Here is a 62,502-nt window from a genome sequence, read left to right as displayed (position 1 = left end):
AGCAGTACTTTGAATCGCTTCATCCTGAAACTTTAAAAATATTGTTTTTGTATATAAATTGCACACCTGCTTTTCAATTGAAAATAATGTCTTCAACTTTGGTACTTCATTAACATCCACATGATCAGAAACCAACACTTTATGTCTTTGGTGTCCAAGTGCTCTCTCAAATCGTGTAACAAAATCCCACAAAGAGTTGCGTTTTGAAACATATTTCTTGAAGAAAGAGTGTCCACTTTCAACTCTTTAACTACTTGACATTCCTGTAGAAAATATATGCATGCAAAATGCAGGGACTCATCGCTTATGAAGTTTGTACATTGGTAGCAGCCATTCATGATTCTCCAATGCGTTATGTTGCATTAATGCATGCTTCCAACTTTCTTCATATTCTTCTATAGTTTCGGAACCGTATGCACTAGCGCTAAATTGTGGCATATAAACTGAAAGTATTGGGTCAAACTTTTGTGGAAACTTATCCATTTTATGCCAAATACAATACCGGTGGAATGCAAGAGGAAAAACTTGAGCAATGACTCTTTGATATTGCTTGATCTTGATCTGTAATTGTCAATTGAGGTGGACCGCTAGGCATAGCTTTCAGCCATTGCTCAAATAACCAAATAAATGACTCAGTTTTCTCATCACTTAAAAACTCACATCCAAATACAATTGTCTGATTGTGATGGTTAATCCCTACGAATGGAACAAAGATCATACTATACTTAATTGTGTTGCAAGTCGTGTCAAAAGCAACTACATCACCAAAAAAGAAGTACAATTTTCTTGCTGTGGAATCGACCCAAAAACAACGGCTCAACCTATTTTCCTCATCTCTATCAACTTCATAATAAAAAGATGGGTTCTTTTCCTTTTCTAAATGAAAATATTCAAGAAGCATGTTAGCATCATGTCCCTTGATTTCTTTCTGCAAATCTCTTTCAACGTTTCTCAAATCTTTGTCAATACATCTAACATTTGCAATTCCACTTGCCTCATTTTCCATTATTCTGAATTGTTGACTTGTAGGTACATTTGCACTACTTAGTGTTTCCATGTAAAGCTTCTTTGCTTTCGAAACTTTTCGGTGTGAATGTAGTAGGTGTGCCTTTGTAGGTGTTGAAAGTACATGATTATAACACTTTTCAAAGCTACAAATAGAACACTTCTTCTTTGACTTGTCACGAGAAATGCTTAACTTTGCCTATAACCCACACGGATCCAACATTCCTTTCTTCCTTGGTTGATGTATTCTTCTTTGTTTTCTAATAAGTCTCATCTAGTTCACCTTCCTTTGAGCAAACAAATTGTTTCCAGGTGATTTCATTCGTTCCTTTTTTTCTTCTTACTTGAACCCATTCTGACACTAAATCCAACTTCTCGAGCATATATTGATTGTAAAAATCATATGCTTCCGTTATTGATCCAAATTCTTGGCCAACCATGGGATTACGTTCACCTGCAACTTGTTTGAGGTGAGGTCCCTGGGAAGATTGTTCTTCCATCATAAAGCAATATGCAATTAAAATTAAAAGTGAAGAAAAAAAATGGGGCTAAAGGTTGAACCACCACCACAAGGGCAAATGCAATATAATCAATTTTTTCACACACTAAACGGTGAGAGGGCTGGAGCAGGGAGGATGAGCGTGAACCGTATTTCTCGTTTCAAAATTTTCTCACGAACCAAACGAAAACCAACAAAATTTTCTCACGAACCAAACGAAAACCAAAATTAAAAGATACCACAGAAGTTGATTTCTTCAAATTACAACAGGATTCGATTTTTTATAAGTCAATTAAACTTTTGATCTCGCAATTTTCGAGTGCGACCAATTCGAAAAGCTGGGTAGGTCATTTACATTCTTCCCAAAAGAGTCGAACACAACATATAGTTATTAATTAATCATAAGAATCGGTTGGTTTGGAGACAAAAATTGAGCATTGAAACGGAAAGGAAAATTACCTCAAGGCGATCCAGGGTGAAGATCTCGAACTCTTCAAACTGCAGCAATCGTTGGTTATTGAGCGTGAATCCTATTTTTAATTTTGGTGTGTTTTGATTTTGTTTAGATGTAAAAGTATTGTATAAACTCATTAGTTTTTGTACCGTTAGATTAATCCTATGGCTCTAATAAAAGCGATCCTCACAGATCCTTAAAAAGAAGACCTTAGGAGAGCATTAAGGATTGTGATACTCTCCATAGTGTCAACTAGTTGAATGTAAGAGAAAACTTAGCTTCATGGAAATAACTCAAATTTGCTGTTACTAATAAGAATTTGGATCCATAAACAAAAGGTCAACAAAAAGCCACAGAGGTCGATACAAATACAGGATGGAGTACATAAACATATTCTAAACAATAAGGTATTTTTCACACAAAATTCACAACGGCCGGAAACACCTTTGTCGTAAGATCCAACAGGCTTGGATACACCAACAACGTAAAGCAAGAACGAAACCAAAAAGTCACGAGGTGTGACAACTAACGCATAAGCTGCAACTACTTATTCTGACTCATAATGAGTGAAATACAAAAATTAAAACCTTATAAACAACTCACGTTACGACTCTGGTGGATTACACTTTATTCATAATTTGGGATTCAAATTTGATAAAAAAAATTTGATATCCTCGACATCATCATTCACATGTATTTGAATATTTTTCGTATTTTTTTGGCTCTTCTTCAAAAAAGTTTTGAACCAATTCACCGAGCGCTTTGGGTACCTTGTCAATCCACCTTCATAGTCCACATAATAGAGACCAAATCGACTCCGATATCCTTCAGCCCATTCGAAGTTATCCATTATCGACCATGCAAAATATCCTTTTACTTTGGCACCGGATCTGCACGCACACATAGAAAACAAAGAAACCAATGTATTGATATAGGATAATTAAAAATATAAGAGTTGTAAGAAGGCATATATATGTATATTTTATGTATAATACTATATAGCCTTATTTAATTCCTTATCAAGTACTAACATAATTGCTGCTTGAAGGTGACATAGGTGGTCACGATGGAAGTTGACTCTTATGGTATCATTAAGGGCTTGTTCAAGTGATAAGCTGCGATTAGTGAACTCATCGACGCCTGCAACATAATGAATTATCATATGAATTATCATATGTGTTGATAATTTTATCCAAAAAAGAAATTTGCATTTTGTCTTGAGTTTAGACTTTAAAACACCTAATTTTACTTGTATATACACATGTGAAACGTTGATGACACAATTAATTAAGGCTTGTAAGTATTGCTTACCATTTTCAGTAATATAAATTGCTGGATCATTATACTTTTCCTTGGTGTAAAGTATAAGATCATAAATTCCTTTTGGATAAATGTATAACCAATCTGAAGCGGCCTACAAGAACATTTAAAGATAATTGAAATTCTCATGAGTTACGTTGTTATGCAGAAAAAATACATATTAATCCTCCAAATGCTAAAAACTTTAAGTTCAAGTTGAATGTGTACCCGTGGACCAATGAGTTTTCCATTAAGCTCAGCTGTCATAATAATATACACGAATATTAGAATCTAATTATTCTAAGAAATTCCTTAATTGCTTGAAATAAGTTTTAAATTTGTACTCACTTGTCACATTAACATGAGGATCATTTACGTAGCTTTCAGGGTCAGTTGAATTCCTTAGTGGATTGCTTGCATATCTAGCAGAGTAGTAATTGATTCCCATAAAATCATATGACCCAATTAGAGAATCCGACTGTTCTTTCGTGAATTGAGGTAATCGTGATCCAACATATGTTCGCATGCTTTGGGGATAATCACCAGTTGTGACTGGCTCCATAAACCTATATAGATATTTCAAGCATGAATTCATGGTAGCATATATAATGTGTTGCTAACTGTATATTTTTAATTTTGTATATAAAAAAAAAGCAATTTAGTTGGTATTTATAAATAAAATATTTAGACAGTTCATATGTCCAGTAAAACTTACCATCCATACATAAAATCCAAAGCTCGATTTGCTGCATCTATATCTTGTTTTGCCTTCGAAGTGGGCTTAAACCAGTGTGTCACCACTCCTATTCCTATCGCACCCTTTTGAAATGCCTACGTAAGAAAGTTCGATGAAGAATTTTTTATTTATTTATATTTATTAAGAGGTAGACAAAACTATCACCATTGTTTATCTCAATATGCGAAGAAGTCCTAAATTATTGTAACTCAATACTAGTGACTCAAATAGAATTTTTAATTAAGAACCAAATATTCAGTCCATAAATAATTAATTAATTAGATCACCTGGTATTTAATCTTGTACAACTTTGCAGTGGCTGCATGACAAAGGAGTTGGTGGTGTGTCACCAAATATGGTTCAACAGCTGAATTTCCACCAGTACAGTTTAATTTTTGCCAAGCAGAGCATCGTCCCGGTGCGTGAGTCCCGATTGCATAACCATAATAACTTATACTATATGGCTCATTCAAAGTTAGCCAGAGCTTTACTCGATCACCAAAATGCATAAAACAGAGATCTGCATAGTCTTTAAAGTGATCTCTGTATATACACATTTAAAAATGCATTTGTTAGTAGTATTTTCTTTAGTGAATAATCAATATTATTTAGAGGATAAAATTTGTTCACTTACACGATACGAGGACTTAATAAACCACCATACTCGTCAACTAAAGCTTGGGGAATATCCCAGTGAAAAAGTGTCACAAATGGCGTTATACCTATATATATTTGACAGGACGAGTAAATTAAAGTTCTATATGTATACTGATTAAATGATGTTTTATGAGTGTGGATATAGATGTTATGATATGTTGATGCAATGACTTTATAAATGTGATAAAGATAAAAACATCACCATTGTGTAGGAGTTCATCGATTAGATTGTTGTAGTATTTGATTCCTTCCATGTTAACTCCCCCGCAGAGCTTTCCGTCTAATAATTAGAGCAAAACTATTAAATAAGTGAATACCTATCTACACCTAGAAATTAAATTAAGTAGAACATGTTAAACCATAAAGTGATTGGTCCCAATCAAATATATGGATGTGAATCATCAACATTACTTGGTAACAATCTCGACCATGAGATAGAGAACCTATAAGAATCCATCCCTATATTCTTAATAAGATCCACATCTTCCTGTAATGACACAGAAGGCATACATTACTATAAGAAAGAAGCTGAAAGCAATATGTCTCATGTTTTCTAATTATCCAAAATTTAGCATATACATTGTGCTCATCAACTTCAAGAACAACGGATATGTATGAAACAAAATTATGTTCTTTTGGAACCTGATAACGGTGATATTGATCAATAGCGATGTCTCCATTGTTTCGATCAATGATCCTTTCTGCAATTAACCATATTAAATTTTTTTTATCTACAACATAAGTAAAAAAAATCTTGTGAAGCTATTTGTGTGTGTGTGTGTGTGTGTGTATTGTTAAGACGCAGAAGATGATATTTTGCAGATGAGTTCTTGACATAAGAAGAAGATGAAGTTGAAAGCATCACAGCTCAAAGAAGGGAATTATAACTGGTATATTGAATGAATGCCTAATCTATATATTTACACTTGGCATCATCTGATATATGTGTGCATATATGTTTCCGCTTTACTTTGAGTGAGGACCTTATATTCAACTCGCATAATGGTGATTCGATTAAACATTGTAGTAACAAAATATGTTAAAAGTTCCCATTGAAAAACACAGGAATGGCTTAGCCAAGCGTCGATAACAAATTTAGCTAAGTGATATGATTAGACAGACCTGGATATTGGTGGGTGTAGTTATCCCATATGCTTGGTCCTCTGCCACTTTGATTCCAAGCACCTTCTACCTGAAATGTACACAATATATTTGAGTACATACAAAATGAAGATGTGTCAACATCTATGCGGGGATGCTAATTGATTTGACGTTGAAATTAAATTAAACCTAAATAATTATATGAAATTACAGATTAAAAAAAATTAAAGTGTATTTAGTTAGTTAACCCCTAACCTGGTAAGACGAGGTACCTGCGCCAAGTAGGAACCCTGGTTCAAGAGAATCAAAGCTTTCCCTGTGGAGCAAATCGTCACATTCGACGGGTGGTTCAACATCGACAGCTTTGCTTTTTGTCAATGGAAAACCAATGAGTAGCACCACACACAAAAGCAAAGAACGTTGATACTGCATTGCCATGGCTAACTGTGGGTGTTTTTGCGTACCCTTCCTGCCATGTTGCATGGTTTTTATATAGAGGGAGTACGTCCGCACTACAAATGAGAATAATAAACAACAATTTTTGTTCTTTTTTAAATAAAAAGACACACAAAGGGGATTTTTTTCTCTACTTTTTCTTCTATTATTTTCTTGAGACAACCGGGGTTTGGAGAAATTTTTAGTTGTGACGGGAACACGGATGGTACACCATCTGTTTTTATGCAAGTGGTGGAAATTTTTAATTTTTAAGTTATTAACTTTTTAACACACATAATCCACAATTTATATAGAGACACGTGGTGTATCACCTCGTGTGATGGTCACACTAAAAAATCTCTCATTTAAATGTACAGCCTCATTGACCGTACTACTACGCGTGACCTACAATAAAAGATGGAGTAATTAAATTAATTTTCTGTAACCAAAACATACAGAAAGTAATGGGTAACATTCAATCTGGAAAAATTGGTAAATTAAGAATTATTATTAAATATAATCATAGTGTTCAGATAATGTTAGTATGTTGTTTCGGAAAAAGAAAATGCAAAGAAAACCATCTATGTAGGCCAAATTTACAAATTAATTTACTGAAAATATGACTTTAGCCCCTAAAGTTTAATTTTCTCCGCATAAAATCCGACATAAGTTTTTTACTGTAATAAAACTCATTGACTAGATTTCACATCAGCAAATTCATTAATTATATTAGACTTTACACATTTTAAAAAATTTGATGCCTAAAATACCCCTATTTGAATGTTTGATGTACATAATTGATTATATACGGATTGTAAGGGAGATTTAATGATTTTACAAAAATAAAAAAATAATAAATTTGTTGCCTAATATATAATAACAATAAAACATGCCTAATATATGTAATAATACATGCTTAGTTTAGTCAATCAAATTATATTTTACCTACAAAATATATGTTAGTTGCTCATCATAAATTACCTATTATTTGTACATATATCTTATAATAATAAAATGTGCCAAATATAATAAAGGAAAACTAATGAAAAGGGCTTGAAAACTTTGAGTTTTAATGATAAGGACAAAATAAAGGGTAAAGTGAATAGTATCAAGATTGACTTTTTAGTGTAAAAATGTGGTTTTTCGTTAAAGTGAACAGTACCAGGTGCTTTTCGTTAAAGTTCCCATATAATAATACATGGAAAATATATTACCTACTAAATAAAAGAATGTTATTTGATTCAACATTAATTTACCTACAAAATATATGTTAGTTGCTCATCATATATATATATATATATATATATATATTGAGCTTATGGTAGTACTATATACATTTGAACGTGTGTGTATATATATATGTTAGGGGTAATAATATGTGTAATAACTATTTGTTCATTGTAATTAAGGTGAGTAATTACATTTATTGAGTTATTTGGAATATTGTGGTACAAGTTGTAAAGATCTTGTAATAATAGGTCAATTATTTTTCTACTTGGTAGTCATTTTCAAATTTGAGTTTTATTTGGAAGTTTATAACTAGGTGAGTTTTTGTCTGGAAAATAAAAGTTGCAAGAGTCTATATCTAAAGAACCCATTAATTTATGTAGCATAGTGATATGGGTATGCCCAATTATTGAATGAATTTTTTATTTTTTATTCTCCTAATTTTAATTACTAAAAATAATTTAAAAATAAACAACCCACAGCCACCAATCCACCCATCGAGTTCGTCAGAAAAAAAATCCTAAGGGGGCGTTTGTTTGCCCTCATTAAGTGGGATTGGACTGGACTAGCTGTTAGTCCAATACTGTGTTTGTTCAATGCTGGGACTAACATTAATGAGACTAAAGGGGACTAGCATGGACAAAACCCTTCACTAAGAGGTCTTAGCGAGACCCCCCCAATAACCATGGGACTAGCTAAGACTATCCTCTCTCGTCCTCGTCATGCTCAACAACCACTCCCGATAGACTCTTCGTCATCTCCGGTCACCTAGATCATAATAAAATATTAATAATTTATATATTAAATAATATAATATTAGAATTTGTTATTATCCAGCTTCTTAGTTCAACACTGCATTAAACGCTTCACTAAATTAGTCTAACTTAGTCTAGTCTAAGCCAATCCAGCTTAGTCTAGTCTAAGCCAGTCCAGCTTAGTCCTTGAAGCTAGTCTAGTCCGAGATAGTCCGGCGCAACAAACGCCCCCTAAGCCTCCAAGCTTTCCCCACCCACTCTAACCTATCCCATCAGCAGCCTCACTCTGCCGCCGGCATATGCCCTCCTCCTACCACCGGCGATTCCCTCTCTCTCTCTCTCTCAATCCATCTCCGTCATAAGGCTTCCTCTCTCGTTGCGCCTTTTCAACCCAACTCTTTAAACAACCGAAGCCACCCAATTTCACTACGTCCAATCCTACCCAATGACATGGCCATGTAATATTTAAACACCTGTCATTTAAGGCTCTTCCCATACAGGCCCTTGTTATCTTGTAAACTAAACACCCAACTTTCATCTTGAACCCATAACCAAACACCCATCTTCTTCCTTTCTTCTTTTCCAGGCCCGGCGCCCCAACCGCTTTCCGTCAATCTCATTCCCGCACCTCCTCCCCCAACCTCCCCTCCGTCCATCCCAACCACATCGCCTTCCCCGTCGATCCACTCCCACCCCCTTCTCCATCGTCCCTACCCCAATCTCTTCTCCAACTCTCCTCCGTCAATCCCATTCCTAAACCACAAACATGGAGAAAAGAAGACCCATCCCCACCGACCTTGTCGCTTTCACCTGTGTCTGGAATTATACGTTATTGCTTGTGAAGGAAAAATCTATCAGTACGTAGTACAGAGATCTAAGGCTATAAAGGGTGGTAAGAGGAGGATGATGCATATGGGCAGCAAAGCGGAAGGTCCGAAACTTGGCCTCTGGGGGCAAGGACATGAAAGTGGTCTGTAGGAATGGGTCTACATCGTTGAAGGTCAGATGACAATTGTTTTTTTTAAAGCAAGATGATAATTGTTTGGTTGCAAGAATAGTTGGTATTTTACAAAAATACACGTGTATTTTTATTAGTGGGCCACGTCGGAGTCAGTATACTTGTGGAAGAACAGACATGCTCTTGAGAAAGGGAGTGAGTCTAAGGAGTAACGACGAGATACTCGTGTTAGGGTCCCCAAAGCCTAGTGCATGCTAAATTATTGGTATGTCCAGCCCAACCTTTTTTTTAATAAGGGAAATGATAGAGACAATTTATAAACTAAATTTGTAAACTAAATGATATGAAAATTAATAAACGTGTTTATCTTTTATTAGTACTTCCAGACAAGTTTTCAACTATTCTGAGTCAAATTAAGTCTAACTTATGTAAACTTCATCGGTTAACCCATTTTGCCGAACTTTTTTTTTACTTTTATTATTTAAAATTAAATATAAATAGTATCTGACGAAAACTGACATCAAGATGTACGATTAATGGTTAGGATGTAGAGATCCCTAGAATACTCACAAAATGAATCTGGAGAGGATCCTCTTCTGTCTATGCCAACCTACCTTACACAAAATCAATCAAGATTGAATACCAGTATATATCAATTCATGAAAAGAAACAACCAAATGAAAAGATATGACGGGTAGAGAAAAGAAAACTAGCTTGCACGTGTGGATCCTACCCAAACAGGGTTTTAGTTTTATTAAAAAAAAAATTAAAATGTTATATGAACTTATTGTATATTTTTTAATTTGTCATATGAACTCAAATTTTAAGTGATTGATTATATCAATTTTTTCGAAACCACTAATTTACCATCTCATGCTAAACTTGTTAATTTTTTTTCCATGCAAAGTAAGTTATGTGTCTTGCACATGACTTATGTTCATGATTATTTCAGACTTTCAACCTTATTATTTTAATAATTATTTTCATTTTTAATTTTATATTTGCATACGTACTTATATATTTTTGTATTTTGAATATGCGAATTACTGATTTATCCCTATTATGTAAATGTTGTTTATTGCAACTAAGGGTTAAAAAAGGGACATAAATAGTATTTGTAAAGAGGGTTGACAAGCCTCTACTCTTAATAATAGTATGAATAAATAAATAGATAATTCTTGAAATGCCCCTGTTTGCGATCTTTATGTCATTCAGTACCACGGTTTAGTAGTATATATCCACTTGTAAGAGAGATGTTTTAGGTTTGATTCTCGTTAAAGTCAAATTTGAACCACATTATTGTTAGTTCATTGTGAGGCTAAGCTCACCTCCTTCTCTTAAATGATGTGTCACCAATAAAAACACAAGCATGTTAATCGACACTTAATTAATACTTCAATCATCTACAACCACATCATTTGATTTAAAAATTTGACCTCTCTAGCATTACCTATGTCATATATATAGGATCGGTAGACATTCATTATTGGTATATATTTTGTGAGGCCCACTTCGTAATGTTTTTTTAATGATAAAATCATTTATCTTTTAGGTCTTTCCTCATAAATCATATGTTTCAAAAATTACTCAAATACGAAACCACATTACCATGGAATTAAATGATAGTCATTTCGGTGCTTCCTTGCTAAATTGTATTCGTTCATTTTTACATTATAAAGGAATGTTTTAATTATTTTGGATTTATTTATTTTTTGTAATGAGGATCTATAAATGATAAATTGAAAGATAAACAATTCAGATATTCGAATAAAATTACACTACGAACTATACAAATTGAATGTTCAAAATGCGTGTAAAAGAAATGTTCCCCAATCATAACCTTATAACTAATATGAAAAGTATTTAAATGTGATATTAATTCCAGCATAAAATTGCGTGATGTTTAAGATTTGAAAAATAAAAATTAATCATAGATCCCTAATAAGCCAAATTCATACGTCCCCTCACATACATCACATCCCCTCATTGGCAGTTGCACTCAGTTACGCAAAGACTATAACTACCTCAGTCACACCAACACTTCCTTTCGTAAGTATTCCCCACCCCATGCTATTCAATTTCTTATAAAGGACGAAAGAGGTAGAGACTTCTCGGCGAATGGATAATAGGAATAAGGAAATTTTAACGAAATTTTTTTTATACTATTTACTTTATTATTATTTTTATTATTATTGTTAAAACTTAAAATTTATAAAAAAAATTTATTAGTTTTCTTTAGAAATAATAATTCAAGTTTTTATAAACATGTGTTCTCTTTGACTTTCTGAAATATAACAACACTGCACATCCTAACACGGTATCTATTTGAGTATCATGATTAGTCATTATATTTAAATACTGAAGACATCTCCAAAGACCATCGGAAAATTTCGTTATGACTATTTACAAGTATAATTTTTTAATATAAAAATTTTGATGAGTACAATGAAAATTTTAGAATACTAATAATAATTATTTTATTTATTTACCTTGGTAATAGGAATCGATTTATTATTTTCTTTCTTTATTGCAGATTTGTGTTTTTAATTGTTTTTTATTGGATCTTTTAGCCTACCTCCCAAGGAGGCAATGAATATTTTTGCAATTGCAGGGGTGTTTTTAATTATCAACATGCTTAGGTGTATGAATTTGTTATTTCAATATAAATTATCGATCTAATACGTTTGAGTTTTGTGCTAATCTACCTGACAAGCAGAATATGAGTTTAATATTTATTAGTTTTATTGATATTGAGGTAATTAACACAATCTTATAATTTTAGACTCGTACATATTTTCTTTATTTTTATGTTGTACCTATCAAGAAGGTAATATAATCTTGCATTTTTGCGTTTTCATCATCTCTTTCTATGTGTTCTTTATTTTTACCTTTTAGTTAGATAGACTACACGCGTAATATTTTTATTACATGCAAATATATTTGTTGAGTGTTTTGTTTTGATTTATATAAGTCATGCTTTTATTTAGCAAATAAGGGCAAAATAGTCAAACAAAGTTTTGAACTAACAAACATATTAAATCAAGGCCTGCTATTAAGAGTAATGTTATTCATACCATGTTTTTGTACCACATTTTCATACCATCTTATGTGGTATTTGATGTGGACATCCATATCATTTGAATTAATCAGATATTTAAATTTAGTTCATTATTTAATAAACTAATAATTAAGAAAAACTAGTTAATTAAATGATGATTATGATATACGAGGAGTCTTTCTCCTTCATTTCCTTGATTTTTGCAAAATTTTCAAATGATGAGGTTATCCACATCAGATGCCACTTAAGGTGATATAGAAATGTGATATAAAAATAAGGTATGAATAACATTACTCTTTTAATATTAAACTTCAAGGGCAAAAAAGTTAACCAAAATAATTAATATAGTTAACAGATTGCTTACGTGGGTTATTGTTTATCGTAGGTTTTTTTGGAACTGAATCCCCTCTGGACCCAAAAAAATTGCGTCTAAATATCAAATGATCCGGATCATTGAAATTTGATTCAACGGCTACAAATAGAGGCTCCTCTAAAAATTATAATAATTGTAGCCGTTGGATTAAATTTCAATGACCCATATCATTTGATTCATGGGCTCAGTTCCTTTGAGTCCGGAGGGGATCCGGTTCCCGTTTTTTCTGACAATTTCTACTGCTGACTGGGCCATAAAACCCGATCGAAACAAAGTTAGCATCCAATCAAAGAGAGATTTTTCAGTGTGATCGTTACATGGGATAGTACACCATGTGTCGCTATATAAATAGTGGGACATGTGTGTTAAAAAGTTAATAACTTAAAAAATAAAATTTCTCACCGCTTACATAAAAACACATGGTGTACCATCCGTATTTTCGTCACACATAAAAATTTATCCCAATCAAAAAACAGCGTAACACTTACCAAGAAATGGAATCTTTTGGTCGTTGGCGGTAAAAACCCGATTCACGATTCTGGTCACAGGAGCAGTAAGGATGCTCTCCGAAGTCGAAGGCCTCGACGACGTCGCTGAAGTGGGTGGCTGTATGTACGGGAAGGCCTTGAAGAGTACGGGCGTCCCAGATTGTCGGTGCTGGGCCTGTAGGTACTGTTTGTCGGCTTGGATGGTGTTTGTGAGACTAAGAGCAGCTGGAGCCGGAGCCGGAGTGGGAGATATAACGACTGGGACTTGAACTCTGTCGTAAAGCCCCTTAAGAGTACGGCCCCAGATTGTCGGAGCTGGGCCTGTAGGTAGTGTTTGTCGGCTTGGATAGTTTTTGTGAGACTAAGAGCAGCCAGAGAGTCGGAGATATAACGACCGGGAATTTGACTCCGTCGTAAAGCCCCTGAAGAGTACAGCACCAGATTTTCGGAGCTGGGCCTGTAAGTAGTGTTTGTCGGTTTGGATAGTTTTTGTGAGACTAAGAGCAGCTAGGTCGGAGATATAACAACCGGGAATTTGACTCCGTCGTAAAGCCAGCACCAGATTGTCGGAGCCGGGCCTGTTGGTAGTGTTCGTTGGCTTGGATGGTTTTTGAGAGACTGGGAGTAGCAGCTGCTGCTAGAGTCGCGCGGAGTCGAAGTGGGCGATATAACGACCGGGAATTGAACTCCGTCCTAAAGCTTTTGCCGTGGGACAGTCTCTGGTGTTAGCTGCTGCTTCGAGATTCCTTTTAGTTGCTTTGCCTTCGGAGTACAGATTCAATAATATACTATAAGATTCCTTTTTATTATTTGGTTGCTGAATTAATTGCTCGTGGCTTTCAACTCTTTTTTGAAACCTCCATTCATGTCCCCATTTTCCCTTTTCTCCAACTACTCCAGCTACCTTGCAAAGGGAACCATTTTTGCGCACCACCGTATCTATGACTTATACTCATTATATATTTAATTATTTAACAAGTATCATTTTATCTAACTCTAGTTAACTTTCACATTAAATATTACTTTTTTAATTTAAAAAAAAATGATAAAAGTAAGTGAAAGAATACTTGACAAATAATTAAGTGTACGATAAGCCTGCATCATTTAAGGTGGTGAGCTAAAAAGCTCTCTTTCAAAAATCATCGTTTTTTGACATGTCTCCATTTTCCCTTTTCTCCAACTTCCCACTCTTTCTTATTTCTTTCCCACACGCAAGCATGTGTGGAGTTTGCAAATTATAATTGAGCCACTATTTTCTCAATCATGCTGTGGTCTTCCAAACCTACTAGTCTCCCCTCCAAAATATCCATTATTTTTCAGGAAAAAGTCTTACAAGGAAATAAAAATTTAGATTTAACTAATTTGATTGGCTGACTATATTAAGAGAATATGAAGCGGACGAAATAGGAATAACATTCTCAAAACCATAGTGAATTGTGAGTTTGCATCCTTAATTATTTCTGTATGTGATCCAATATCCTAATGAATATGAGTTATCTTAGAATGAAAGTAAACATGTTGTTGTTAAAAGAAAATATATACTCTTTTTTTTTTGCATCCATTTCTCTCTTCACACAAATCAAATATTGATAGAAAACGATGGAAAACTAATGATTGAAAGGGTTGTGGATGGTGAGTGGTGGGGGTGGAAGAATGAAGAGAGGAGGGGAGGAAGAAGAGTGGTTTTCTTTTTTGGGGGGGGGGGGGGGGGTGGTGTTGGGGTGGGAGAGCGACAAAAGCAAACCCTGAAATTGATGGGGCTATCCACCTCAGCTTTTCATTTTGGTTTTTTAAATTGTTGAATTTTTTTCACTTGAATAAAAAAGTTCATATTATGTTGAATAATGTGGCTATTTAGCTTAGCTGCCACTTAAAATGATATAAAATTATAGTAAAAATAGATGATAAAAATAACATTACCGTAAAAAAAAATTGATTTAAACCCACTAAAACCCAATTATTTATAAAAAAAAATGGGTGAAATAGTACGATATAAACTAGAAGGTTTGGGTAATTATTTATAACTTTTAGATTAAACCCATTGATATTTTTCCATCTCAACAAACTTGCATGCTTGAGGTGTATTGTTTGACTTTTCTTCCCACCCATTTTACCCATGTAAGAAAAACGGTAACAACAATTAAATTTCCAAATTTACCAAAAAGGGGAAATAAATAATCAAGCAATTTAACTCATTAAAAAGGAGCAAACCAATTAATGTATAGTTGACTATATATTATTGGCTTCCGTTCTGTTCCACTTCTATATTTCCGTTGAGTATCATGATTAGCCACTATTAAATTATTAATACTAAAGATGCCCAAAGACCATTGAATTTTCCAGCCTTTTCTTATGCAAAATTTTCATCTTCTTCTCCAATTTATAAAGTTTTTGCCTTTATTTAAGGTAATTGTTATTGACATTTTAAAATTTCATTGTGCACTTCTCACAAAATTATTTTTCATTTTAAATATATAAAGTTTAGAGTACACAACGAAAAATTTCAAATGATAGTAACAATTTCATTGTTTAAGTACGAATCCCTTGTTTAATAACAATTCCCTTGTTTATTTAACTTCTTTCTAGTCAATCATTTGCAATTTGATTCCTCTATCAAAAATTTTTATGCAATTTTAATTAATTTAGCATAAAGATCTTGATACCTTGGATATCTTGAAACTAATTTAGCATCCAATCCAAACATAGCGCAACACTTGCCAGAACCATTTCGTGGTGAAATGGAATCTTTTGGTCGGGCGGCACCTCGTTGGCGGTAAAAACCCGACCTACGATTCAGGTTCGAGGAGCAGTTCCAAGTTGTAAGGCTGCTCTTCGAAGCCGAAGGCCTGGACTACGTCGTTGAAGTCCGAGGCTGCATACGGGAAAGCCCCTGAAGAGTACGGCCCCAGATTGTCGGAGCTAGGCCTGTAGATAGTGTTTACCGGCTTGGATGGTTTTTGTGAGACTAGGAATAGCCGCGGCTGCTGGAGTCGGAGTCGGAGATATAACGACCGGGAATTGAACTCCGTCGTAAAGCTTTTGCTGTGGGATCGCCACCGATGCCATGCTGTCTCTTTCTCTGTTGTTAGCTGCTGCTTCAAGAGTCGTTCGGACAGATTTCAATAATTTACAACCGCTGGTGGTTTATTTAATAGAGGTCATGGTAGGTAATACAGTGTATCATCATGTAACATGAGAGAGAAGTTAGTTAGTGTTTCCATACCAGGCAAAAGATTATGTGAAAAGCAACCCTAGCTACCTTGCAGAATATTGGAATCCCACATCGGTGGGTGAAAAGAAACAATGGGTTTAAATATGATTACCTACTCTAACTAATACTGAGGCTTTTTGTGGTAAAATCTCACACTTGATGGATTTGTTATGTAGTAAAGTTGGGGACAGTATCGGTGTTAGTGGAGCCCCCTTGGCCAGTAGATCTAAAAAAATCTCAACATGTTATCAGAGTAAAGTTTGGGTCAGTGCAAGCCAATGGGCTTGTCATCAAGAAGGAAACAAGCCAGGACTCTTAACAGAGAGCCGACCTCTGAGTTCCATTTAAAACAAGTATGGACTCTTAACATAAAGGCGACCTCTTAGTTTCAATTGCCGATGTGTGGATCTCCAAGTGTGAACTACTAAATGGGGTTACACGTGGGGGGGGAGGGTGGGGCGGAGTGTTGGAATCCCACATCGGTGGGTGAAAAGAAAACAATAGGTTTACATATGATTACCCCACCCTAACTAATATCGAGGTCCTTTGTGATAAAACTCCACACCTGACGGATTGGGCAAATGGTAAAGTTGGGGATAATATCAGTGTTGTTAGAGTGGGACCCAACGGGCCCGCCGATCCAAAAATCCAACAAGTGGATGATCACTTGAATTGTGGGACCCAATTATGTGCCAAATCAGCACATAACAGAATTTTTAATGGAATTGTGACAATGATCACATTGATTTGGGACATCCATTTTCAGGGACTACATTGATTGATTTTCAATTCCAATGATCATCGTGATGGAATGAGTCAATTTCAATGACCATTTGTGATAAAACCCCCTACAAAAAGTCATCATATAGGCAGTCCTCCTTGATGTTAAAATTAAAGAAAAGAGAAAAGACATATTATCTTTTAGAGTGCTAATATCAATTACAATTTTGTATATTGTACCTTATTACCTAAAAATTAAAACTGAGCAAACGAACGAACGAGGACATAGAATCATTGGTTTGTCCAAGAATCAGGAGGCCATCTAAATCCCTAGCCACGAGAAAAATCCTGTGACCAACCTTAACGGCGACATTAATCCTTCTTGGCCTCTTTACTCTCTTCCCTCTTGGCATTTTCTCTTGTTTAACCATATTCATCTACTGGTTGTGGTTCTTTCGCTATGTCGAAGAGATCCTATGTGGTGGTGGTTGCTCTCAAGCTCCATCCACGACGAGAGCGACATTGGTTGGTCTCTGATGTGGTACTTTCCTTCTGGTAACTTTATGATACTTATTTGACTCTTGATGTTTACTTTTCGTGAGTGTTATCTTTTATCTTTCATATTGGTTTAATGCTAACCGTTCATGACTGATAAATTGTATTGTGTTTCTGATAAGTTTGTAATTACAGAGTTGTGATGTTTATTTTGGCATGTGTGGCCTTTTGTTCCTACTTCAATAACTTTCTCATCACAAGTGCCCCTTACCAGGACAATCTGCTGGGGCCGATATTCATGATCATCTACAACTTTGACTGGGACACACACACACACACACACACACACATATATATACGTATATATTTGTATGTGTGTGTGAATCGTATTTCTGTCTTTTTCTTGGCAACCAAACAAGTCCAAGTTCTAACTTTACCACACAACTCAACTCTTGCTTTTTATTCATAAATTTTGTAAGCAAGACATACCATATTACAGATATATCAAATTCCAAATCTTAGAAACCTATTTTTATACGCATACAAACAACCAGACAAATTTGCATGAGCAATCTTACACCAAACACACATTGAAAGCATATGGACTTATTTATTCACATGACAGGAATATCTTCCTTGGGTACCTTCATGTTACAATTTTTGCTACACGTTCATTTCTCCGGCCCGATGAACTGGTTGCAGTCAATTCCCTTGGCGGAAAATGCCTCAACCAATTTTGGAAAGAGCTTAGAGAGCATGATTTTGAACCCGGTAGAGCTTCCCTTACCGTCTTTATCTTCAGTTTTCTGGAAACCAACAGCACACCCTACTGGAGCCCCGTCCATATACGCCTTACACGCCATTAGAATATTTTGGGAGTGCCGAGTGAAGTGTTCGATCACAAGCTCCACGAAATGCTGCATCAACGTTACTAAGTTACAATGTATACCAAACAATCATTTTGCACTACTAATTAAAACAACGGAAAAGTAGACCTAATGAGAGTCCAGAATTAAGCAATGTACCTTAGGTGGCTTGTGGAGTGTGTAGAGCATGGACTTGCAAGTCATGAGGAATGCATTTTCGTTGTAGCTTACAGAGTTTTTCTCTCCCTCGGTTCTTCCTATCTGTTGATCATACCCAGCTTCATTGAAATATGGCTTGTCGTTAAGCACGAGGGCTTGAAGGGAGAGAAGAACTTGAAGAATGGTGGAGCCCCCTGGATTCCAAACTTCAGTGCCTGTGCCCGTCCATGTATTAAGAAGACTGAGACAGACCTTTCCGGACTCGTACAAGTTAGGGTTCACACGTAACCCACCAGAAGTATAGTGTACCATCTACATAAAATTTCAAGATTGACATGCTAAATTAGCACTCATGATGATAACCATCAATGTGAAATATCAGAACTGCACAACCACATGCAAGTACTTACAGGCGGTTCATGAGGATATTCTGGTGGAAGATAAATATCAAAGAAGAAAAGCCCGTCATGATATGGAGTTCCAGGTGCACCAACAATGGCTGCTTGCAGTAGATCCATCCTTTCCTCGAAGGCGCGGACATAGATTTGTTCTGTTGATGGGTCTAAGTTAGTGTTGTTCCTCTAACGATGGTTAAAAGCACTTTGCATAAGAATATCCCTTGCCAACTCATGTTATGAAAACCATTACAAAATAAACTTTAAAAACAGATGAAGTGCTAACCAGGCAGATCTTTCTCGAAGATGCTCCACTCTTGTTGAACCCTTTTCATCCAGCCTCTTTTCACCTACGAAGGAACCCAACGGATAAGAATTATGGCTAACCAGACTATATGAATATATGAAATGGAATGTTTACGGGAAATATCATCAAGTATCTAACCTGAGACAATGCCAACTCCTTGTTAGCACCATGAAAATGGTGGTCGGTGCAATCAGCAATTATGTCAAACTGTCTAAACTGATCTACACTGTCATTAGCTTTTGAATGTGGAATGCTATTCCCCTCAAACCTCTCCAGCTCAGTCGTTGACTGTTGCTCAGTAAAGAGTTCACAAGTTTCTGCTATTCCTTTCTCATGGGGAATCTCAGATTCATTTCCAACTTCAGAAACACAGACTGACGGAGAAGGAGCTGAAAGCGGCACAGACTCCTGGGATCCAAAGAGACTTGCAGCTATGCTAGTGAAAAATCCAATGGCAGCTTGAGAAAGGAAAGAGGAACTAGACTCCCTTGTGTAATCTTTTCCAACTTTACTGACATCATCCAAATTCAATAAACCCTGAACATAAAAATGTCGTTTAACTCGTTGTTAGGAAAATGCAGAAAATACAGGCTTTCTCCAAGGATTTCAGAGTTATGGGAAGCAATAATGTCAAGTTTTTTTATTGAAAACCAAAACTTCAAACATTACATAAACTTCATATACACCCAAAAAAATAGAGAGAGAGAGAGAGAGAGAGAGAGAGAGATGGCTTTACCTTTCCCTTCTGGTTAGAAGGTTGCTTCTCATTTTGAATCATCTCTCGGTTCAAGTCCTCGATGTCATCTTCTGCAGGGAGTGCAGCTGAAACTTCATGTTTGTCAAACCGGAAAATTTCACAAGGGGGCACCTGTAACAATGACCAACAAAAAACTTAAACATGATCATCAAAATTTAATGGGAAACCAAAGTCAGCAGGAAATCATTTTACACACAGAATGATGAATAAACAAACCAGTAAGGACGGCTTATATTTATACCTTGCTTGTAATACCAGTAGCCCATCTCACTTCCACAGCTCCATCCTTGAAGCCTATAACATTTCCAATGTGAGATAGGTAGCGTTTATCAGTGTAATACTCTTGATCTCCACCACAGTTCTTGTCGTCAGAAGCAGCCTCCTTGCTCATGTCAATCTTTGTGTGTGGACAGTTTTTATCCGCTTGTTCATCAAACTGATTCTGGACCAACCTGAACACATAATCGCCAAAACAGTAGGAGTAATCTGGGTGCTTAACCAGTTCATAAGCGCTTACGGTTTCCTCCAACTGCTCTCCCTTGGAGTACTTTTCTTCAGGTGCAGTGATGGTTTTCCATTGCACCTTTACTGTATGTTCCTTTGCATCCACACCCCTCACGACACCCCATTTTTGGTTGCTAGACATGTGCAGATCATCGTAAGTTCCTTTTTCCAGGACAAACTGTTCAGGCCAAAATTCATGATCATTTACAACGCTTACTGGAACTAGTGTCTGTGAATCTAATCCCAAAGAGTGGCTACCATCTTGCCACGCCACATCAACTTTGGTCCTTGTCTTTATGATCACGAATACTTCATCCCTTGAATTCATGTTACTTCTCCGAAATCCTCTTTCTGATTTCTTGTGCTTCTTAACCATCTCACAAGTAGAAGCATTTTGAAAAGCCTGCTCCATGACAGCCTTATCATCAGCAACTTGAAGCGTACACCAGTCACCAAGCTGCCAATTTGCATGAGAGAAACATGACAACAAATTCAATTTTTTCGAATCCAGCACACGTGGAGGAGCAGGCATTTTCTGATCGCAACCCATGAGAAAAGAGGCAAGCCAGTCAACATACACTAAACCTCCTTCCACAGAACAAACAGTTCCCTCATCTTGATTTTCCCTCCAGTTACCGCATAACCATCTACTTGATTTGGAAGCAGTTGAGAGCCTGACCTGCACTCTCTGGCCTGGATAATATGGGTACTGAGGATCTTCAAGTAGGCTTGGAGAAATAGGTAAGAGTTTCTCTTGATCCACAGCAGTGACCTCACGCTCCGTTCCATCATCAAAGACAACAGTAACACGGTCAACCACTCTATCCACCCTTCCAAGCCATGGGCCAGAAACAACATAGTCCCCCACCGAAATGGAACGGATCTTTGATAGGTTTTTGGAGTTTACATCTTTTATTATATTTCCATTATCACTCTCCAAATCGACCAACATGTTAATCCCAACCACTCTGCCCATCTGTCCAGATGGATCTCTTACAGAGGATACCATGTCCCCATATACGAACCCCCTCTCAAACGTGAGAAAATCATCGATTTTCCCAATGGACGCCTCTAGGCTGGACAATATGTTACTGGCATGCCCACCATAGAAATATTCGTTTTCCTCTTGATCCATGCTGCTATCAGTCTCACTAAAACTCTCCCAATCAGAGTCACTGAGGAGTGCATTCATCATTCAGATGCCTACGAGAACATTACCATACATCTCAGTTTGATATCAACAATATGAATTAAAGTATGAAACTATGTTTGCAAATCTATTTACATAGATGCATGTGACATGTACATGCACATGTAAAACATCACTACAAGATAACACAAAAGAAATCCAAAATCAAATGAGCAAAAAGATTAAAGAGTCCACGGTGCAAGGTTTCTCACCTCAACTGCAAACTGGGAACAAATAAAATTACAAGCTTTCTGGAAAAACTTGGTTAATCTTCACTGATCTGCAAAACAAATATTCTTTTTTAAATCAATTGCCATAGAAAGCACATAAACCTCAACTTAGTACAGAAATTAGATGTAGGGGAAAACATAAAAGTTAATAGATAAGAAGAGAGTAGTAAAGTCGACTACATACCTTTTACGATCCTCTGTGATTAACAGATTCACCTTACACTTTTCCAGTTGATATTTGATAGTGATATCTCCAGTAGGGTACTTTGACCACTAAAACTGGAGATCTAATGCCAAAGGAGATTTGCCCTACCGGGAGGGATAACAGGAGTCAACGAGGACTCCAAATGCCAAAGGAGATTTGCCCTACAAGGGTAACAGGAGTCAACAAAGGACTCCAAATGCCAAAGAAGATTTGCCCAATTACCCCAGGAGAACTTCCAAAAGGAGCTTTTCCCAACTGCAGAAGAATAGTGCAACTGCCAGATGAGATCTTTCTCAGAGGTTGAGCTGAAGCTTGCCGAAATAGCGAGGAGAATGCCAAAGGAGATCTGCCCTAAAGAAACACTGGAGTTTGAGATAAATTGATGACAAGTCAACAAAAGAAGCACTCTTCTCATCCACTACGAAAGGAAGTCAACCAACGACAAAGGAACTTCAGTAACTTTTGCCAAAGGAGATTTGCTCAACAGAGCTGAAATCACTAGTTGATACGGTAAATATATCATATATATAGAGACATGCATACATGAGATGTGTGCGCGTGTCTCTTGCCAAAGGAGATTTGCCCCAAAAGGAAGCCGAAGTTTCTGTCAGGGATTATCTACTGCCAAAAGGAGGTTAGCCGAGCTCAACTAACCAACAGAATGCAGGAATGGGACCAACAAATTTCAATCCGGCCAACAGAAGTATGTCTTTACGCTTGGTTTACTGCAATTCAGCTGAAGACTGCGTGATCGCTCAGACAGGTATGACAACCTTCACCGAGAAAGATCTTGAGAGCTTCTCTATACGGTATGATACTTCAGCAACAACACCACCACCTTTATATATATATGAAAACTCTAAGGAATCTACAGAATAGCCACTTTTCAAGGCCAAAAGTCATATAAGCTTCTGCGAACCTGCAAGAGTCACCTTTTCATTTTAGTGTGACAAAAAAAACAAAAAAAAGAACGAATAACAGTCCAAAAGAGTTAGAAGGGAAAAAGAGGTTCGAGAATACGAGTAAATGCCTAAAACAGATTATGTGATATGAAAATTTTAAATAAACTAAAGTTTCTCGTGTGTGAAAGGAATGCCACAAATTGTTAAAAGATTTAGCATCTTTGTAAAACAACCGAACAAAAGCACTTTAGGATCTTCTGGAGATTTTGCATCTTTAGCATGTGCTCTCTTTTGTTGTCAGTGTATTATTATCACTATTTTGTTTTTGCTATCCTTTATAACAATTAACAGAAACCAGCAAAATGAATCAATTAGAGCAATAATTGAGAGAGATATGATGCTGTATGAATCCTAAGTGGGGTCGGTTGTATGAACAAGGAGCTGGATACAATAAAGCCTTTATGACACAAATTTGGATCCGCTGTATGAATTTTAGAACACCACTACACTCTATTGGACAGCGGAGATACTTCTGTTGGATAGCAGAGAATAAAAACCATAAAGAAGTTCTTACTCCAACAAAATCGTTTGGGACACGAATCAAACATCTTTCACCAAATAGCTTCAAATCCATGCATGAAATCAAATGAAGCTCCAAGCCATTTATAAGTTTCACTAACATGAGATCGAAAAATTTATGCTTTCACACCCCAGTTTATAAGTCAGACTTCAACTTGGCACCCATATTATTTTTTTCAAAACCTCATGTATCCACATGCAACGCAAAAAAGTATTAAATTTCCAGAAAAAAACCCATCAAGTTCCTTCTATGATTCTATCCGGTTAACCATTTCTTCCCAGAAAAAACCATAGAACAATCATGAAAACGTTAAATTGGCATACTGATCACATCAAGAAATTCCAGCCCAGAATTTTTTAAAACTCAATGAACATAAGGTCCAAACTTTCTGCAGACCCACCAAAACAAAAATCATATAGTCAATGAAAGCGAAGATATTTGAAGAGAGAACAAGCGTGTACGAACCATTAGCAGCCTCTGAAAAGCAAGGGAAACCGTGGCAAGAAAAAGTCACGAATACAGCCAATAATACTGAGAAAACATCAGAAAGCCACCAAAAGCTGACAAGAGAAAGTCGACCCAGAACACAACTCCTCGGAAGAATACCAGCCGTCTCATTTTCCCGGGAAAATCATCGGAAGGAACTAAGGAAAAACTGGGATTCCAGATACGGAGATGCTGCTGCTGCCCGGTTCGAACCCATCCTTGGCGCCGTCTCCGAGCCTCGAAACCGCTGCTGGGCACAGTGGATTGGCGCACATGCAGGAGACAAAGAGCTTGTTTTCTTCTGGAATTTGGATTTTGGTGATGGTTCAGCAATTTGGACGGGTTGGAGTCCGTGTGGGTCTGTCTCCGTGTGTGGCGGCCAATTGGATATAAGATATACAGCGAAAGAATATACCAACTACATTCACCGAACCTTTCTCAGTCAATTTACCATTTTGCCCTTCCTACATTTTTATGCTAGGAATAATTATGTAACCTTACATTTCTCACGAAGCTGAGTGCAGCCAGGTTGACTCAACTCCGCTCCATATGCCAGTACATCAAAGACTAGAATACTTAATTAAAGATTCTAGTTCACTTAATAGCTACTAATGTTAGTGAAAAAACACGAATCAAATTTTAGAGAAAAATCATTAGCATACCAACTTTTAATGCCGAGTATATTTATAGCCGGGTGCGATAACAATTGAGTCTAAGATTTCATTTTCAAAATTAGTGATATTTAAGGATTGTTTTATTATTATTTGAGTTTTTGAGTAACTTATTTGTAAAGAGGCGAATTATACTCACCGTTTATGCGAAGAATATTCTTCATTTTATGAAAGGGAGATACGCAAATGTAATAAACATCAGACGTACTTTTAAGATGATGCAAAGCACCTGTATCGGTTTATTTTAGAGAGGAGATTGTATACTATGGCAGCAGCCCATGTTTTTGGAATATTCTGTAGAGACAAAAGAAGTATGATATTCGATATGTTAGGAAGCAATCAGTGTAATGGAGCGCAAGAGGGTGAGGATCGAAGTCTTGTCGTATGACTAATGTTAAGTACGTACCTCTCAATCATTATATCACGTGTGGTGTTTTATTGTTTGTCGAGGAATGTGTAGTACTGTAATACCTTACACGCATGGTATAACTAAGTCACAAGTACTAATACTATGCTCTAATGTATAAACTTGTCGTTCATTCATAGCATATCATGTGAAATTGTCAATTCACACAATAATATTTAAGAAATATATTAGTACCTTACGTGTAAGTGACAAAGCCTAATATTTCTGTTTGAGAAACCAATTAAGATGAACCATTTAAGAAATATGTAAGTACAAAACAAAAAGGCTACAAATATGGTCCGATCCTCTTTTAGGCAAAGTATCGAAAAAGATGAGTAAACTTTAAGGCCTTGCTCTAACGGCACTAGAAATTAGACATATAGAATGCTAAAAGAACATGGGCAATGGAAAATGACTAATTCCTAACTACCATACCTTTAGACCTCTACTTAGATAAACACATGTAATTTTTTATATGTTTCCTTTCTCTACTGCTACATTCTCTAATCTCTTTTGGGGTGAATTATTTCAAAGTGTCAAATCTTTGTTGTACTTTTTGTTTTGTGTTGTTGGAGAAATTGTGGATGCATACTTGCATGCACTTTGCCATATGCATGCGTAATGTGCCCTAGATATGACTTCCAATTCAACTCTTGTGACCTCGACGGCTTGTAAGAAAGAAATTTTTTGTGTGCTAAGAATACGAAGCGAAACACCACACGTTATTATACAATTGAAGGAAAGTTTTCTTTTCATGTGTCACTCAAGCTGCATAATGACATGTAGTGCTTTCACCCCATATTTTAGGCATACTGAAAAATCTTTTCGGGACCATCCATGTTCTTTCTAGGTATAACGATTTGTAGCCATCGGTTCCTTTAACATGGGCAAGCATTTAAGTAATGTAATGACTTCTATATACTCTTAATTACGGCACTTAATTTTTTTTGTATAAAACGATAAATTAAATGGAGTAGTTCATATATAAAGAGAAACAATGTGCGAAAATTATTTTTCTATTCTAATTTTTAGTGCATAAATATTTCATCTTACTATATATAGTGGGTCGTGTTTTTCCGTTGTGCACCGACCTTTGAGCTCCAAATTTTGATGGTAGTATATATTGTCCCTTCCCTCTAAGATAGGAGGACTTGCATGACATGGGTTCTCCGGTATAGTGCGTCTCGTACTAATAATATAAAGATGTATTTTTAGTTTTTATTCACATGTCATTGTGTTATTGGCATAGAATGTCACCGTGACAGTGAATCTGTGTTATATAAGTTATTTTCCTAAAATAGTATCTCGGTACAATAACTACAATTAGATTATTTTAGGTATATATAGAGCTGCAAGAATTTGGATCCATTCGAATCCGACTTCAAATTTGAACGGGTTAGAGAAAGTACGAATTGAATTAGGGTGTAAACTGCGTACCAGAGCTCATGCATGCAAAGTATTTTTCTCACTACACACACGTATATAGCACCAATGCCACCAATCCATACACGCATTATAGTAAAATGGCTGATGAGTTTATATATACAACATTATTATAGTCTGTAGGAGCTGTAATAGTACCATGTTCTTGATGAAATGCCTTAGTTAATAAGCATTGACAGTCTTCAACATTACTCCACAGTATCTTGCATTCACCCTCGACAAGTCACTACAAATAATAGTAATTGTCGACACATGTTGGCATAAACTTTTGGCATATGTTGGTAGAAATTGACAAATGCCTTTTAAGTACTCGACAAAATGACCTAATGAAACTTTTTAATAGATATTATGACCACATTGTTTAAAAGTCCTGGTTACCACTGCTATAGAGAGCATCTTGAGGTCGAATATTCACTCGTTCCTTTTGCAATATATTTATTTTTTCTCAAGCATGCCAATTAATAAATATAGATCGGCTGGAAAATGCAATCATATATGTTCTTTAATTGGTATGTTGCGCATCTAAAAGCTTTGATAATTTAAAGGGACACTTTGAATGCGGTCCTTAACTACCAATGTTCTTTGATTGAAACCTTGATGGTTTTTAACTTTTGATTGAAGTCCCTCACATTAATGTAATAATGTATTTTTATGTAGGTTATTATATTTTTAAATTAAAAATAAAATTTGTAGTTATTTATATTAATGAGATTTTAAATGAAACCCATATTTTATGGGATTAAAAATATTAAAGATGAATTATACTCTCCAATATATTTTGTGTGTGTGTGTGTATGTATATATGTGTGTGTGTATATATATACATGGGTACGTTCATCAAAACTAATCAAAAAATTATTGTACCAAAGCATGAGTACATTTTTCAAAAGCACAAAAAAAAAAAGCCTTAATAACATTATTAAATTTCTTCTATTAAACTTAACATGGATATATTCTCAAATCAACAAAAATAGAATGTATCCATATAAGTTTAAAAATGGATTAGATAAAAGATTGAATGAAATTTTTTATAAAAAAAAATGGGTACATTTTAAATTAAAAAAAGGGTACATTTTTAACAAATTGGTAGATTTAAGAATGGATACATATACGCTTAAAAAATTGAAATTTTTTTATAAAAATTTAATGGGTACAAACTTATTCTAATTTTATTTATTTTTATTTGGGAAATGTTTGAATTGAAAATTAATTAGGAGTTTAATAAGGGTGTGAGTATTAAAACTCTAAATCAATTATTACTATTTTTTTTTTATAAAAATTCTGTAACTTACATGTAATTCATTAATAAATTAATGATAGAGACTTTGATCAAAATCTAAAAACTGATAAGATCTTAGTTAATGGACATTAGAAACTAAGGACCGGAAACTAATTTTTCCTAATTTAAAACCCTAGTAGTTCATACAGCGCAGGAAGTGTATAGTAGTGCCCCATTAGATCAGCAAGTGGAATATTATAGTTATACCGCTGGTCATTTAGCATAAATGAATTCGAATGCAATGTCATTTAGCACTGGTGTTTAAAAGAGCTAACTTGTATATTATAGTTATACCGCTGGTCACATGCCAATAATACAAAACAAAAAAGAGAAGTTAGTACATGTCTTTGTATTATTGGCACGGGAAGTTATGTGACGATACTCTTAGAGCAAGTCCACCTGGAGTGGATTGCCCGACACCAAGCATAAAAAACAGGCCGGTCCCAGCCAAATCACTCCACCCCAGCCTAATAGGCTGGCAAGCCCAAGCCAAGCAAGAGACCAGCCCAGAATCGACAGACCCAACAGTCGGGTCATCCACATTGTCGATGCCAACGCCAGCTCTTCCCACAACCTTCAACCTCCCACCAGAGGACTCGAACACCCCGCGGGTGACCTTGGTCCCACTATGCACGTTCAACGTGTCGCATATCAAGATCTTGGTGCAGAGCTCTTAGGGGCTGAGATTGTAGGAGGTTGATTCCGAATTCTCCAAGCTCCAAACGATGATGGTGGGCTTGGCGTCGAGGTTCGCAACAGACAGCACCACGACCAGCCGCGGAGGAGCCCGGCGGTGCAAGGTGGGAGTTACTGAGAAAGCAGAGAGGGATGGCTTGGAGGTGAGAGAGAGGGCGAGGTTTCGAAAAAATGGGGAGTGCATTTGGGGACCGGAAAAATATCAAAAATGGATAATATTTTTTTATAAAGTCAGAAATTAAATTTTTTTATATTTTATAATAAAAGTAATAATATTTTAATAAAATTGACAAGGCTATTTTTTGTTAGGGGTGGAGACGAATTTGGCATATTACTGTTCATTGGAGTCTAGCATTGTTTACTGAGTGGATTAAATAGGCTAGGTGCTGGCGCATTTTTTTAGGGATGGACTTGCTCTTATGTCATACAAGTCCTTCTCAAAGTACTTATAAATGGAAAATCTTAAATTTGACACCCATAGACCGTGAGTTTGATATTAAATTATTATAACTTGGCTCAAATGTTTCAACCTGCACACGGTGGCCCCAACGGCGTACAACATGGATATGGGTTTTTGGACACCGAATTTGGTGCTTCGAGCCCCGTATTTCAATGTCCTTTGTACTTTTTACACAATTACTCTCATTATGGCTTCGTCATCCTTCGTGTGATGGATAACACCCTTCGATTTTGATGTCCACGCGAATTTCGGGTCGGGGTGTGTTAGTTTGATACCAAAGCTTAGGTCTTTCAAATTTGGTCTCATGATTGTGCTAAAGCTAGTTTGGTATCATAGCTTAAATTTTCAAAATTGCTTTTATGATTGCTCTGATGCCACCAGAGCATAGGTTTAGACAATCCTGCATTCATTGCATACGTATGTGATGTTAAACACTAATTATTCTCGATTTCTTATGTCAGAACTATATCACCTCGTCTACGCTATCTTTTTGAATTTGGGCAATTTGACGCTCCCATCGCTAATGCCATCTAGATAGCTTTTCGTCCTTCTCAGAAGAATGCTTCGAAGATACGTATCCGATCTTGCTCTGATGGTATTGTTATAATTAAAATAATAAAAATTCAGACGACGAGACAACGTATCTAGTAGGAGATGGTTTTACTTTTACAAACCCTAGATAGTGGAGGGGGACGGTTTTGGAATGTAGTTGGTCCCGGCCATAATATTGCAGTAGCGTGTATCCATACCGTTGAAGGTGGATACAACATTATTTGGTTCTTTTAAATATTTTAAGCCTTGAAAGACAAAAAAGGTTCACCTTCTTCCATTCACTCAATTGCGTTTAGAATTCTGTGCTCATACTTTGTGACACTTTGATTGGCTTTTTAACCGAAATGATTCCTGATATTTGCATAACTATTCATTTTAATCTTTAAGATTTGAAATCAATAGAAGTAATCCATGAGTTTGTCTATCATCAATCATTTTGTTCATTCTATGACAAATCTCCATTAAATAAGTCTAAAATGACAAAAATACTCTCAATTTTTTGTCAAATCATTTGGCCCATTGTTTATTAAATTCAGGATGTTTTTTGTCATTTTGGTCCTTATTTAATATAATTTTTCATAGAATGATCAAAATGATTGATGGTGGACAAATTCAAGATCACTTCTATTGATTTCAAATATCAAGAACCAATGTGATAAGTTATGCAAATCTCAAAGACCATTTTGACTAACAAGCCCACATGATTTCTTTCATTTGTTTGGATTTGCAATCAAATGCGCCCTCTGTATATACTAACCGTGCCCTAGCAGCACAATTGATATTAGGGGTGTGATATCCACACACCCTTTTTTACTTCTCCCACACCTTTTTAGTTTTCTGCCGTCGGATCGGATGAATTAAAGAAGATCAACGGACAGAAATTAATAAGGGTGTGTGAGAAGTAAAAAGGGGTGTGTGGATAGCACACCCCTTGATATTATCCAAATCGCAACTCACAGCTCCACGGGTACAAAGGCATTAGGGCTTGGATAAAGGCAACCTCTTTGGAGTCAACATGCAATTAGCTAGTATCTATCTAGTCCATAATCCGGTGATATTCATCGTGAAAACGATACCTATATAATTGCCTTAAGCCTCGAATTTTTTTATTCGACTAACATAGTAACATGGACGAAAAGAGCGATATATTTTTGTAGTGTCAATGTAGATGCGTTGTAAGAGTCTTTGTAGACATATATCGTTTTCTTAAAGCACCAGTTAGTATCTTAATTGTAAGGTAAATGACGTTTAACTACTTTTAAGTCACACTAAATCATGTTTGTTAATGAGATCGAGGAGACAGATTAGCTTAGTGTTTATCATGAACAGAAACCGGGTATTATAATTAGTGGTCACTATTGGTCCAAGACACTTATTAAGAAAAGTTTAGGAAAAATAATATGCTAATATGTCGTGGTCAGATCATATTCTGTAATAGTACAAAGACACAGGGAATTAATTAACTAATGACATAATTAGGTTAGTTAAGATGGTATTCGTGGAGATTTATTAGGAAAATCTGTGTGAATGAGATGAAGTGGAGAAACTATTAAAGTGACAAAGAATTCCATTAGCATAATCATATTAAACTGAAAGTGGGATACAAAAGTGCTTTAGGGAAAATGCCCAACTCTGTACAAATGTAGTTTTGTAGATGAAAGAGGAATTATAGGTGGCAAAGAGAAGGTGATTAGTCCACTTAAAAAAGCAATTTTGTTCATCGAAGAGGGATATTCTCCTTTTACCGGAGGCTGGCCCTTCAGCCATCCAGAGCAACACCAACAGAAAAGATTGGACTTCAAAGAAAAATAAATCATAGAAGTGGATTTCGTTGGGGTCAATTACCCAAATGACCTATAAGCATTCTCCAGCTGTCCCCCCTTAAGCGTTACTGCTTCTTCCACTCCCTCTAATTGAGCACATTTAAATGTGCTCACTTGCAATTCGAATCATGGGTTATAAATTGAGATGTTCTCTTGTATAGTTGAGATCTAATTCTAAGTAAACATGCAAAATAATATGCAAAATTCCACAGACAACAAATCATGAGGTATAGTATCATAAACTACGGTAAATTACAAGTTCAAATCTCATAGACGACGACACATCGTAAGTGCAAATCTCATAAAAAGAGGACAAATCATGAGTTTCAGTATCATAATCAACGAAAAATCATGAGTTCAAATCTCATCATAAACTACGACAAATTATGAGTTCAAATCTCATGGATGACAACAGATCAAAAGTAAATCTCATAAAAAGAGGACAAATTATGAGTTACAGTACTATAAAACTAAGACAAATCATGAGTTCAAATCTTATCATAAACTACAACAAATTATGAGTTCAAGTCTCATAAATGACGACATATCACAAGTTCAAATCTCATAAAAAGAGGACAAATCATGAGTTACGGTATCATAAACTACGACAAATCATGAGCTCAAATCTCATAGATGATGACAGAAGTTCAAATCTCATAAAAGGCCTAATTGGATAAATGGTCCCCGTGGTCATAAGGGATTCAGATGATAGCCCATGTGGTAAAAAAATTCGGATTTAAACCCCTGTGGTATAAGTCTGTTAGGATTTAAACCCCTATGGTATAAGTCTGTTAGGATTTATGCCCTTCTGTTAAATAATGATGATGTGGCTGCCACATATATGCCACGTGGCTGCCAAATGTCTGCCACGTGGCAAAAATAATAATTTTTTTTTAAACCTGAATTTTTACAACAAAAAAAAAAACCCAGATCTGCAAGAAGAAGAAGAAGGAAGAGGGAGAGGGAGAGGGAGAGGGAGGAGGGCGCGGGGAGAGGGCTCCGGCGAGGGGGGGGAGCTGGTCTCCGGCGGGAAGAAGAAGAAGAAGAAGAAGAAGAAGAAGAAGAAGAAGAAGAAGAAGAAGAAGAAGAAGAAGAAGAAGAAGAAGAAGAAGAAGAAGAAGAAGAAGAAGAAGAAGAAGAAGAAGAAGAAGAAGAAGAAGAAGAAGAAGAAGAGGGAGGAGTCGCGCGGGGAGACCCGCGGGAAGAAGAAGAAGAAGGAAGAGTCGCGCGGGGAGACCCGCGGGAAGAAGAAGAAGAAGGAAGAAGGAGAGGGAGGAGGGTCGCGCGGCGGGGGGGGGGGGACGGGCGGAGGCGGGGGGAGTTTTTGGGTTTTTTTTTTATTTTTGGTTGTAAAAATTCAGGTTTTTAAAAAAAAAATTAAAAATTATTATTTTTGCCACATGGCAGACATTTGGCAGCCACGTGGCAGCCACGTCAGCATTATTTAACAGAAGGGCATAAATCCTAACAGACTTAGACCACAGGGGTTTAAATCCGAATTTTTTTAACACAGGAGCTATCATCCGAATACCTTATGACCACGGGGACCATTTATCCGATTAGGCCTCTCATAAAAAGAGGACCAATCATGAGTTGCAGTATCATAAATACGATAAATTATGAATTCAAATCTTATAAATAACACATATTCCAAGTTCAAATCTCATACAAAGTGAACAAATTATAAGTTACAACATCATAAACTACAACAAACTATAAATTTAAATCTCAAAAATGACGATAATGAGTTCAAATCTCATAAACAGTGAAGAAAAGGGAAAGAACCAAATTCATACAAAATAAAAAGCATTATGGTGGTGGGGAGTGACATAACTGGCATGCACAGGAATGCTTTTCTTGAAACGAAAGGAATTGTGGGACCTTCGACAAAGAAGTGGGGGGATATACACAAAAGAATAAAAGCCATATGGCATGAGATGGCCGAAAGGGATAAGTCTCATCTTAATCGAGTTTTTGGTCAACGAAACAGATCTGCACATATGATATGCGGCAGTTTGCTTAGTCCATTCACACATCATTTGCGTAACGAAAAAAAATTGGAGTCTCGACCATTCTCTCTCTCTCTCTGTATTATATAAGCATATGTAAAATGAATCTAAAGACAATCTTCCTCTTCCGTTGGTTTAGCTGCATTGGTTAGAACGGATGCACTCGCTTTGTACATTTGAGTTCAAGTTCATTTTCCGTAGTTAGTGCCAGAGTTAGAAATTGTGTTAAAAAAAGATAATCTTAAATGATAATAAAATCATAATAAATAGAGCTTATACATAAAAATTACTTAAGAAATGATCATGAGTGTCAACTTATTTAGCATAAAAAATATTTTAAGTTTCAAACCTCTATATCATTATGATTTGATTAATTACATTATAGCAAATGACGGCGATCATATGTGCACCTTGGTGTATGATCTAGGGAGCAATTGTTATTTTGTGGTGTGAAATTGGAGGGGTGTGGTTCATCGCCTTTGGGTTTCGAGCTTCTGAGGCTGGCCATCCGTCACATAGGCTTCTAAAGTTTTCTCAATTAGCCATTTTTGGATCTCGATTGGTCGGGCCACTTAAGAGAATATTTATATTTGTGTTGAAACCCCTTATGCATTTCTGTTATTCACCGTTTTTGTACTCACTGCAGAAAGAAATCATTACTCATGTTTTGTTGCATTAGTGACATTCTTTTGTATGCTAATCCTTTTTAGGACACGTAGTAAGTTGTTTATGTTCATTTGGACTTTGTTTAATGAATTACTCTACCTTTGATCCCAAAAAAAAATACACCTTGGTGCAAATTGGGTATAAATATGAAGACATGAAATTAAATATCTTTTATTTGATTAAGAGGCAAATAATGAAAATATGAAATTAAGTGTTGAACACTAACTGTGAGCAAATTACTTTTGTGAGGGTTAACTTTAAATATAAAAGCCAAGCCACATCAATATAGCACATATAGATACAACATTTCCGTCATTTAGTATTACGGTCTAGTGGTATTCCTTACAACCATAGTATTGCGAAGCTTAGCCCACTCTCTCACTCTTTTAGTTAGAATATTTTTTGTTCAAAAAAAAAAACATCATTTCGAAACTGTAAGAAGGGTCATATGACCCTCCTGGGCACTGTGTAATTTAGATTAATTTAAACCAGAAACCTAAAGACAATGATTTCCGAATTTTGTTGCCATAGGTTTAACCTTAACAGAATAATGTACAACTATTAGACTGGAGAATTGCCTTATAAGGTCGAAATAGAAGAGATCGACAAAGTTTGAATTGACGTAACATAAAACCTATTGGTCCGAAAAAGTCCGAAAGTGCCTTGTAGGTCGGAAATTAATGGTCTAAGTTAGTTAATGCTCAGAGAATTTTTTTTTTTTTAATGTTGGTGGATGTAACATTCCAAATTAGAAACCACTATCTAGGTTCTGCAAGTTGACCAAAAACAAATCACACAAAAACATAAAGTGAATACAAAAAGGTTTTAGCATTACTAGTTACCCACCAAACGTTAAGTTAAGGAATTTGGGGCCGCACATATTATTCATTCAACTGAAAAGAAGGATACAACTTGAACTTAATTTCGACCAATGGAACTTCCAACTTCGATTCAATCTAAGTTTCGACCAACATGCATTCATGACACGAGAAGAAAACAGAGACATGGCATGCCGTACAAGGAATTGTGAAAGAAACACACTCATGGCTCATGCACGAGTTGCATCATCGTTCACGTCACAAGAGTCAAGACTGAGCACAAACAAAAGATTACTAAAGATCAAGAGGAGCAAAACTGATTCAATCAGCCAGGGGGATTTCATAATTTGCACTTCTAAATACAGAAGATAAAATTGGCAGAAATTTGGGACACAAATCCTACAACAACCACCCCCGGTTAAATTCTAAATTTTCTATTTCGAATGACAGCCAAAACCGTGCGTGGAGCAACGTACGAATCTGATTATGCTCAACCATAAAAGCACAACATTATGAGCAGAGTGCCATTATTGATAATGTTCAGCCATAGTGAACGTCTATCCTAAGCAGCAACCACAACCTTTTCCGTTTTCTTACCAGGTGCCTTTGGAGCCTTTGGAGGCTTTTCAGTGACTACAGGCTCTGGTTTCTCAATTCCTTGAACATCAACTATCCTCAACTTAGTCAATTCCTGAAAGAAACATAAAAAAAATGATAATCACTGTACTAAGAAAAGAAGTTGTGACTGCTTGGACAAGGTTCCCGAACATACCTGGCGATGTCCTTTGGTTCGACGGTAATTCTTCCTCCTCTTTTTCTTAAAAATAATTACCTTTGCATCTAATGCCTGAGATGAAAAACGGAAAAGGAACAATACAAATATAAATTCCAAAGGTGAAGAGAACCAATGTATATGTATTGTAATGGTTACAAATTTGTATTCTAGTGCCAGTGAAATTCTTAGCCTGTTATTTTCAGCTATTAAGAATTCGATGGCATTAACAATAGATACAATGGCGCATACCACTTCGTACATTTTATGAAGCTAATCTTTTTCTTCTTGCCTGTGACAAGTTTGTGCAGCAGAGTTTCCGAAAAGACTCTCGGAGATTAAGCTACAGTTTTTTCTTTAAAAAAAATTAATTAGGTTCATAGTTTTTTCCCTGAGCCTTATGAGGTAAAAAGAAACTACAATATTGTGACTCTGTGGTTGGATTTTGAAGCATACATATATTCATTTTTCTTCTTGACTGTGACACTCACGCACACAGCGGTAAGAAAAGAGAAACAATTCTGTCACACTTACGTGCTCCTCAACAACCGCATGAACTGCTGCATCTGGTAATATGGGCCTACCAATTATTGTCTGACTACTTGAGCCCAGCATGAGAACCTTGTTCAGTACTAACTGCAATAAACAAGCAAGCAAAACATCAGACAATAGAGTTCATTTATGAAAATTATAAACGTCATCTACCAAAAAATTATGAAATAGTACAATTATTTGATCTTAAACAAGGATACGATAATTCTATCATGTACTTGACTAAATTCTAATAGAGATCAAAAGAGTTATTACAAACCAACACAGAAAGGATAGAATCAATAGATAACAGGAAAACCGAATGTAAGCTTGCAAGTCCAGCTTGCCCTCTTGAGGGCTCGGATACAAAACGAACACCAATGGAAAAGAAATAGCATCCAAAATTATGGTACTTCGAACTTAGGTGGCCCTCAATGCTGGTCACAAAACCATCTTCCTAGTCTAAATATTTACCAAAACCAGTGCAACTCTTACACTATGTTTGGATGAGGAAAATAAACTTGGAATTTTGATAAAAGTCGGAATTTATAAATTGACATGCACAAATTTCCTTGTTTGGATTCATAAACATAGAAATTTAGAATTTCTGCGTGAAAAAAAACTAGGAATTTGGGACCTCCAATTCCCAAGTTCAAATTCCATGTAAATAGGTGTCATTTCCCAATTTCTATGATTGAGAGTTTAAATATAACAAATTCTATATTCAATTCCATTGTTTTTTTAGGTTAACCAAACAAGAAAATTTACAAATTCTAGAAAATAAAATCTCGTCATTTCAATTTCCATCATTTTTAAATTCCTTAGTAATCTCACCAAGGTATTCATTTCCACTTGTAAGCCCATTAACATACCATCTCAATTCATATGACACGGAAACTACTCTTCTACAATTTTTACAAAAAATACTGTCCCCCGGCATACACGTTGCTTCAAAATTCCAATTAAGAACTTCTTTTAAGCCCACCAAAGAGTCATAATCTTGGAAGACACAAATTCAATTGATCAAATAGTAGCGAACGCAGAATGGATGCCAAACATTAACATACCACCAGTGAACTGAACAGCTAAAAAGACTTCAAATTTCAATTTCAGCGACTATGAGTACTGACATTATTCCTGTGGGTAAATGCAGTACAAGTTTGCAACATAATGTTAACGCATACATAACAACCTACGATATCCTAACACCGAAATAGGCAACACGCAACAATTAATCTGTACCGACCTTATCATTCACTTCGCAGAATTTCAACTTTTCCGTGAAAATGCAGTCCCCGTTGCTAACCTTGAACTGATGTGAACCAACCTACAACAACACCACCACAAAATCACATTAATCAAAACCAATCCTACCAATCTAACAGTCTCATTCGACGCCAAAAGATAATAATCCACTCTACAGACGGACCTGAACCACCGCGAAAACCGGCTCATATGGCTTGAAAACCCGATCAGACCTCTGAAGCGGCCCAATCACTTGGTACCCAATGCCGGCGGCCTCCGCCTCTTTCTCCTCTGGAGTATACTCTCTTTTCGAACCGCTGCATCGGTAAGCACTCTCGTCCTCACTGTCCCCAACTTCTTCATCGTCGTCATCGTCGTCGTCGTCGTCGTCTTCCTCCTCTTCACTGTGCTCATTGTCTTCATTTACGTCGCCGATTCGGGGTTTCGACGAGAAATGGCGGGTAAGTGAGCGAGTGGGATCGGGGCTGGAGGAAATGAGGGAGAAATTGGAGGTGAGGGTTTTGAGGGGTTGGTAGATGGGGAGGGGAGCTGGGAGGGAGTGGAATGAAGGGCTTTTGGAGAAGAGGGCGGAGGCGTGGCGGGTCAGAGCTTGGAGGCGCCGTCGGGTCGCCATGAGCGTCGTTATGGCTCTTTTGGGCTAGGGTTTTAGCTTTCTCGAGTTTGGGGTTTTGAGGTGGCCGATATTTCGGTTGATCATGATTTGGGGGGCTTTCTTTGGGTTTTTGCTAAATTGCTCTTTTTTCAGTTTTCAGATTTTGATTTTCAGTTTTTATATTTTATAAAACTGAAAATTAAAATCTCGTTGAAGGAGAGCTTTGTTTGAGTTTTGCTAAACTGCTTTCAGAAAGAAAACTCAAGATCAAATTTTGAAAATTGGAAATAAACTCAATAAATAGTTTTTAGTTTTAATATATATATATATATATATATAGGAATTGCTTAAGGGGAGGGATCCCCATTTTTTCAAAAAAATGGGGACACGCTCCCCACCGTTGGATTTGACTTAAATGAAATCCTGTGGTTGAGATTCTATGGCCTGTGTTTTAATCTCAACCACACAATTTCATTAAAGTCAATCTAACGGTGGGGAGCGTGTCCCCACTTTTTTTGAAAAAATGGGGATCCCTCCCCTTAAGCTCCCTATATATATATATATATATATATATATATATATATGTTTTTTTTAATTGAAACCGAAAGTAGTTATCAAATGGGTTGTTTGATAACTATTTCATTTTTAGTTTTTAGTTTTCATTTTTTTTCGAAAATTGAAAACTAAAAATTTGTTTGGTAACTATTTTCAGTTTTTAGTTTTATAAAAAAGTGAAAATTGAAAATCAAAAAGTAAAAACTCAAGGAAAAATTTTGAAAACTCAAGAAATTAATTTTCAATTTTTTAAAATTAAAATAGTTATCAAGTAAGATTTTAGTTTTTAAATTTCAAAAAGATAAAAAACTGAAAATTAAATAATTATCGAACGACTTTTAAGATTTCAGTTTTTAAAGAAGTGAAAAGTAAAACTAAAAATAAAATAATACCAAACTGCCTATAAGTGTTTTAAAGAGCTAAAAGTACTTATAAATTCTTCTGTCAAAATGTTTATAACCATTCTAAAAACAATTTCAAACTGATTTAGAGTTTAAGCAAAAAGTTTTTATCTTTCCGCATCATTGTGTTTGATTTTCTTTTTAGGTTTTGAAATTTTTTTATATAAGCTATCTTAGCAAAGAAGACATGAAAATCAAATCTCACTGTCAAGGGCAAAGCATTATCTTAGGGTTCCAAAAGTAGAAATTGGGGCTTAATGAATTCCTATTCACTTGTAAGTTTGGCTATAAACGACGAAGACATATTATATTTATGTTAAGCATAACTCAATTATGCACGATTCATATTCGTTATTGTTATCTTAAATTTAAAACTTCTCGTTGCAAGTGGCTCTTTACCACAATGGTGGAAAGGAGATGAACCATTTCCTGAGGGTGTGAGTTCAAACTCTATCAGTGGCTAATCTATCTTCTAATCTAACAAAATCTATCGTTTGACCCAAAAAAAAAAAAAAATTGAAACTTCTCACTATATATTGGGCTACAAGGCTTATTAAAAGGACCGACATTATGCGATCAAATCCAGCTGTTCGTTTTGGGCTTTTATTTGGGCCTCTAGAAAATCCAAAAATTTCAAAGTTTATCGTCTCTTTCCGATCAAAGCAGAAAAATTAGACAAAAACTTCATCATCTCCATTTCTTACAACCAAAGGAACTAGAAATCCTCCACCCGGAATTCTTTCCGTCTCCGATCAAAAAATGGCCGGCCGGTTCGGCTTATCCTCCTCTTCGCCAGCGGTGATGATGACCGTCACCAACACCCCCGCCCCAGATCTCGCTCTAACCAATCTCGCCTACTGCTCCCCCACCGATCTCCAGAACTTCGCCATCCCCGGCACCAAGCTCAATCTCGCTTCCGTCGGCGACTCCTTCGTCCTCACCGTCTCATATCCTTTTGATCTTCATGATTTCTGATTATTTTTATAATTTTTGTACAATTTTTCACTGCAATCTGTCATTATTCGATCACGCCGTTTTTGCTCCATTTTTTTATGATTTGATTATAATTATTTGTGAAATTGCTATGATTTAGTTGGAATTTTTGAAAATTCAATTGCTTGGAGTTGGTGTGGATTTTATGTTGTGTTTTTTGGTGGCCTTAATTGAAAGAAACTGGTCATCCAAGCATACAGAGCGGCCACATTGCGCTGAACGCAATCCAGCGGCGGCATGCTAGGGTTTCTAGTGGCGATTCTATCTCTGTGAGCAGGTTAGTCAGGCACTCAATCAATCAAAGGATCACTGGCTCGGAGCTGAGGTTTTGGTCAATTTTGGTTTCTAATTGTGTTTTTGAAATCCCTAATTTAGATTTGTTCCACCGGAGGATTTTAATCTGGCCCTGCTTACGCTGGATTTGGAGTTTGTGAAGAAAGGCACTAAGAGTGAACAGGTATTTGCATATCGATTTCAATTTTTACATTATTGTTTTCAGTTTTCTGTACGAATACAAATGCCATTTTAAGCATTGGGGATTTGAAGGGCTTCCGGATTGTTTTGTAGGTTGATGCTGTTGCCCTGTCGAAGCAGCTTAAGAAAAGGTTTATCAACCAGGTAACTTTTGCTTCTACACTTGTTTTTCATGTTTGTTTATATCGTCTGGTTTTTGTTGAGGAATGTATGCATATGATTATTTGCACACCAGACGAGCAAATAATGATACAAATGTTGTTCAAATTTCGAACATGATCCTTTCTGAGGCAAGTTACCAAATTGATCACGTGTATTACTAAATGAAGATTTCTTATTGTTCCAATGCGTGTGTGAATTTTACCATTAAATTAAGGAAGGAATAAAAGCAACTCATGCTAAATTATTTTGGATAGAACGTAGTGGTCAAGTACTGATTCAGTTATAATAGATGCAAACTTCAGCCGTATTTGCTTGAAAAAAATCAGCCGTGTTCTTATTTCCTGATTTGTTTGATGGATCTTTCTCTCTCATTTAGTTTTCCCCCCTTTCCCATCAGTATATATTACTGCAGGTCATGAGTTTTGAAACATTGTGCCTTACTATGTGCAGGTCATGACGGCTGGGCAAAGAGTATCATTTGAGTTTCAGGGGATCAACTACATTTTTACTGTCAATCAAGCTGCAGTAGAGGGACAAGAAAAGTCTAATAATGGTATTGAAAGAGGGATGATTGTGAATGATACATATTTCATCTTTGAAACATCAAATGCAAGTGGAATAAAGGTGAGATTTTGATATTTATCTTTACTTATTAATATAAATTGTCAAATTATGTCAGACCCAGTAGTTTTAACTTTTAACTAGTGGAAAGGACTGTATGACATATTTTAGCATCATTGTCTTGGCAGGCTACATAGATCCTTATTCTATGTTCAGAAAATGCAACTTCATGTAGTTGCTAATAGTTATCATTATAGGGTTTTCATGACCCTGTGTTTACAATAAGAAAACACAAAATCCTATATTAGAATGGTTGAACTCACTTCATACTTGGCCGTGAAGGTCTTGCAATGACAAATCAGTTTTGCACTTGCACCTTTGATCACTTATTTAGCTGCATATCCTATGCAAATCAGAGTCGTGATATGATGGCCATTTAAAGGAGAACATTTTCATTATCATTTAGTATACAATATCAAATAATGTATTGAAATTTGATATCTAAATTGTATTCTCCAGATTGTAAATCAGCGTGAAGCTGCAAGTAGCAACATTTTCAGGCACAAGGAGTTTAATCTTCAAACGCTTGGAATTGGTGGCTTAGGTGCTGAGTTTGCAGATATATTTCGAAGAGCTTTTGCATCCCGTGTATTCCCTCCTCATGTGACAAATAAGTAAGATAACTGATTCTTCAAGCTGCACTGATATCTTGTTGGTATATCTTTATACCACGCTCCTTATTGGAAAGATTTTGATGTTCCAGATTAGGGATTAAGCATGTAAAGGGTATGCTGTTATATGGGCCACCTGGTACTGGAAAAACTCTCATGGCTCGTCAAATTGGAAAGATGTTGAATGGGAAAGAACCAAAGGTTTGGAGTTTGATCCACCTTTTTTTAAATAATCAAATTTCTGAGTTGTCAATTCTCTTAAACACTGTTTGGATGAGAGAAAAAACTTGGAATTCGAACAAAAGTCAGAATTTAGAAATTGATGTGCGCCAATTCCCTTGTTCGGATTCATAAACGTAGAAATTTATAATTTTTATGTGAAAAAAAAACTTGGAATTTGGGGCTCCTAAGTTTAAAATCTGTGTAAATAGTTGGCACCCATTCTTCTTTTAGGTAGCCAACAAAATTCAAAAATTCTAGGAAATAAAATTTTGTCATTTCAATTTCTGTCAACCACCACCACTCATTCTTCTTTTAGGTAGCCAACAAAATTCACAAATTCTAGAAAATAAAATCCCATCATTTTAATTTTTGTCAATTTGGAATTCCTTAGTAATCTTAAATTTCCTCATCCAAAAGCACTGTTAGGACTAAGAATTTGTTCTTTTCATTGGTCCGGAAGTTGAAAATTTATGAATGTTTGAATGTTTTCTAAGTTTCAGCTGTAATTTCAAATAATACTTACCAATTGATGACTCATGAAACTGAGATGAAATTAAAAACTAGGTACTCATTGTCACAATCTTGTATTCTCATTTTTCATAACAGGCATATGTAATGAATCGATTAAGTTCTGCCAGCTGTAAACATTGAACCATGCCGAATCATGCTTTAATACATTATTTGGATGCTAGTACATTATTTAAAGGTTCCAAAGCTATTTGAGCATGTTTGAATGATTTTGGATATGCAACTTTTCCTTATATAGGTTAGTTATTAAGATGCTTTGGTGATTGATGAGATTTTATTTTTGTGTTCCGTAGATTGTTAATGGCCCTGAAGTTTTGAGCAAGTTCGTTGGTGAAACTGAGAAGAATGTTAGGGATCTATTTGCTGATGCTGAGAATGATCAAAGGGCTCGCGGTAAGGGAAAATATATATTTCAAGTGCACTTAGGTTGGTTTTTCAATAATTTCTAATGTCATTATGTCCTTAATTCCCCAGGAGATCAGAGTGACTTGCATGTGATAATCTTTGATGAAATTGATGCTATTTGTAAGGTATAAAGATTTCTTACTCTATGCTATTTACTAAGATTCCTTATTCACCTACATTGTAAAACCTCCAAACCCTTCGTTTTCACAGTTGCATAGCTTGAATTGGATCAAAACGTTTCTTACTCTATGCTATTTAGTATTTACTATAACACATGCTTTATTTTGCAATACAGTCAAGAGGATCAACTCGAGATGGTACTGGGGTTCATGACAGTATTGTGAACCAGTTACTCACGAAGGTTGGTGAAATTTACAGTTGTGCTTTTTAAGTCTTGCAAAAACTTACAAACTTTTCTAGGCCAGTATATCTTCTTTGTGCTCCTAAGCAATCTCATCAATATGTCTGTGAAACTTCTTTTTCAGATTGATGGTGTGGAGTCTCTTAATAATGTTTTGCTTATTGGGATGACAAACAGAAAGGATTTGCTTGATGAAGCTCTTTTGAGGTGCTCTCTCTCACTCTCTCCAAACTCATTCCACAACATGTTTATTCAGTAAACATCTAATTTTTTGTCCTTTTCTTGTTTGTAGGCCAGGACGTCTGGAAGTTCAAATTGAGATAAGCCTTCCTGATGAAAATGGTCGTCTACAGATTCTTCAAATTCATACAAACAAGATGAAGGAGAGCTCTTTTCTTGCTCCAGATGTGAACCTTCAAGAGCTTGGTATGTGCATAAGTGACATGCTTGCCAAATCCTTATTAATCTCTTTCACCTTTTATTCAATTCCTCTTTTTCTCAAAAGTTGTAATTTTATATAATAAGACTTTTTTATGTGGGCGGAGGGGTATGATGTTTTTTCAAAATCAATGACCTTGGTCCTTGAGATTGGAATATTCTTTGATTGTTTAATGTTCCAAATTCTTAATGCATGAAACTTTAAGGATCCTGACAATAATTTGAACCTTTCCTATGTATCCATGAAGGAGATAGAAGGCTTTGCTTATATCTTTCATGTTTGCAGCGGCTCGCACGAAAAACTACAGTGGTGCAGAACTTGAAGGTGTTGTTAAAAGTGCAGTGTCATTTGCTCTGAATAGACAACTAAGTTTGGATGATCTTACCAAGCCAGTGGATGAAGAGAGCATTAAGGTTACTATGGACGATTTTCTACATGCACTCCAAGAAATTGTACCTGCATTTGGAGCCTCCACTGATGACCTTCAAAGATGCAGGTATGGCTTGAGATTGTGCTTCAGAACTATTTAATAATAGTAAATAAATCTGACCCGCTATTTAACTAGTTTCATCATTTTGTTAAATTAGACCCATCTACCAAGAATTGGCCCTTGTAAAAGTACAGAAATCTTGATTCTGGTCCCTTTAAAATGACGTCATGTTTTTTTGGTAGTTTGAAGCAAAATATGGAACCTATTAAATGTTTTTATTTGTATTTCATTTCCTCATGGTTCTGTCACTTGATTTGTAGACTTAATGGAATGGTGGATTGTGGTGATCGTCATAAGCACATATATCAAAGAGCTATATTATTAGTGGAGCAAGTCAAATTGAGCAAAGGAAGCCCACTTGTTACATGCCTTTTGGAAGGCCCTAGTGGCAGGTAAGCATAATTGTGTGCATTTTTGTTCTATTTTCATTTGCTTTTTGTTTACTTTGAGCATTCTTAACTTTACCCATCTTGGACAGTGGTAAATCTGCACTAGCAGCTACCGTTGGCATTGACAGTGATTTTCCTTATGTCAAGATTGTAAGCTCCCACATTATTTGTTTCACTTTACATATTTATATGTTTTTCAAGAATTTCCAGTCTTTTAATAATCTATATTCTTTTTATTCCCTGTTACAAATTTTACGAGTTTTTAATTGGATAGGTTTCGGCTGAGACAATGATTGGTCTTCATGAGAGCACCAAATGCGCACAAATTGTGAAGGTTTGTTTTGTCTTCTTGAACAATTTTAGTTTTAGAGATGTCACTTTCATGTCTCAAATATTCAACTTTCCGACTAATGCAAAATATTCAGTATTCTTGGATTATCTGTTTGTTTACTTATTATCCTTGTGTAAGTATAGACACGCATATGGATGAATGTAGCCTTATTGATATAGTTTTTGTTTTTGTTTTTGTTTTCATTTCTGTTATTTTTTGAATAGGTTTTTGAGGATGCATACAAATCACCGTTGAGCATCATTATCCTTGATGATATTGAAAGGTCATTACTGCTGCTCTAAGTTTAATTGACTTTTGTGACTCATCGTATCTTGTCTCCAAAAGCCTTTAGCAACGATTTATCTTGAATATATTGTTATTTTTAATTCGCGTTGCAGGTTACTGGAGTATGTTGCTATTGGTCCAAGGTTTTCCAATTTGATATCTCAAACACTGTTGGTCCTACTTAAGCGTCTCCCTCCAAAGGTTTGTCATTTACCCTTGACTTCATTGAATATCAATGATACCTATTATCTGCTAGCTGAGTGATTATTTTTTGGAATGTGATTACTTTTTTCTTTCATCTCTGAAGATTATGGAGTTTGGATGCCCATAATATTTGTTTTTAACCTTTCTCTCCTCTTCAGGGGAAAAAACTTCTGGTCATTGGAACAACAAGTGAATTGGGCTTCTTAGATTCAATCGGTTTTTGTGATACCTTCTCTGTCACTTACAATGTTCCCACACTAAAGACGTTGGATGCAAAGAAGGTAATGAAAAATTTGCTTCCATTTTGGTTAATTTTTTGGCTTTACATCTTCAGCTGTTTTGCTTTTAACGTTGTTGGTGAGTGAATGTTCTCGCCTTCCAAATATGATTCAGTGGGCATGTTTTTATCAAAACAAGGCTTGTATCGCTTCGCTTCCAAAACAAAGTGAAAGCAGTCTGCCATCTTGGCTGTATATTTCTTGGAATAAGAACTGCATGTTCGTGTTTTTATCTAACGTGATGTTATAGAAACTTTAAACTTTGTACGTAATACACTAATTTCTTCCCTTTTTCTCATCGTAGGTGCTGTCACAATTGAATGTTTTTGCTGATGAAGACATCGATGCGGCTGCAGAGGCCCTGAACGATGTAAACTCCGCCCTCCTTAATTTTCTTCATCCCTTCGTTCTTTTTATATTTCTTTACTGTTAATATCTGACTTTGATCTATGTCTCTCTCTAGATGCCCATCAAGAAGCTCTACATGTTAATTGAGATGGCAGCTCAGGGCGACCAAGGAGGATCTGCCGAGGCAATCTACTCCGGAGAAGAGAAGATAAACATCACTCACTTTTACGATTGCCTTCAGGACATTGTTCGATATTAGTTTATATGGCACTGTTCTTCTAGGATATGAAAACCACAGAATTCTTATCCTTCGATAGTTCGGTTAATTATTCACTCTTATGTTTTAGATACTCCCTCCCACTTTTCGTTTTTGTTTTTGTTTCGGGTTTTGTTCTTGAGGAAAGGAGAGATGATTTTTTTTGCAGGCTGGTGCTTTCCCCTGTTGGGATCAATCCTTGGTTGTTTTGAGTTGTACCTTGGGTGTAGTATTGTATAGATTGGAACATGGAGGGATGTTACAGTCCCATGATTATTATTTCGGATGCCATCATGGCGGTGGACCTGTTTCGTGTAAGTTACTCTCTCATTCTAGTTGTACTGTTTGTTTTATGGGGCGAAGATGCTGCCTGGTAAATGTCACTGCTATAAAATGAATTTTTATTTTTTTTATTTTTTGGGGTAAATTGAAAGCGAAAGTGATGCAGGGTGTAGCAGGGTGAGAAAATAAAAATGAAAAGATAAGATATATATATATATATAGGTAGGGTCAACTATCTCCTAGTGTGAAAAGAGACTTGAAAACCTTAAGAACTTCGATTCTAGTACCAGCAGACAACAACTACAAGAACAAAGAGACATATTCTTAAACAAGAGCAAGGCACCTAAAAATGAGTTTATAAACTCAAATTTCAATGTTTCGAACTTCTCCTTTCCACCTTACAAATACTTGAATTTATAGGCTTACAACTTAACTTAAATAAGAAATATGAAAAGACAAGTGAAATAACATATAACTCTTAGAAAACTAAAACATTTCAAAAAATGTTCTTAAGCTAGAAATCTAATAAGCCCCAAACCTATAGCTGAATACATGCATTATAGCTCTGAAAAAGCATGTATCTTATAACGTTTGAATCTCAGTAGCTGCATGTGGTCTAATATCCTAATGTATACTATATTGGTTTTCCACCCATGCATCAACAAGTACCATCTAATTAATATAATAATGCATGTGGTCTGAAAGTTATTAATGTTTTCTTTGAAGGAGAGAGATAACATGTTAAGCATTCACGAAAGATCATTTTCTTTCATGTGTACTAAAAAGTCAAGTCTTTGTTTAAAGAGTTTTGCTAGCTACTGCATGTGGTCTAATATCCTAGTAGATAGAATATTGGGTTTCTACCCATATATTCACAGCTTCCATAATGATATAATAATGCATGTGGCCCATGACCGACATCAGAAAGTGCCAAATGTTTTTTCTTTGAAGGAGGCATTCACAGCTACCATAATATAATAATGCATGTAATCCATGGTCGACATCAGATAGTTACTGACACACCCGATCTCGATATTCCCTGAACACCATGGTAGACACATGTTGGCCGACACCCGAAGGTGATGAAGTCATATTAGGATGCATGAGAAATAATAAATATAAACAATACTTATAAATTTAAATGTAATTAATATGCAATTGAGGAACGTGTTCAAAGCATACAATCTAACTAGAACACTAAGGGGAAGAATATAAAATTGAATGAATACAAGAATGGGTCATACACCAAGAGGACTCGAAGATACCGATGCGGAAGTGCCTTGACGCTAGAATTGTACGCCTCGATTCTAAGTCCTGAGGGGGCGCAAAACAAACATGAGTGGACCAAGTTGATATATATATATATATATATATATATATAATATTGAAATAGTTATCAACATACTAACCCCCAAAGTTTTATTGGAAATTCAGTAGTATAAAATGTAATGGGTTTTCCGAAAACCCTACCATACCATAAAACCTTTCATAAAACATATCTTGTATACAGTGTGCTAACTAGTGGTATCATAACGACCCGAAGGCCCCTACATCACCCAACCGGAAGGCCAATATATAAGTTTTCAATCGACCCGAAGGCCCCTACATCACCCGACCCGTAGGCCTATATATAAATCTTCAATCGACCTGAAGGCCCCTACATCACTCGACCCAAAGACCAATATATAAATCTCATCGCCCGTTGGTAGAACAGTGACCATTAGATGCGCACAAAACCATTTAATATACTCTTTCCAAACCTAGGTACATATATCTTCAAAGCATCTTCATAGCATATAGTCGTCCATCATATATACTATGAAGAAGTGTAAAAACATGTTTATAAGCAGTATATAGTCATCCATCGTATATACTACAAAGAACATAAGTTCGATAAAATATGCTAATCCAAAATATTCGCAGTAAAGCATGAACGGATGCACAATTACTATGATGTGCAAGAGAATGGAGAATGTGAGTGTTCGTGTCTCAGCCAAAGGTTTGTGAGTGAGGCTGCTCGAAGGTGATGTATGCCAGAGTGATAAGGTGGTGGTGGTGATTAATGGTGTATGAGGAGGAAGAGATAAGAGGGAGGTCTGATAGTGAGAGAGAGCTCGGGGGGGGGGGGGCTTTGGGGAGAAAGAGAGAAAAGAGGGGAAAATGGGAGAGGGAATCGGGGACCAAGAGGAAAGTGGGCCCCAAAAGCACACCAAACAAGACCAAAAAGCAATATTTTAAACAAATGGACCCTAACCAAAGTGAAAATACGAACATACCTTTCCGTTATGTAAATTCTGGAACAAGTTGTTACAGGTACAAATGTTTTTTTCTTGAAGAAGAGAGTTAAACATGTTAAGCATTCATGATATGTCACTTTCTGTCATGTGTAAAGAAGAGTTTGTTGAAGGAGTTTTGCTAGTTGCTGCATGTGGTTCAATATCTTGGTGGAGGATGTTGAGTTTCTACCTATGCATCCACATCTATCATATATTTCATATAATAGTGCATCTGGTTCATGGCTGACACTAGAAAGTTACAAATGTTTTTTCTTTGAAAGAGAGAGTTAAACATGTTAAGCATTCATGACATGTCATTTTCTTTCACGTGTATTGAAAAGCCAGGCCTGTGTTTAAGGAGTTTTACTAGCTGTTGCATGTAGTCCAATATCTTAGTGGATAGATTGTTGGGTTTCTACTCATATATTCACAACTACCATATATTTAATATACTAATGCATGTGGTCTATGGCCGACATCGGAAAGTTGCAAATGTTTTTTCTTTAAAGGAGAGAGTTAAACATGTTAAGCATTCATGAAAGGTCATTTTCTTTCACGTGTACTGAAGAGCCAATCATTTGTTTAAGGAGTTATGCTAACTTCTGCATGTGGTTCAATATCCAAGTGGATCACAACTACTATATATAATGGTCCATGGCCAACATCAGAAAGTTGCAAGTGTTTTTTCTTTGAAGGATAGAGTTAAACATGTTAAGCATTCATGAAAGGTCATTTTCTTTCACATATACTGAAAAACCAAGTCTTTGTTTAAGGAGTTTTGCTAGTTGTTGCATGTGGTCCAATGTCACAGTGGATATGATGTTGGGTTTCTACCTGTATATCCATATCTATCATATATTTAATGTAAGAATGTATGTGGTAAATGGTCAGCATAAAAAAGTTACAAATGTTTTTTCTTTAAAGGAGAGAGTTAAACATGTTATGCATTCATGAAATGTTCTTTTCTTTCATGTGTACTGAAGAACAAAGTATTTGTTTAAGGAGTTTTGCTAATTGTTGCATGTGGTCAATATCTTAGTGGATAGGATGTTGAGTTTCTGTTCATGCATTCACAGCTGCCATATATTTATTATAATAAAGCATGTGGTCCATGGTTGACATAAAAAAGTTACAACTATTCTTTCCTTTGAAGGAGAGAGTTAAACAGGTTAAGCATTCATGAAATGTCATTTTCTTTCATGTGTTCTAAATAGTGAATCCTTTGTTGAAGGAGTTTTGCTAGATGCTGCATGCGGTCCAATATCCTAGTGAATGAGATGTTGGGTTTCTACCTATGCATCCACATGCTACCATATATCTAACATGGTAATGCATGTGATCCATGGTCGACATAAAAAAGTTAGAAATGTTTTTTCTTTGAATGAGAGAGTTAAACTTGTTAAGCATTCATGAAACGTCATTTCCTTTCCTGTGTACTAAATAGCCAAGCATTTGTTTAAGGAGTTTCGTTAACTGCTACATGTGGTCAAATATCATAGTGAACCACATCTACCATATATTTATTATAATGGTCCCTGGCCAACATCAGAAAGTTACAAGTATTTTTTCTTTGAAAGATAAACATGTTAAGCATTCATGAAAGGTCATTTTCTTTCACGTGTACTAAAGAACCAAGTCTTTGTTTAAGGAGTTTTGCTAGTTGTTGCATGTGGTCCAATATCACATTGGATAGGATGTTGAGTTTCTACCTATGTATCCATAACTATCATATATTTAATGTAAGAATATATGTGGTCAATGGCCGGCATCAGAAAGTTACAAATGTTTTTTCTTTAAAGGAGAGAGTTAAACATGTTATGCATTCATGAAAGGTTCTTTTCTTTCATGTGTACTGAAGAACGAGGCCTTTGTTTAAGAGTTTTGCTAGCTGTTGCATGTGGTATAATGTCCTAGTGAATACGATGTTGGGTTTCTGCTCATGCATTCACAGCTGCCATATATTTATTATAATAATGCATGTGGTCCATGGCTGAAATCAGAAAGTTACAATTGTTTTTTCTTTGAATGAGAGAGTTAAAATATTAAACATTCATGAAAGGTCATTTTCTTCATGTGTACTGAAGAGTGAAGCCTTTGTTGAAGGAGTTTTGCTAGCTGTTGCATGTGTTCCAATATCCTAGTGGATAAGATGTTAGGTTTCTACCCATACATCCACATGCCCCCATATATTTAATATAGTAATGCATGTGGTCCATTACCAACATAAAAAAGTTATAAATGTTTTTTCTTTGAATGAGAGAGTTAAACTTGTTAAGCATTCATGATAGGTCATTTCCTTTCTCATGTATTGAAGAGCCAAACATTTGTTTAAGGAGTTTTGCTAACTGCTCCATATGGTCCAATATCATAGTGGATAAGATATTTGGTTTCTACCTATGCATTCAAGCCTACCTAGGGTCGGCCCTGAGGGTAGCCGAAAGAGGCGACCACCTAGGGCTCCCAAGTGTGATGGGTCCCGAAATTCATTTACCTTATGTGTTAGGTTACTGATAAATAACATTGTTTTCAAAGTTGAATTGTTATTGTGTTGGTGAAATGAACTAGAAATTAGTTTGTCTCCTTGTCAGGAGTTTGATCCAAGCAAATGCATTTCTTTCTCTCTATTTTCTATCCGTTTTATTCCTTCATCATTTAACAAAAATAAAAATTACACATAAAATTTTAAGAAAGTAAACCATTAACTGTCTTATACAGTTTAGAAGAATAGAACTTGAGATAATCTAATTTTCAAACTGAATTTGTTTTTTATTTGAAATGGGTCAAATAGTGTACTGCCTTCTAAAGAGATTGAGTGACTTAGTTATGTTATCTATTTAAAAGAGAGAAAAAAAAAGTTGATTATGGGATGTTTTAAAGCAATTATAAGTTTCTGTGTTGGTTATGTTTTTGTTTGGTGTTTACTTTTTTGATACGGCAAACTTGTTCTCATCAAACTATTTTATTTGACTCGAGACTCTTTGTTTCATAAATGTCTTTGAGGCTTTTTCTCTTTTACCGGAACAATTATAGAAAAAATACAAAATGTCTTTTCTTCAAAAGGAAATAATTAATGTGTTTGGTGCTTATCAATACAGATAGATTATATAATGACAGATTAGCAGTAAGTGCATGCATGATATACAGCCACATGGTAAGATTTAGTTGAGGGATAATTCTAGAGAAATTGAATATGTAGACTAAATTTTGTAAATTAAATGACATTCATCGCTAAGGACAATAATTTTTTCAAGAGCTATTCAGACTGTCTGTATAGTGATGCGTCTTTGCTTGAAAACGAGAAACAAAAGATGAAGCTTCCGTTGCCGAAGATCTTTGGCAAAGTCCAAGAGAACCTCAAATTTGACCATCCAAAATTAATTTCAAGTAAGCGTGTATATAGAGTAAAAATTAGTTAATTCGGATTAAATAATCTCACTCCCATATATTATTTTAGGGGATACATCTTCTTGTTTAAGAGACGACGAATTTGGGCGTCAAGCAGTTGCAGGCATAAACCCTCTAAGCATAGAAAGGCTTACAGTTTATTCCTTCATCATTTAACAAAAATAAAAATTACACATAAAATTTTAAGAAAGTAAACCATTAACTATCTCATACAGTTTAGAAGAATAGAACTTGAGATAATCTAATTTTAAAACTGAATTTGTTTTTTATTTGAAATGGATCAAATAGTGTACTGCCTTCTATAGAGATTGAGTGACTTAGTTATGTTATCTATTGAAATGAGAGAGAAAAAAAAGTTGATTATGGGATGTTTTATAGCAATTATAAGTTTCTGTGTTGGTTATGTTTTTGTTTGGTGTTTACTTTTTTGATACGGCAAACTTGTTCTCATCAAACTATTTTATTTGACTCGAGATTCCTTGTTTCATAAATGTCTTTGAGGCTTTTTCTCTTTTACCGGAACAATTATAGAAAAAATACAAAATGTCTTTTCTTCAAAAGGAAATAATTAATGTGTTTGGTGCTTATCAATGCAGATAGATTATACACTGACAGATTAGCAGTATGTGCATGCATGATATGCAGCCACATGGTAAGATTTAATTGAGGGATAATTCTGGAGAAATTGAATGTGTAGATTAAATTTTGTAAATTAAATGACATTTATTGTTAAGAACAGTAATTTTTTCAAGTTCTATTTAGACTGTATAGTGACACGTCTTTGCTTGAAAACGAGAAACAAAAGATGAAGCTTCCGTTGCCGAATATCTTTAGCAAAGTCCAAGAGAACCTCAAATTTGACCCTCCAAAATTAATTTCAAGTAAGCGTGTATATAGAGTAAAAATTAGTTAATTCGGATTAAATAATCTCAATCCCGTATATTATTTCAGGGGATACATCTTCTTGTTTAAGAGACGACGAATTCGGGCGTCAAGCAGTTGCAGGCATAAACCCTCTGAGCATAGAAAGGCTTACAGTTTTCCCACCAGTAAGCAAACTTGATCCATCCATGGCTCACAAGAGTCAGCACTCGAGGAGGAACATTTAATAGGCCATCTTGATGGGATGTCCGTACAACAGGTATGTATATATGTTATAAAGGGCAACATTGTAACTATATCTTCTTAGTTGTTATGTTAGTGGTTAAGATAATTTGATAGTTTGTTGTATATATATACACCAAAGTTGTAACATTATGAGTGTGAAATGAAAATATATTTTACCAAATATGGTATCAACCGCCTTCTCTGTCTAACGACTCCCACTCTTCGATCCTACATTTCCTGCTTCTCTCTGCGTTCCTCCTCTATGTGTTCTTGATCAATTCTTCGATCATGTTCGAGATCTTCGATCGTGCTCTTGATTGTGCTATCTGCCTTCATCGTCTATCTGACAATGGCGTCTCCTTCGTCGGAATCGGTTTCTCCAATTCATCCCCTTCCGACTGAATCTTCAAACTCTAATTCTTCAAATTCTACCTCAATCACGATCCAAAACATTGGATCCATGGTGCCAATCAAGCTCACCACCACGAATTACTTGACCTGGAGTGCTCTCTTTGCCCCGATTTTTCGCCGCTACAACCTTACTGGTCATATTGATGGACCTATGGCGGCGCCGCCTCACTTTCTTCTTGATTCTTCCGGAAATCGCACTCTCAATCCTGCTTATGTTTCTTGGTATGAGAATGATCAAAATATTCTCATCTGGCTCAACTCCATGCTTTCTGAATCCCTAATTCCATATATTGTTGGTGTGAATTCAGCTCGTGATCTTTGGGCGAAATTGGAATCACGGCTTGCCACGGCTTCTCAGTCTCATATTCATGAGCTACACTCTCGCTTTCGTAATCTTACCAAAGGCAATTCAACTACTGCTCAATACCTTCAGCAAATTGAGGCAATTGCTAATGCTCTTGCCAGTGCTGGCTGTTCGGTTGAATATTCCGTTCTGATCTCTGTCACTCCTCATGGCCTTCCCCCAGAGTATGACTCGTTTGTTGATGCTATTCAATTCCATCTCGGATCTACAACAATTGATGAACTACATGGCTTGCTCCTTAGCAAATAGATTCAATTAGCCAATCGCAAGAAAATCATCTCTGAGGCATCATCTTTTCAGGCGTTTAACATGTCTGCAGGCATCATTCCCCTTCCTGCATCCAATCCTAACTTTCAAGCTTTTGTGGCTCAGTCTCCTTCTACCTTCAGCACTCAAAGTCGTGAAATGGATCGCCCTCATAATCGAGGTCATTTCAATCTTGGAAATTACAGATCTTCTAATAATCAGAGATTCTTTAATAATCGTGGTAATAATCAGTGTCATAATCGTGGAGTTCGCAACAATTTTTCATCCTACATGAAGAAAAATCCCTGTGAGATTTGTCATCAGTTTGATCATGAAGCATGTGATTGTCCTCATCGCCTGAATCTGGCTTATGGTGGAAAATCCTTTCCTGCAGCAATGGTTGCTAATACTTCTTCATCCAATCCTACTTGGATTGTCGATTCTGGAGCCACATCACACATGACCAACTCCTATGCAACTCTGCAGAATCCTGAAGCATACACAGCTCTAGAACAAGTGTACATTGGTGATGGCAAAGGTTTGCCCATCACTCATTCTGGTTCTACTATTTTGAATACTTCTACTAGTGTTTTTACACTCAATAAAGTACTATATGTGCCTGCCTTGAAACATAACCTTCTATCTGCAAATCAATTTCGGATTGATAATCACTGTTCATTGAATCTTTATCCTTCTCACTTCACTGTGAATGATTTTTCTTCGGGGATGATATGTTTTAAAGGCCCTGTTCAGCAAGGGTTTTATCCTTTTCATTTTCCCTCATCTGCAAATGGTCATCATAAGGCACTCATAGCTTCTGCAAAAGCTTCTAAGGATGTCTGGCATCAAAGATTGGGTCACCTATCAGTCAAGATTCTCAATAAACTTGCTTCAAAATCTTGTATTCCTGTTTTCGCTCATACAAATACGTCATTCTACTCAGATTGTGCATTAGGTAAAAGCACCAAGCTTCCTTTTGTATCTACATCTTGTACAACTAGCAAACCTCTAAAACTCATTCACACGGATGTTTAGGGACCATCACCTATAGCCTCTTCTCAAGGCTTTCAGTACTATGTCATTTTTGTGGATGACCTTACTAGATATTGCTAGTTTTATCCTTTGAAATGCAAATCTGATGTACTGTCAACTTTTATGCAATACAAATCTCTGGTTGAGAATTCTTTGTGTACAAACATCATTACTTTGAGGACTGATTCTGGTGGAGAGTACTTAAGTACTCATTTCTTTAACTTCTTGACTACACATGGCATTCAACATCAACTCAGTTGCCCCCACACACCTGAACAAAATGGGTGTGCAGAACGCAAGCATCGTCATTTAGTTAAAAATGCTCGCACTCTTTTGGCAGCTTCCAAAGTACCCCACATCTATTAGGTTGAGGCTTCAACACAGCAATCTATCTTATCAACAGATTGCCCACTGCATCCAGACAGTCTCATTGGGAATCTCTATAAACTATGAGTTTTTAAAGGTCTTTGGTTGTGCTTGTTTTCCATGGCTCAAGCCTTATACTTCCTCAAATATGGATCCTAAAAGCAAAACATGTGTATTTATTGGATATAGTCTGAATCACAAGGGCTATAAATGCCTTGATCCTGCAACCAATAGAGTGTACATTTCCAGACATGTTTTCTTCAATGAATCCAATTTTCCTTTTCATCATATGTCAAACACCACAACCCCATTACCACCCTTGCATCCTAGGCCTAGATCACTTGTACCATCTCCTCTTACCTTTACATTTCCTATTTTTTCTTCCTCTAGTACTAACACCTCATTGCCTAGATCATCCTCTAGTACACCACCTATCTTATCCCATGACCATTCATCCACTACTATCTCAAGTCTTATAGTGGCGTTTCCAAATTCCATTCCTCCCATTTCTAATCAAACCATTAACACTCATCTAATGCAAACACGATCTAAATCTAACATTTTCAAACCTAAAGCACTCATTGCCACTAAACACCCTCTACCCTCTCATCTCTTAGTGGATTACATACCTAAAACCTATTTTCAAGCCTCCAAATACCCTTATTGGAGCCAAGCAATGCAAGAGGAAGTCAATGCTCTTATCTTATTCCCAAGTCTTCATCACAGAACATTGTAGGTTGCAAATGGGTCTTCCGTATCAAGAGAAAGTCAGATGGCATTATATATCGGTACAAAGCTCGGCTCGTTGCCAAGGGATTCAATCAACAGGAAGGTTTAGACTATACTGAAACCTCCAGTCCGGTAGCCAAGCCAGTTACCATTAGACTTCTCCTCACTCTTGCATTTCAGTTTGATTGGTTCTTGAACCAACTTGATGTCAGCAATGCTTTCTTACATGGGACACTCAATGAATCAGTTTTCATGCAACAACCTCCTGGATTTGAAGATTCAACTAAACCATTTCATGTCTGCCACTTGCATTGTTCTCTGTATGGTTTAAAACAAGCTATGCGGGCTTGGTATGACAAGCTTCATGGTGCTCTTCATTCTCTTGGATTTTTTGGATCTCACAGTGATCATTCATTGTTTATCAAAAAGGGTCCATATATGATCTTCATTCTTGTCTATGTTGATGATATTTTGGTCACTGGTCCAAATTCTGCAGCATGTAAACAAGTTATTTAGCAACTTAGCTCCATGTTCCCAATCTAGGATTTAGGTCCTCTACACTATTTCCTTGGTCTTGAAGTTAAACGATCCTCCTCCGGTATTTTTCTCTCTCAAACCAAATACATATTGGATTTGCTTTCCAAGGCAAACATGACTGGAGCCAAACCTTGCAGTACCCCTCTCAGCACTTTTAAACTCGATCTTGATTCTCCCTTATGTCAAAATGTTTTTGAGTATCATTTACTAGTTGGTGCTCTCTAATATCTCACCTGGACACGTCTCGATCTTAGATTTGCAGTTAATCTTGTATGTCAATACATGCACAACCCTAGAATTTCACACTTTCAGGCTGTTAAGTGTATCCTCAGATATCTCAAGGGATCTCTTGACCTTGGTCTCTGGTTCTCCAAGTGTTCAACTCCTCCTACTATCACAGCATTCTTAGACGCTGATTAGGCTGGCTGTGCTCTTGACAGAAGATCCACTGGAGGTTATTGTGTATATCTAGGAAACTCCTTGATTAGTTGGAGTGCAAAGAAGCAACCAACTGTTGCTCAATCTTCCACAGAGGCCGAGTACAAATCTCTAGCTAACACTGCTTCTGAAATAACCTGGCTATGTCAGTTACTGATGGATATTGGCTATTGCCTGCCTGCAACGCCCCAACTCTAGTGTGACAACATTTCAGCTATATCCCTAGCAAAAAATCCTATTTTTCATGCTAGGACGAAGCATGTAGAAATAGACTATCATTACATTAGGGAAAAAGTACTTGCTAAACAGATCTCTGTCCAGTTTGTCTGCACTCAAGAACAAGTAGCTGATATCTGCACAAAGTCTTTGTCCAAGCTCAGATTCCTCTTCCTTCGTGACAAACTTCAACTTAGACTACCCAAGTTCAGTTTGAGAGGGGATATAAAGGGCAACATTGTAACTATACCTTCTTAGTTGTTATCTTAGTGGTTAAGATATTCTGCTAATTTGTTGTATATATATATACACCTAAGCTGTAACATTATGAGTGTGAAATGAAAATATATTTTACCAAATATATGTTGTATGCAAATCTTCCGTTACATGCGCATAGTACAAGAGTGAACTCATCATACCAAAAGAACTAAATCTTAATTAAACCCTAAATTTCATAACCACCAGATGCCAAAAGATATATATTTTATAATGATACAGATCATGATAGAATTCACTACAATGAATTGTGGGTTTAATTTGCAGGTATATTGAAAAAAAGCAAGTTGTTCATACTAGACTATCATGACATGTTTCTTCCATTTCTCAACCAAATAAACAATTTAGATGACCGAAAAGCTTATGGAACTCGTGCGATTTTCTTCTTGACCTCATTGGGAACTTTAAAGCCAATTGCTATTGAGCTGAGCTTGCCTCCGACAAAGTCAGGTTCAGCATCCAAGCAGGTTCTCACACCTCCAGTTGATGCTACGACAAATTGGCTTTGGCAACTTGGCAAAGCCCATGTCTGCTCCAATGATGTCGGTGCTCATCAACTAATTCATCATTGGTATGCACAACAAATTTCCATAATTCGGAGGATCGATGTAATTGTAAACATTCATTCGAACTCATCTGATAACTTTCTGCTCTGATATCATGATAAATTTTGAATTTTAAAACAGGTTATGCGTTCATGCATGCATGGAACCACTTATAATAGCAGCTCATCGCCATTTTTAGTGTAATGCACCCAATCTACAAGCTTCTCAAACCTCACTTGCGAACCACCTTGAAGATAAATGCATTGGCTTGTCGGGAGCTCATCAACGTTGGATGCAAATGGTGTGGATGCCTTCTCCTTGGCTTGACTACTTTCTTGCTTGCTTTATTGTTAATACAAATGGTGTGGATGCCTTCTCTTTTTATAGGCATGGATGGAACCTTGGAGAAGTATGGAAACATCATGCTAGAGATATCTAGATAATTCCACTACCTTCTTAAGCTAGAATTATCTACACTAATCTTGCATGTTGGTGGAATCCTTACCATTCTTCTAGACTCTTCCACCAACTTGAACTTTGCTAGAATTCTCTAGCATGTGCATGGATCTTTCTTTATGCATGGGCTGGATCCATTGTCTTTGGGCTGGTGTTATACTTTTAACAGCAACAAAGTATATGGCAGTGATCGACATCATTTCAACTCACTCGCCTGATGAAGAGTATATTGGAGAAAGGAAGGATTTGTCGACGTGGTCAGCTAACACTGAGATTGTTGAAGCATTTTATAGGTTTTCAATGGAGATGAAGAAAATTGACAAGGAGATTGAAAGAAGAAATGTTGATTCAAATCTGAGGAACAGATGTGGGGCTGGGGTCTCACCATATGAGCTGCTCATGCCAAGCTCGAAGCCTGTGGTTACATGCAGAGGAGTTCCTAATAGTATAACAGTCTGAGGTTAATTCGAGACAATTAGGAACTCCTCTGCATGTAACCCCAGGCTCCGAGCTTGGCATGAGCAGCTCATATGGTGAGACCCCAGCCCCACATCTGTTCTTCAGATTTGAATCAACATTTCTTCTTTCAATCTCCTTGTCAATTTTCTTCATCTCCATTGAAAACCTATAAAATGCTTCAACAATCTCATTGTCATTTTTTGTAGGGATGATCTTGAAATGAAGATTAAAAAATTGAGTGATTTTCCGATCATGAAATTTGTACGGTCAAGGCGCGTTATTCACATAAGGGAATGATCTCATCCCTAAAGGAGGAAAGCATGTATATTATCCAAACAAAAAAGGGTTAAATGCAAAACAAATAGTTTGTACCTTTTCCTTTTCCAACCAAATGGATTTGATATATATGCTGAAAACAAAGATTAGTGAATCTTTGTTTTCTTATATTTTTCTTCTGCTTGTCGATCATGCACTTCATTGTTGATATTTATGCTTCAATTTTTTATGTGTTTAATGGATATCATTTTTTACCCAAAAAAAAATTCATGATGAACACAATAAATATACCAATTTACCAAATATGCATGGAGCACCTAATTCTAATAGAGGTATTTTTGCCCACCCCCTAACTCTAGGTCTTCCAAAGTCATGACACGTGTAATCAATTTTAATTTTAATTATGATCAGGATTTTCTTTTAATCTCCAGTTATGAAAAAAAAAATAATAATCAAACAAACAAGTTTACCATATTTACTCTCTCATTAATGTCTTAATTGATTGGTTAATTTCAAACATTTATCTCTGCACCACAAAAACTCTCATTTTTTTTCCTAAATAAATCGCCATGGTTGGCTGGAAAATAGCTCGAAAGTAGCTGTCTTGGTCTAGAAGACAGCCACTTTCGAGCCTTTTTTTCGGCCAAAATACGGTGAGTTATCCATCAAAAAAGGTACCATTCTCTTCGTCTAATCAAGAAGTATGATTTTCGTTTTTGAATCACTTGATTTCATTGAGTATTGAAGAAGTTATGAACGTTTAAAGTTTACCCAGTTTCCGGCGAGTTTTCCAGTTTTCCATCGGACCAGTCAACTTTGAGGCTATTTTCCGGAAATTTCCGGCAACCATTGAGCATCCAAATAGGTATAATCTTATTCTACATTTTCCTATCTTCATTTTGATATATTATGGGTCGAATTTGGTTAAGAAACGATTGAGTTAGGAAGCTTTGAAAATTGCCCAAACTTCCGGCCAAGAGCTCCAGGACACTTAACAGAGTTTTTAACGGAATGACCAAAATGATGGATGGTGGACAATCTCAGGGACCACTTTTATCGAATTGAAATGTTAGGGACCAAAGTGATGAGTTATGCAAATCTCAGGGACCATTTTGGCTCTTTAGCCCCGACTAAATAATACCGTGTTCTGGGTGAGTATGCGGGCATGAACTGGATAAAATGGATGGGCCCAGATTATTAATCCAGTAACTATGTAATACGTATGGGCACCAAACAAAGGACTTCATATTATTCGTATTATCCGGTGTTTTATACAGCTTATCAAACGAGGCCTTAATGTTCAGAGTCATCTGACGGTCTAAAATCTTGCTCATTCAATGACCTTGTTTGCTCGGGCCGATGATGTAAAATTGAGTCCAAACAAGTACCCATGTTCAATTTCAAAAATAATGTAGTATTTGTGTTTAGTTTAAGAAATAATTAGTATTCAATTTTTAGAAATAGTGATCAGTTTCAGGAATAGTGTAGTACCCGTGTTCAATTTCAGAAATATATGTAGCATTCATGTTTAGTTTCAAAAATAATTAGTATTCAATTTTCAAAAATAGTGTAGTACCGTTCAGTTTTAGAATAGTATAGTACCATTCAGTTTCAGAAATAATGTGTGTGACTGACGTGTGGATCTGTGCATCCATTTTTTATTACATTCTATTATTATTATTATATTAAACTTTTATCATTTTCATTAAAGTTTAGGTGTTTTTCATTAAAATTTAAGTCATTTTCATTAAAAAAAAGTTATAGGATGATTTTTTTTTTGTTAAAATAAACTTAGCTCAAGCCCTTTACATTTCCTAAAAAAATTGATCATCACGACATTCTATATTATGTTTTTTCAAAAGTGAAAATACAAGTAGAATCGAACACTTATGCAATATCAAACATGTTTTCATTTTTTTCTTCTCAAAAATTGGTTTCAGATGACCTACCGGATGCCTTCTCATGTTAAACGTAAAATTTTATATTTTCTCTTTTCATTTTACAAAGATGCTTTTGAAAAACATTGCCAGACATGCCATTGTTAGGTTGATATACCTCGCTAAATTTGATAATTGATCTATAGCATTTGTTTCCTCTACTAAGAAATATCCATATTGGAGTTCACGGAATCATGCTTGGTTTTTATTTTAATTTTAAATCTCGTGAAACATAATAATGCAATTTAACTCATGTTTCACGTTTTATGCTATCAAAACACAGGAACCATATGTAGAAAATGAAAGATACATAAAAGCAGTTCCACCGGGGCCAAAAAACCAGCCCGGCACCCAGACTATCCACGTCAGCCCAGCATTTTGATCAGCACCCAGCTCAAGGCAGGCAAGAGACCGGCCTAAAATCGACAGACCCACATGCCGGGCCATTTGACGTCAGCCGGGCCATCAACCTCCAGCACGATCAATGCGTCGTAGAAAGATCTTGGTGTAGAGCTCCTCAAGGCTGAGGTTTATTCCGGGTTCTTGGTGCACCTCCAAATCCAAATGGGGAGGTTGATTACAGGTTCTTGGTGCAGAGCTCCTCGAGGCTGAGGTTGATAATGGGGCGGAGGGAGATTTCGGGTTCTTGGTCTCCTCCAAATCCGAATGGGGAGAGAGAGAGAGAGAGACAGGGAGAGAGAAATGCAAGGAGGTTCCAAACTTACCGTCTTTTTTTAATAAATTATTATTTTAATT

The 62,502-nt window shown here is 36.1% G+C and overlaps 4 protein-coding genes and 1 long non-coding RNA gene across 16 annotated transcripts; 2 read left to right on the top strand and 3 right to left on the bottom strand.

The window, feature by feature from the left end:
* Positions 1–2,317: 2,317 nt before the first annotated feature.
* LOC114825016 (beta-glucosidase 24-like) lies at positions 2,318–14,002 on the bottom strand. Of its 12 annotated transcripts, XM_070822809.1 has the most exons (16): positions 13,046–13,964; positions 9,697–9,736; positions 6,519–6,591; positions 6,007–6,220; positions 5,773–5,842; positions 5,293–5,351; positions 5,062–5,137; positions 4,853–4,930; positions 4,628–4,715; positions 4,281–4,536; positions 3,973–4,088; positions 3,606–3,823; positions 3,486–3,517; positions 3,270–3,372; positions 2,990–3,098; positions 2,318–2,848 (listed from the first exon to the last, which is right to left on the bottom strand). In XM_070822809.1, the coding sequence occupies exons 4-16, from the start codon at positions 6,187–6,189 to the stop codon at positions 2,590–2,592; spliced, it is 1,647 nt and encodes a 548-aa protein (XP_070678910.1). In that variant the 5' UTR covers positions 6,190–6,220; positions 6,519–6,591; positions 9,697–9,736; positions 13,046–13,964; the 3' UTR covers positions 2,318–2,589. The 12 variants fall into 12 exon arrangements, with proteins under 12 accessions (XP_070678910.1, XP_070678913.1, XP_070678908.1 ...); XM_070822812.1 differs by lacking the exon at positions 6,519–6,591 and having other exon boundaries at positions 6,024–6,220; positions 13,046–14,002; XM_070822807.1 differs by lacking the exon at positions 6,519–6,591 and having other exon boundaries at positions 9,646–9,736; positions 13,046–13,977.
* On the top strand, positions 8,663–9,505 carry LOC103434791 (uncharacterized). Its single transcript, XR_529332.4, has 2 exons — positions 8,663–9,168; positions 9,264–9,505. It is a non-coding gene; the product is annotated as an uncharacterized lncRNA (long non-coding RNA).
* Positions 14,003–17,903: 3,901 nt separating the features above from the next.
* Positions 17,904–24,442, bottom strand: LOC103434792 (probable ubiquitin-conjugating enzyme E2 24). Its single transcript, XM_008373144.4, has 10 exons — positions 24,031–24,442; positions 22,063–23,002; positions 21,861–21,928; positions 20,197–21,662; positions 19,935–20,066; positions 19,337–19,735; positions 19,178–19,241; positions 18,907–19,046; positions 18,497–18,808; positions 17,904–18,388 (listed from the first exon to the last, which is right to left on the bottom strand). Exons 4-10 carry the CDS (start codon positions 21,652–21,654, stop codon positions 18,143–18,145), a joined length of 2,751 nt encoding a protein of 916 aa, XP_008371366.2. The 5' UTR covers positions 21,655–21,662; positions 21,861–21,928; positions 22,063–23,002; positions 24,031–24,442; the 3' UTR covers positions 17,904–18,142.
* A 10,706-nt stretch (positions 24,443–35,148) lies between these two features.
* LOC103434794 (large ribosomal subunit protein bL21m-like) lies at positions 35,149–38,337 on the bottom strand. Its single transcript, XM_008373145.4, has 5 exons — positions 37,607–38,337; positions 37,424–37,504; positions 36,181–36,282; positions 35,647–35,721; positions 35,149–35,565 (listed from the first exon to the last, which is right to left on the bottom strand). The coding sequence occupies exons 1-5, from the start codon at positions 38,054–38,056 to the stop codon at positions 35,437–35,439; spliced, it is 837 nt and encodes a 278-aa protein (XP_008371367.2). The 5' UTR covers positions 38,057–38,337; the 3' UTR covers positions 35,149–35,436.
* Positions 38,338–39,632: 1,295 nt separating this feature from the next.
* On the top strand, positions 39,633–46,706 carry LOC103408928 (vesicle-fusing ATPase-like). Its single transcript, XM_029103281.2, has 21 exons — positions 39,633–39,938; positions 40,166–40,261; positions 40,360–40,441; positions 40,552–40,602; positions 41,071–41,244; positions 41,701–41,855; positions 41,945–42,053; positions 42,896–42,995; positions 43,077–43,132; positions 43,303–43,368; positions 43,493–43,575; positions 43,661–43,794; positions 44,093–44,303; positions 44,558–44,689; positions 44,776–44,836; positions 44,961–45,020; positions 45,242–45,300; positions 45,416–45,503; positions 45,665–45,787; positions 46,089–46,154; positions 46,248–46,706. Exons 1-21 carry the CDS (start codon positions 39,751–39,753, stop codon positions 46,389–46,391), a joined length of 2,238 nt encoding a protein of 745 aa, XP_028959114.2. The 5' UTR covers positions 39,633–39,750; the 3' UTR covers positions 46,392–46,706.
* Positions 46,707–62,502: the final 15,796 nt, after the last annotated feature.

This window comes from Malus domestica, chromosome 05, assembly GCF_042453785.1.
Source record: "Malus domestica chromosome 05, GDT2T_hap1".
NCBI classification, from domain to species: Eukaryota; Viridiplantae; Streptophyta; class Magnoliopsida; order Rosales; family Rosaceae; genus Malus; species Malus domestica.
Note: the sequence above shows the minus strand (reverse complement) of the source record. Positions and strands in the feature narration are given on the sequence as shown.

Bases quoted from the DNA above. Each gene is read 5' to 3' on its own strand.
- LOC103434794 (XM_008373145.4), bottom strand. From the start codon at position 38,056: ATGGCGACCCGACGGCGCCTCCAAGCTCTGACCCGCCACGCCTCCGCC. The intron at 36,283-37,423 runs GTCGGTACAGAT...TGTTTATTGCAG, and splicing joins TCTGCGAAGTGAATGATAAG to TTAGTACTGAACAAGGTTCT. The intron at 35,722-36,180 runs GTAAGTGTGACA...TTTTCATCTCAG, and splicing joins ATGCGGTTGTTGAGGAGCAC to GCATTAGATGCAAAGGTAAT.
- LOC114825016 (XM_070822804.1), bottom strand. From the start codon at position 6,234: ATGCAACATGGCAGGAAGGGTACGCAAAAACACCCACAGTTAGCCATG. The intron at 4,931-5,061 runs GTAATGTTGATG...TCTAATTATTAG, and splicing joins ATGGTCGAGATTGTTACCAA to ACGGAAAGCTCTGCGGGGGA. The intron at 4,537-4,627 runs GTAAGTGAACAA...GTGTATATACAG, and splicing joins TTATTAAGTCCTCGTATCGT to AGATCACTTTAAAGACTATG.
- LOC103408928 (XM_029103281.2), top strand. From the start codon at position 39,751: ATGGCCGGCCGGTTCGGCTTATCCTCCTCTTCGCCAGCGGTGATGATG. The intron at 40,603-41,070 runs GTAACTTTTGCT...TACTATGTGCAG, and splicing joins AGAAAAGGTTTATCAACCAG to GTCATGACGGCTGGGCAAAG. The intron at 42,054-42,895 runs GTTTGGAGTTTG...TGTGTTCCGTAG, and splicing joins TGAATGGGAAAGAACCAAAG to ATTGTTAATGGCCCTGAAGT.
- LOC103434792 (XM_008373144.4), bottom strand. From the start codon at position 21,654: ATGATGAATGCACTCCTCAGTGACTCTGATTGGGAGAGTTTTAGTGAG. The intron at 19,736-19,934 runs GTAAAGCCATCT...TTTTATGTTCAG, and splicing joins CTTCTAACCAGAAGGGAAAG to GGTTTATTGAATTTGGATGA. The intron at 18,809-18,906 runs GTAAGTACTTGC...AATTTTATGTAG, and splicing joins AATATCCTCATGAACCGCCT to ATGGTACACTATACTTCTGG.